Raw genomic sequence first — 67,637 nt, forward strand, 5'->3', positions numbered from 1 at the left:
CCTGTGCTCCGCGACAAGAGAGGCCGCGATAGTGAGAGGCCCGCGCACCGCAATGAAGAGTGGCCCCCACTTGCCGCAAATGGAGAAAGCCCTCGCGCAGAAACGAAGACCCAACACAGCCATAAATAAATAAATAAATAAATTTAAAAATTAAAAAAATAATAATAATAAATAAAATAAAATGCTTGAGGACCTTAGGGATTTGATGCCACCCTAAGAACGAGGGCTTGGTTCCTTGTGGTGAAAGGTCTCCTGTAGCGCCTTTCATGCCCAAGTGTATTTCCTCCTCCCTTGGTGTCGATACAAGTTGATGGCAGAGAGACCGTGAAGACAAATGGAACTGCCAGCTGCTTGAACTTAGACTCTTAGCCTGGGGCCCCAGAACCAGTTGGGGAAAGTATCTTCACCTGTTGTGAAATTAGCATACCTTTGCTCTCAGGAAAAAAGTGGACTGTTTGAGGAACATTTTATCAGACCCATTAAAGGAGTAGCCTGAACCACTGAAGAATTGTTAGCTGTCTTGGGTGGTGGTGGATTACACCACATGCAAGAATTGCCACAAATACTAGTTTAACTCTTTCAGTTGCTTAGTTTGGAAACCACACAGTGCTGTTCAGTTAGGCCCTGACCTTTACTGCATCCCAACCAGATACCTGACTCCCATCCAAAGCAAATGTCATGGTTACCTTTATTGACCTAGTATCAGGAAACACAGCAGCCGATGGGCTGATTAAAAGGAACTATATGGTTGATAGATTATTGCTGACCTACACACAGGTAAACAAAGTGTAACAGGATTTGGAATGATTCTGTAATAGATTGAAATCGTTAAGACGTAGACACAATTAAGTCTCTTAATATCACCAGTGTTTTAATTCTGTTCTTAATCTTTAGTCTACTGAATTGGGATAAACCCAATGAGGTTTCTGTGTCACTCTGTACAGATGACTATACAGAAATCTCCACGTTTGGAGCGGAGTGCTTTACTCTTGGATCAGGCGTGTAAATGAGACGGGGAGTGGGGAGCAGGGTTTGATTAGAATAAAAATCTTTGTCTAATCAGGCCTTTACCTAAGATACCTTCAGAGGAAGGCCTTTGGGAGCTGCTAGTTTAGCCCGCTGTCCTGGTCATGAAGAGGCGTATACTCATGTAGGCTGTATTTTTCAACAAGGGCCCATTATGTAATGGGTGTGTGCTGGCATTTACTGGGTACGGGTTTCAATCTGACCCTGCTTTGGTGAATTCTTGGTAGTTTTTGGCCATCATTGAGCGCAGTCTTCTACCATGTGGCCACATGACGTTAGAATGCTTGGTAGTTTTGTGATGCAACCAGAATTGCAAATGGCCAGGTTTTGCTGGAGTTTATAGCCTGAAGTAGATGATATGGCTGCAAATAGAATTGTAGACACAGATGTCCTTTTTCTGAATGTCGTTTAGTGCCTCCCGAGGGACTGTGTTACGTAATACTATTTTGAGGAACTTCGTGCTGAATTGCAGAGGTTTCCTTTTTTTTATTTTTGGAGAGAAGCCCTTTAGGACTGGCATCCGTTATGGCACGCCAGGAAGTGTCTTACCCATACCTCTCAAAATCAGCTCACCCATCCTGCGGCTTTGAGCTGATTATAGCCAGCAGAAGGATCCAGTCTATTTGCCATTAGCCCTCACCTCTGCTTTCGTATCCATCAGAAACCTCCCTCACCACGTGCACACACGCACACGTGCAGTCTTACTTTCTCTCCCCCTTTAAGGTCCTTTGCCATTGGTACGTCCCCCGTCACCTCTGAGCATTATTGCTAAGGTTAATAATTATAAGCTCTGATTCCCTAGCACATTCTAATCCACTTGCAATTTATTACTCTACATTTCGTGACATGCAATTTTAATTGTTTTCAAGATTTTGCGTGTCCTAAGTAGCAAAACAAAATAGCTTGGAAATCTTTCTGATGTAATCCTTCCCTCACTTGCGTACCTGTTTTAAGTCTTACCTATGATACCATCATGTGTATTCATCAACCAACCAGAAGTCCCCTTACTTTCGCTTTACCTCTGTGACCCGCTGTCCGGTGGCTTTGAGCTGGGGCAGGGAGCCCCGCACTGCACAAGGCAGGCTGGTTGTTGGTGGCAGGTTGTAGGTTCCAGGGATTTAGGTGCACACTACGTTGTGTAAGGATCTTCTATTGGAAACATGCTAATATCCATGCTAGACTTACACGAGTATGGCATTTATAGTTTGGAGGAATGGTTTTCTTAACCTTAAGTAAATAAAACTGAAGTGAGGCTTATGCAGTATAACATTGCATAATCCAATGAACACTGAAGAAAGATTAGTTAAAAAAATTAAAACAAAACACCAACAACCCCAAAACCCCCAGCCTCTCAGCTAATCCTGGAAATCAGTGTGGTACTCCTAAAAGAAAAAATACATATGTCATTTTGTTATTAGCCAGATTTTCGTATTCTAGTATTATTATAAATGTTTTGGTCTGTTGGAATGGAGGTAAGAAAGGGAGAAATTTCCCGGGAAAGATTTTTATTCTAATCATGTTTACTGTTTTTACGTCTACTCTGCTAGTGCTGCCATATAAATTGAACTTTTGGAGATGGACACTTGGGTTAGACCCGATCAGTTTGCACACCACCTGAGAAGTGCATGGCTCTCTTGTTCACAGTGTGGGTCTTCTCTGTGTGTGCACAGCTTTTGTGTGGGGGTAGAACACACTAGTTTGGGAAATAGAAACGATACTGCGGTACTCATCAAGTGTAGATCACTTTGGAAAGCTGGATATGAGACATGTGTGTGCGTGGCCCACTTTTTCCCCCTGACTCTGAGATGAAAGGTCTGTGCAAAGTTTATTAATCTTATTTCTGACCCTTGTTATTAGGTAGTCCGTTAACCTGTGGGCTGGTTCTTGAAATACCTATCTGAAATTTAAGAATTCCAATGTTTCTTTGGAAAATGCAGCCTTTTGGGAAACCTTGATGGGGAGCACAGTGCTGCCCTGTGTTCTGACTCTTAGAGCAGCATGCAGCCTGCTTCCTGCTGTTCTTCCTCAGGTGCCAGAGGGTGGGTGCAAGGGAGCAGCCGCTTCAGTGATAGCCTGGCAGCTGGAACCGAGCCCCGGCCTTGCTGACTCTTCTCCTGCAGCTGCTGGTGGTGAGCCACCTCTGGCCTGACCCACCCCAAGTACTAGTTCAGAAATTGGTGGGTTTGTGTTAGAGGCTTGTTTCATTTGTTTTTGTGCTACCTAAACACATATCTGTCCCTTGTGTCCATAGTGCTCTTTACTGAAGACTTTTTTCTAAACAAAGTTATCTCAGAACTTGTTTTAGAAGACTTTTTTTCTTACCTGAAATACAAGCAGTTGAGGTCATTAATGCAGGAGCAACTGACAATTAGCTGAGTTTAGAATATTAGAGAATGAAATTGTCGGCGACTACTACCTTTTAATCGTCTCTGTATGAGCAGTTGGTAGCTGCTTTCATGTCTTTGTGGGAAATGCAGAGCAAGTGGTGCATTTTATGCAGTGGTGTATCTGCTGGACTTTGGGAAATCTTGCTTCATAATCAGAACATTGAACATGAGGATCCAGCCCCGGAATTATGTTTTCACGGGAGGGAGTTCTGGCTGAGCAGGGCAGCAGTGAGGACTGTTTTTACCACGGAATCAACATAAGTGAAATAAGCTGGTTTTACAGACACCCACTTCCCTGGCATCATCTGGTCCGAATTGCCAGGCTCCATGGTCCTCAGACGGGGCATTTCCAGAATTGTTATGTCAGGGTCACCTCGTGTGAGAGGACGTATGTGGCCAGACTTCCATGAGGACCAATTAGCTAATGGATGTCTCGTTTTAGGCTGGACTAGATTCCCTGCCACTTACCTCTACAATGTCACTGCAATTACTTTTTTAGAAGTCACTGTCGAAGCCAGGAGTGTATAACCCACTTGTTTGAAAAATGAGTCAGATTCCAGGTAATCAACTTGAAACAGATCTGCAGGATCAGCCTTTTCTTTCTGCTTTCAGGCTCTCTGGAAACTAGTTTGCCTAACTCTAGGGCCTGCTGCTAATTCATCCATTGCAGGGGAAAGGGAGCACCGACAGGGTGAAGGTGATATGCAAGGTCATTATTGTGAAGCAGTGTTTTTAGATGTTTAGGTACAAATAGTTCTCAGCTGTGCTCAATATCGCACATTGCATCTAGAAGCTTATTGAAGTCACGTGAGTTATAGCAGCTATATCTGAAAGCAAACATTTTCATGCTTTAAAAAACGCTGGGGGAAAAAGGCAGAAATTTTGTAATATTAATTTGCCTGATGAGAGAATAATGCTGTTCAGAGTGGCTCGTTCTAATTTGAAAATGTCAAGACCTTCAAAGAAGAGAAAAATCTGTCGGGTTGATAGGGTTTGTGACGTGACTGCGGACATTGTGATTCATTCAGCGCTCTCAGTTGCTAAATTCAACTCCTAGCCAAACCTGGTCTTTTTGAGATTTTTTAGAAGACTGTATTAGTTATGTGATTAGTGTTTTATTTCGAGTCACCAACCAACCATAGACAATTGCTCTTCCTGTGGTTTCCAAGATGCTCAAACAAGGCAGGTGGCTTTTGTTTCCACACTGGTAGTGGAGCAGCGCTGATATGTTTTAGTAACTATTGGCCCCTTTTAATAATATCAGTACTGTGATAAGATGTATTGGAGGCATTTAGTTAATTATAGTTGTACTGTAGGCTTTAATAACAGCAAAACTTTTCTATTCTGGACACACACTCTCTGACTGGGAGACCTCTGTGTTTCTAAACTTTCGTCCCTTGTTGGGTGGATATCAATGATCAAAGGTGATCAGGTTGCCTAATATCCTGAGGTGGAAAGTGCTTCTGGAACTTAGGGGCTCGCTGAAGCTCCTTTAAATCCCAGCTTGTCTTCCACCTGCTAACTTGTCCATCTCCTTTATATTTTATGAAAACTTCATTGCATATTACATGATCATATTATAGAAAATTTAGAAAATAGAGGAGAAAAACTATGGCTTTAATTTTACAATATTTTCATCTTTTTTTTTCTGTCGATATATTAAAAAATAGCTGTGTGTGTGTGTGGTGGTGGGGGTGGTTAGGACTGTTTCAGTCTCAAGGGACAGAAACCTAGTCCCAATGAATTTAAGAGGGGAATTGATTGCAAGGATTAGGTGTCCATGGGCCCAAGGACAGGAGCTTGGCCAGGCCTGAGGAGCAGTGGAGGCCAGGGCCCCTCTCCCAGCCTTTGAGCCATGTTTCTTCTCAGGCCTCTTCCTTCCTCCCTCCCTCCCTCCCTCCTTCTCTCTCTCTCTCTCTCTTTCTTTCTTCCTTCCTTCCTTTCTTTCTCTCTCTTTCTCCCCTCCCTCCCCCCTTTCTTTCCCTTCCTTCCTCCCTTCCTCCCTCTCATCCAGCTTTTTCCACATGGCGGAAAACGTATCCGCAGAAATCTCCCAAGTTTAATCGCTTAGTGCTTCAGCCACCCAGATTGTTCAACCCAATTCTGGTGTGATTCCCAAGACCTTAAAAATGGTTGTTCCTAGGCTAACTATGTGACAGGTGGAGGGGATTTCCACCTGTTGGCACCCAGATATGCATACATCTTCCCTTTTCATTTATTCAGTCTTCCACTGCCCCCACCTGACTTCATGCGGTGCCCCACATCAAGCTGCAGACCATTCCCCTTTCTCAGTGAGAGGCAGCCTGCCCACCGCTCCAAGTCCCCTTTGGCTCCAGTCCTCAGTGATCGTCATAGGGTCACTGTTCTCCAGGCCAGGTGCTCCGGGTGATGTGTGTTCCTCTGGTTCAGGTATGAGCAGGTCCAGATGAGGCTTGTCACCATCAAGACCCTGTGAACGAAAATACTTTTAAAACCCCCGAAATAGTTGGTGTATAAGACCTTTGGATTCTGCCTAGGGCAGATGCTACCCTTGGGGCTTCCGTTTTCCTAGCCAGGTTGTACTGAGACTGATTTCCTCGTTGCAAAGGTGACGTTAAAAGCAGACTCTTCTTCTTCATCCTTAAGGCTTTACATGGAGAGTAGACTCAGCGGGTAGGGGTAAGGCTTGCTGTTGTTTCCCTCATTCCAGGTGAGGAGCCCTGGCCCTGGGCAAAGTGGAGGGCGGAGCTTCTTCCCCTCTAGGCCAGACACGTGCAAGAGGTGAGAGGAAGTTCTGGCAGCGGCTTCGCCCCCTTGTCAGGGGGTTTCCACTCTGCAAAAGGAATGCAAGGACTGGAGTGTTTGTCCTGCCACCTCCGGCTGCCCTGGAGAGAGCCATTAATTGAACTTTCCCTTTTGAAGGATTAACTAGTGTCATCCTGGCTTTTACCAAGAGTGACCAGGTATTTTGGGATCAGGCTTCCATGCAGAAGTAACCCTCCAGTCTCTATGTTCTGTGCTAAAAGCCAGCCATAGTCCTATATTTTAAAAATAGCATTTGTAACAAAATTCAAACTGTCGCAGTGTAAGCAAGTTGCATTGACCTATTTTTTTTTTTTTTTTTTTTGCGGTACGCGGGCCTCTCACTGCTGTGGCCTCTCCCGTTGAGGAGCACAGGCTCCGGACGCACAGGCTCAGCGGCCATGGCTCACGGGCCCAGCCGCTGCGCGGCATGTGGGATCTTCCCGGACCGGGGCATGAACCCGTGTCCCCTGCATCGGCAGGCGGACTCCCAACCACTGCGCCACCAGGGAAGCCCCACCTTGACCTATTTTTAATTCAAGACCTACAGGAACCAGCTGATTGGTGGGACAGTATAGTGACAAAGAAAGAGAAAATCTCATTACAAGGTAGCATTGCTGAGTGGGCCCAGACCTCAAAAGGGTGTTGTCCTAGGAAACCGTACCAGCTATCACCTGCTCATGTGTGTGTACACGCACACACACACACACACCCACAGCTGCTCCCATGGAAACCATGTGGATGAGTGTACTGTTCCTAGCAAAGCTAGAGGACGGGCAGGCAAAAAAAAAAAATCTGTCCAGTATAATTATAACCACAGTGCACATTAAATTTTGGATTCTATATTTTTCACATGATAACATATGCAGGCATTTTTCTATATTATAGATTCCTTCAAGTGCTATTTTAATAATTACATAATATTCCATTGACTTTGTCATAATTTGTTTCAACCATTTAGAAGTTCAGGTCTTAAAAAAAAAAAATTGAGGTCTTTCCTGTTTTTTGTGTTTTTAAATGGGCTATAATGAGTAACGTTGTGCAAAGAGCTTTTTCCACATCCAGAGTTATTTCTTTAGGATGTAGAAGTGGAACTACAGGATGAGAAATATGAGTACTTTTATGCTTTCCAGAAGGTTGCGCTAACTTATCATTTTCTTTGCCAGTCAACGATGGATGAGAAAGTGAATTTCACTACCTTTGGCCGTTTTCTGTAAAATATATTTTTTAATTCATTAAGCATAAGAACATTTTGATTTAAATTATATTTTGATTATAAGTAAAGAATAATTTGGATTATGTTTTTTATACATTGTCTTTTATAACATGTCTCTCTCAAAATCTTGATGTTTTATTATTATATAAACTCTTTATGAGTTTATGAGAACTGTTTTTCCTATTTTGCTTTAAATATTTCCCCCCAATTCCCTGCCTTTTAAAATTTCGTTAAGTGCGTGTGGGTGTGTGTAGGTGTGCTGGCGTTCTTGCAAGATGGAGTCTTGCAAGATAACCAGGTTTTAGAAGGTAAAGTATAACCAAGAGAAGGAAGTCAGTTTGAAAGCTAAGCATACTTTCTCTGTTTCAATGGAGGCTGGCCTTGGATTCTTTCAGAATCCCCATCCCTGACGTGTTAGGTCATAAGCCCGTGTGCAGGAAGGATTGCTGTTCAGATAGAATAAGGCACCCTGGTTCTAGTCCTGACCCAGCTGTTGTCCAAGATGTTGTCCGTCTTGTCAGTTCAGCAGCAAACCTTGATGGGAACTTAGGCTCGCCAGCCTCGGTTTCTTCATCTGTAAGGTGGTGGATTTTAGAAGGATAACTTTTGGGGTAAGGGAGGGGCCTGTCTGTGATTGTACATGCCCAAGGTGAGGACTCATATTGACCACGTAGATTCTTCTACCTCTCATTGCAGATTTTTGGAAGTCCCAGCACTGTGACACTTCCTGAAACCTTGTTGTTTGTATCAACCCTGGACGGAAGTTTGCATGCTGTCAGCAAGAGGACAGGCTCAATCAAATGGACTTTGAAAGAAGGTAATTTAGATTTAGTCCTTGGGTAACATGGACATTTGCTCAGCTGCTTCCAAGGAAACATTCCAGAAAAAGAAAAACGGTTATACATTATTTAATAAAATTAAAAAGGATAATGGAGTCAAGGAGAAGAGAGGGGTTGCACTCAAAGGGTGTGTTTACAGCTTGAGTTGTGACTATCCGCTAAGTGTATCCGTTGAGACAAGCTATATCTTTCTTCTTCTTCTTCTTATTTTGCTTCTATCTGGATTTCATGTCTAAATGGCTCTAGGCTTTTCTATTAATAGTTCTGGCTAGTTGGTCTTTAGGAAGACATGCTGCTTTAAATTTTTTTTGAGTTCTACTGATTAGAATCTTGTAATCATAACTACAAGAAGGTATCTTCTCTAACCTCAAATTACTGATTTGTTTTTATAGAGGCTGAAATAACTGAGGGCTGTGAGATTTGACATTCATCCAAGTTAGTCACTTTATTGGCTCTTTACATCAGGGGAAGTAGAGGACTAAGCTTGTCTCTCATTTAATCTACCGTGCTTCCATTTTATGATCTTGTCTTCCTGGTGATGGTTGGCAGCGTGGAGTCCCAACAGCTGGGAAATTGTATTCAATTCCCAAACTAATCCTCCCTGATAAAAGCCAGGCAAATCCCAGGATTGGGGGCTTCAGAGTCATCTCTATTATTCAGTCCTGTCGTAATTCTCCTTTGTCCCTAAATTCAGGTCTGACCGGTATGTTCTCTTTCGTCACTAATCTGTGACTCATTATTCTCATGAGCACAACAAGTGTTTTCCCTTCATTAATAAAATGTTCCAAAACAGTATTTTACATGGAAAAATATTGGTGTATATCAGAAGGTCACACATCATCTTGTCAATTCAGCAGCAAACGTTACCATCCATAGATGCTGGCAGCTGGGGTACCACAGACTGCCCTCCCTCACCTGCTGGGCCTGCTTGGATCAGCAAGGACTTTAAGTGACGGAAAGGACCAGGTCTCTCAGAAGTGAGGGGCCACAAGAAGATGGGAGAGCCCAGTTTTGGCAGTGCCTTACAGTCTCCCAGAATATTATCTGTGCTCTTTCTCCTCGTGTTTATGCAGAGTTCTTTATATTTCAGAATTTCTGACTTTGTCCAGAGATGAAAATCAACAAGTCACAAAAGGATTGAGATAAACATTTTCACTGGTAAATGGTAGGGCTGTTCCCTCAGTTTCAGTATTCCCAGGCAGGGCATTTTTGCCCCCAAGCCACTTCATTCTTCTGTTTTGCTTTCCCCTACATGTATTGTTTTAAATTGATCTCCAAGTCTTAATTTCTGCAAGTAGCCTCTGCTCTGTCCAACAAAACTGTGTCCTGCCTCGTTTGTTACTTAGCCAAACATAAGAATTAATCTGGGGACTTCCCTGGTGGCGTAGTGGTTAAGACTGCTTGCTCCCAGTGCAGGGAGCCCGGGTTCGATTCCTGGTCTGGGAACTAGATCCCACATGCATGCCACAACTAAGAGTTCACCTGCCACAACTAAGGAGCCCTCCTGCCTCAGCTAAGACCTAATGCAACCAAATAAATTTTAGAAATTGTTTTTAAAAATCAATCTGTTCTGTTCTGTAACTTAGAGCTTAAAGAATTTGCCTCCTTTTAAATTTAACACATGTTTAGAGAACTTAGTCTGTGAAAGATACTGTATGGGGCACAAAAAAGAAAGACAGCCCCTGCCCTCAGGGAGCCCATAGTCGGGAGGGAGAAATGACAAGTACATAGAATTTCAACCGGGAGCAGCCTTGTAACCGCCAAAGAGAGTGCTAGGAACTGCTGTGAGCCCGTGTCCAGCTGCGGGGGCAGGAAAGGCTCCAAGCATTGGAGCTGAGCCTTGGTGGATACATTGACTTTCAGTCAGGAGTGAGGCCTGGCAAGGAGCAAAGGAGGCACCAGGTCTGGGGTGTGGGCACTGGTCCGGTTTGGGAGGAGCTTAGGGATGGAGGTGGAGGGAGGGAGGCAGGGGGAATACTGAGCCCTGTGGTAGCTCTGAGCCATTTGTACTTGAGTGAACAGGAAGTTGGGAGCCATTGACGTGGCTGAGCGGGGGAGTGACTCAGCAGGTGCTCTGCTTCCAGATTAATCCAGCAGCAGTGCATGGGGTGACTAGAGACGTGAGACAGACCTGAGAAAGAGGGGCAGCGGGAAGGGAAGAGGTAGGGAGGATGAGAGGCGTGCCAGCAATAGAATCAGGAGAATCCAGCAACTGGTTAGGTAGGCAGAGCAAGGAGGAGATAAAAGACACTTAAAGGCAGAATTAGAGAAAGCCGATTAAGGCCTAGTAATTTCAAGTAATGAAATTCAATTCAGTGAAATTTCAATATGTTCTAAGTCTCACTGTTTTTCTGAGAATAAATTGGCTTATTTTAGCTAAATTCAGCCCCGGGTAGCCACTCTGTCTCTATTTCTATACAAAGATTAAAGATGGTAACATATATAGAGACCCTGAGTGTTCGATTTAATTTTAATCTTGCAATTATAACTGAAGATTTCAAAATTGGTATTTCTAAACCATTAATACGTAAGTAGATTATAAAGATATCCAGATACTGTTGTAGACCCTGAGGATACAGCAAAATACTTGCCCTCATAGAGCCTTCATTCTATGGGGCGAACAGATACAGAGATAAAGTACATAGTGGTAACTGACAAAGGATTAATCTCCAAAATATACAAGCAGCTCATGCAGCTCAATATAAAGAAAACAAATGACCCAATCCAAAAATGGGCAGAAGACCTAAATAGACATTTTTCCAAAGAAGATACACAGATTGCCAATAAACACATGAAAGGATGCTCAACATCACTGATCATTAGAGAAATGCAAATCAAAACTACAATGAGGTATCACCTCACACTGGTCAGAATGGCCATCATCAAGAGATCTACAAATAAATGCTAGGGAGGGTGTGGAAAAAAGGGAACCTTCTTGCACTGTTGGTGGGAATGTAAATTGATGCAGCCACTATGGAGAACAGTATGGAGGTTCCTTATAAAACTAAATATAGAACTACCATATGACCCAGCAATCCCACTGCTGGGCATATACCCCGAGAAAATCATAATTCAAAAAGTCATGTACCACAATGTTCACTGCTGCACTATTTACAATAGCCAGGACATGGAAGCAACCTAAGTGTCCATCGACAGGTGAATGGAGAAAGAAGATGTGGCCCATATATACAATGGAATATTACTCAGCTGTAAAAAGGAACAAAATTGAGTTATTTGTAGTGAGGTGGATGGACCTAGAGTCTGTCATACAGAGTGAAGTAAGTCAGAAAGAGAAAAACAGATACTGTACGCTAACACATATGTATGGAATCTTAAAAAAAAAGGTTCTGAAGAACCTAGGGGCAAGACAGGAGTAAAGACGTAGACAGAGAATGGACTTGAGGACAAGGGGAGGGGGAAGGGTAAGCTGGGACGAAGTGAGAGAGTGGCATGGACATATATACACTACCAAATGTCAGATAGCTAGTGGGAAGCAGCCGCATAGCACAGGGAGATCAGCTTGGTGCTTTGTGACCACCTAGAGGGGTAGGATAGGGAGGGAGGGTGGGAGGGAGACAAAGCAAGAGGGAGGAGATATGGGGATATATGTATACGTACAGCTGGTTCATTTTGTTATGCAGCAGAAGCTAACACACCATTGTAAAGCAGTTATACTCCAATAAAGATGTTTTAAAACAAAAGTACATAGTGGTGATAAGAGCTATGGAGGAAAGAAAAGCAGGGAAGTGGAACAGGGAGTGCCAGGTAGCTGGGCTGAGGTGGGGTGGGCGGGGATGTAGTTTAAAACTGGGACCCCCACTGAGAAGGTGCCATTGAGCAAGAACCCTAGGGGGCAGGGGAGTCTTTAGGCAGAAGGCATGGGTTTTGGGGGGCAAAGGTGGGTGCGGTTGGCAGGGAGAAGAAGGGCAGAGAAGTAGGAGTGGCTGGAATACAGTGAGGAGAGGAAGGAGAGAAGTAAGGGAGGAACTGGGAGGCCAGTCATGTTAGGGGTGCAGTGCTCCCTCAATGTGTGTGTGTGTGTGTGTGTGTGTGTGTGTGTGTGTGTGTGTGTGTGTGTATGAAGTACAGTTGACTTACAGTGTTGTGTTAGTTTCAGGTGTATTTGCAGATTATATTCCACTATAGGTTATTATAAGATACTGGGTATAATTCCCTGTGCTATACAGTATATCCTTGTTGCTTATCTATTTTATGTATAGTAGTTTGTATCTATTAATCCCATACTCCTAATTTGTCCCTCCCCCGGCCTACCTGTCCCCTCAGAATATTTATTGTCCCCACCACTGCCTGGACCACAATTTATAGACAATAACCTACATATGCACACAGTTTTAAAAAGAAATATATTACCCAACTGGTAATCTGAAATAATAAGAAAGTAGTTTTTAATTACATGTATGTAATTTAACACGTAAAGGCTCAGACACATACTGATACATACCGACACTCCCCCCGTGATTGAATGTTGTGCCTGTTAACACCGACTAAGAAAAATGCAGACTAGGATGGTGGCCAGATTACCAAGATGGTGAACGATTCTCATAATATTCCAAACAAAAGAAGTACATCCCTACTTGATTTATACAGTAGTCACATTTTGAGAAGATTCATTGTGTAAACTTGTGCAAAAAGTGCTTTTGTGCTCCTATATAAAGCCGTGTAGGTTGTACACCCAGGTAATTATTAAAGGTTTTTGGCCCACGTGAGTGTCTGGCAGGACATAAGAACAGCCTGCAGATATGGGGCAGTTTTCAGCTCTGCAGGGCTACCTAGGATTCCTGGTCTCCACCAGGAGGGCCCAGTCTCTGAGACCACCAAGAAATGCCCTCACAGATGTCCTGAGCACTGCCTGTCGAGCAGTGCCCTCCCCAAGGAGACCACAGCTATAGGGCCTGGTAGCGGGTGTTAAGGATGTTGTTTTTTTCAAAGCCATTGGAGGAATCTGAGCAGAAGAGTGATATACCCTGGTGTTATGGACTGAATGTTTGTGTCCTCCTCACATTCATATGTTGAAGCCTTAACCCCCCTCAATGTGATGGTATTTGGAGGTGGAGCCTTTGGGAGGTGATTGAGTTTAGATGAGGTCGTGAGGGTGGTGCCCCCATAATGAGATCAGTGCCCTTATAAGAAGAAGAAGAGACCAGAGCTCACTCTCCCTCCACCACATGAGGACACAGTGAGAAGACAGCTGTCTGCAAGCCAGGAAGAGGGCTCTCACCATAACTCAGCCATGCCGACACCCTGATCTTGGACTTGTAGCCTCCAGAGCTGTGAGAAATAAATGTCTGTTGTTGAAGCCACCCAGGCCATGGTATTTTGTTATGGCAGCCTGGGCTAAGACACCTGGCCTCTACTTTACAGGATCAGCAGGTGCTGTGTTGAGGCTGAACTGACAGGGCCAGGTGGAGGCTACTGCACTGGTCCAGGCAAGGGAGGACATGGGCTTGGCCCTGAGTGGCAGTGGGGAGTCAAACTCAAATGGAAGAAACTTGCCGATGCTAACAGACCCCTTTAAGTCATCAAACTAGGGTTCTGTAGAATATATACCTATTATTCCACTTCATGGTTTCCTAACTGTTTACTTTTTTCAGGGGCCAACAGACTGGGAGTGTTTTTTTTTCTTTCTACAGAGTGGTTTTGGCAGGTGCTTTTGTTCCTCAACCAAACATGTGTCGCTGTTCCCAGAAATGGAGATTTCTCACACCACAGCAGCAGACTACACTTAGTACAGAAAATGAGTTTTATTTGTTTTCAGAAACTAATTTGAGTCCTGGCATTTTACCTTAGGTGTGATCCTTGTAAGCTGTGATTTTGTAACTGTCTGTCTCTGAAATGTCACCAGTGAACATGGCTGAGTGTGTTTCATTGCTGCACTCCCAGCCCAAATACAAACTGAGAATGTTGCTGTCATGTTTTGTGTTAGATTCATTTTACAAAGCTTGCCTTGGCTTGGTGGAGTTAAAGGACTTTCTTCGGTATTGCCGCGGCCAGTTTAGGGCTTCTTACACTCCCCTTGGAATACTAGTTAATGCTAAGTTTGACTCTCAAATCTTCATCAAATTGCGGCTTATTCTGTAGCAACCCCACTCCCATTTCCTTCAATCTCCTTTCCAGTAATAGTAGGTATGGAGGACTGGGCCTAATTTGTTTAGTTAGTTATTTACTTACTTATTTTTTTGGCTGCGTCGCGTGGCATGTGGGATCTTAGTTCCCTGACCAGGGATCAAACCCGCGACCCCTGCATTGGAAACGCGGAATCTTAACCACTGGACGGCCAGGGAAGTCCTGGACTGGGTCTAATTTAGAACCATTCTTTACTAACTATAAAAATATGCTGCTCTCCCAACCAGACAGGTCTAGACTCCTGAGATGTCCCCTGAATGGTTAATATTGGAGATTTCTTATGAGGGAAGGATTAAAACAAAATTAGTTATTTGAAACTTGAAGAAAATCTTCCCACATGACTTTCTAAAACCATGTGCCTCTTTTCATAATTCCTACTTGTGCTGACAGTCATGGTGCACCCAGGCTAGAAAAGAGTGATGCTCTGTCCCTTGGTCACCATGTCCTGTCCCCTGGACTCAGGAAGGGTCTCCCAGATCTGACTACTTCTCCCTGTCCCCCTTGCCAGTGTCTCAGCCCCGCTCTCGACATCCACCTCCTGGATCCACGTAACAGTTTCCTGACCGCCATCCCTGCTGCCTGCCTTATGCTCCCATTCACCCAGCACGCAGCCCTTGGACGTACCCTCTAGAAAGATTACTTGGACCATGCTGCACCCCCTGCTGAAATGCGCTTGGTGTTGTCTGGAGCAGTGCTACTCCGTGTGTGGTCTTCCCACCCCTGTTCCTTGTCCACGAGAAGTACAAAAAGGGAGCGTTAGCCTCATCCATGGTGGGTTGGAATTTTCAACAGCTGGCCCTTCACCACAGTTAGTTTGCGAAGCACTGGACCCCGGGGTGGAGTCTGAGCTCCTTAGCACATGTGCGAGGCCCTTCCCAGTCGGGCTCTCACCCCCCTCTCCAGCCTCAGCTGCTTGTTGCAGCCACGATATCCTCTCCAGGTCTCGGAGACATCGGGCCTTTGCTTATGTCCCTTCCCTGCCAGCAGCCTGCAGTGTTGGGAAGGCCGCTGTTTATCCATTAAGACCCCCTTCACATCTTACCTCCTGGACTCCTGCGGGGTGAGAGCCTCCCTCATCGAGCTCCGGGGGCACTTCACTGAAGCCTCTCTTATGACACTTGCTGTTTGCTGTGAATTTTTTTTACATTTGTCTTCCTACTGGACTTCTGATTCCTTGAGGGTGGGGTCTCTGGACAGCGAGGGATGCTCTAGTAAACTTCTGAGACACCCAGCACTGACTCAGGTCCCAGGTAACCCGGAGAAACAGGTGAAGCTGGGCTTTGCCTCCTCAGGATGTACTGCCATGGAAGGTTCCAGTTCCTGATCTTGAGTTGCACATGGCTTGTTGTGACTTTCTGCAGTTGGTTTTCTGTCCTGTCCTTCAGGCGATGCGCACGTTCCCCTGAAGAGTCCAAGATGTGCCCTCAGAGGTGTGAGGGAAACATGAGAAGGGGAGGTTGTGAAAGGGATGACTTTTCATTAGTAGTTCTGTTTTCTCTTAAGGAATTTTCTAGGCTTAAGATATGCATCACTACCTTTCTCCCTCATTGCTTAAGCACAAAAAAGGTGTTTATTTGTTCTCCATTGTTTCAGAGGACTGAAAATTAAGTTTTCGAGAGGGGCTGTGAGGGAGGCCTGTCTCTGCGTTTGAGTCTCTTGAAAAAGTATTTTCTCTTTCTCTTTTTTGTGTTTCATATTTTATCACAAACGATTCTAAACATATACAAACATCGAGATAATTATATAATGAAACCTCTTGTGCCCATTACTCAGCTTCAGTAAGCTCCAGCTGGTACCCAGTCTCGTCTCTCTGTACCCCCATTCACGTCCCTCCCACACACCTGGGATTTGCTTCAGAATAATACGTCTCACCGCCCGGAGGGCCTTATAGATAGCAGTCATCACACACAGTAGCAAGGTTTCAGCTCCAGCGGGTGTTCTCTGCAGCATTGCTTGCAATGCATCGGAATACGGTTGTGAATGTTGAAGCACACAATAAAAGGCCAGTTTGGGCTGGGACTTAGTTACTGTTCTCTTGCTCATCTTTGGATGAACACTCCCATGGCTCAAGAATGAATTCTGTGAAGTTAGTGACATCCTGAGAGGCACTGGGGCCTAGTCCCAAGCATTAAATGGTCTTATCCTCCTTCACGCTTGGTTAGAGTTTTAATTCCTTCACAGCTGGTTATAGCATGCAGTGTGCTTTTTTAGGTCTGAGTTACTTCTGCTGAGGTGAGGATGAGTAAGACCATAGAGTTCGACAGCCTTTGGTTAGGGTGGTTTTTCAGATGACGTTGGTATTTCCACAGGATCGTCTTTGTCACACATGACATTTGGTGACTTACAGAGATTACCCTGCAAGAAAACTCATAGTATCTTCCCCCAGTTCTGATGGGATTTTAGGAACTTCTGATTAGATGTCCATTTTATTTTATTTATTTTTGTTACATAAATTAACCTATGCATCATAGGCTAGCAACATTTCAAATGGTGGCGCTTCTACTGGTCCTTCAATTCCGTCAGTCTTCTGATGACAGACCTTACTGTGATGGCAGGTGGTATTGTAGGTCCAGGCACCGCCAGCTACCGTTTTCATGCAGGAACCACAGTGCCAAATGCCCACAGCTCGTCTCTTCATCTTGGTTTTGCCACGGAAGGAACAAGTGTACTTGGCGTGCTGGCTGATTTCAATTTTCTTTACCATTTTCCTGGGGGAGGCCCCGTAAGGGGTCCCATATTTACCCACGATTCTGACCTTCTTGGTGCTTTTAGCCATGTCGCCATAACCTAGGTCCAAGCCCAGAGAGCTAGATGTCTTATTTTAAAATGCTGTCCTCAAGAAAGCTGAACTTCGAGGAACATTTGAGACTTGCCACCTTTCAACTTGGACCTAACAACTTTAAGGGGAGTTCAAGGCGCAGGTAACCAAAGTTCCTTCCCTCTGGAGGGAGGAAATGAGGATTCCCTGATTGGTTCACTTGAGTGCATGAACCATATTGGGGAGACTTAAGTTTTGAGTTAAGGGTGTGTGTGTGTGTGTGTGTGCGTGTGAATGGCCTTGTTTCTACCAATAAATTTTATAAGAAAACAGTATTCGACCCTTAAGCATTTTCTTGAGGAAGTGGCAGCTTTTGCCTTCAGACTAACCGATCTAGTTTCACCATCAGCTAGGGTCAAAATCTCCATGTCCTCGTTAACTCATTCCTTTCCTGCACTTCATTTTTCTGATCAGGACAAAGTCCTGTTGACATTCTTCTTCCCCTCCTGTTTGGTTCCTGACCACCACCCTCCCTGCCCACCCTCCCCTGCCCCCACTGGCTCAGACCTTCTTACTGGGGTTATGGCATTGCTTTCCTCACTACCCTTGTGATTGCTTCTTCTTCTCTGTCTCATCTACTGTGTCCCCTGGTGCCTGCCTGTCTCACCTTCCTTCAGAGACTTGTACCACGTTTCTCTTCTTCTCAGAAGCCTCCAGCTGCTCCCTCCTTAGTGCCCACCACACCACCTCCCAAAGTTTCCACCCCTTTCTTCTCCAAGGTCTCACCCCCTACCATGCAACCACCTTTCTTGTTTTGCTCGCAGAAGGAACGAGCCTCTCAAATATTTGGCGTACGGGGATGCTTAAAGGGAGCATAAAAGCAGTTGGGACTTCATTTGTGGTCTTTTGGTCCTTAAATACCTTTCAGGAGGGCCAACCCAAAACATTTCTGGTCGCTGCTGGAGGTGCACTTAGAAGGATCTGGTTTGCAGAGTTTCTAGCTGTGTCACGACATCTTACTCGTACCTGGAGAGGCCTCCCAGTCAGGGAGGGAGCTGGTTTTAAATGCCAGGTGTGTCGGGGCCAGCTGGGCGGTTGTGCTTTAGAAAGAAGAGGTTAGGAGGAGCAGAGCGGTAAAGCCAGTGCCCATCTAGATTCCTCCGGAGGAGCAGTGTGTTCCAGAAATATCGATGCTCATCTAGGGAAGGGCAGAGAATGACCTCGTAGGGCTCCTTGAGCTCCAGTCAGATGGGCAGCCTGTTCTGGCAGCTTCTGTAATCAAAGCGATCTTACCCCTTCCTACGTGAAAGTAAGTCTGCCCAGTCTCCTCCAGAGAGGGGCTGTCGGTCCCAAATTGCGCTTTGAGACAATTATTTAAATTGTGGTTGACTTCATCAGAGGCATTTTTCTGTGTTTAGGGAAGCCTGAAACAGTGCTGACCGGGTCCTTCTTGCTCGTCCCCTGGGTTTCTCTTCTCTCTTCCAACCCTGTGACATTGTAGGATCAGGCTCTCAAGATTTATACTACAGCTGAGGGCGGGCAGGAAGAACAGGCCTCTCTTTTCAACCCCCTGCAAAGGTATTCCTTAAATAGCTTCTTTTTTTTTTTAGCTTCTCTTCTTAAAATTTTTTTTTCATTTTAGAAAAACTTCAACACACACAAAAGTAAAGAGAATAGGAAGAAAGCCGCATGCACCCAGCCACCCAGCTTCAGTGATGGTCCACACATGACGTCCCCCTCCCCCTCCTCCATCATTTTGAAGCAAATGCCGTATCTTTTTTTCCCATAAATTTAAGTAATTTTTAAATGTGAGTGAACAAACAGAGCTACACCTGGGCAGTTCTTTTTAGCTTTTATCATGTAGGTTTCTGTGTGGAAAAGTCCTTCTCGTTAGGATAAACTTATCAGAATGATTGTATCCCACGTGCAGTATTGGATATCTTAAATTATCGACTTCCTTTCATTCTGCAGACAGGATTACCTGCTAAGTATGAGGGGAGCAAAGACCCGGGCAGCAGTTACACAGGAGTTCACGCTGTGATTATTCACTGAACTGTCATAAGCCCCAGGCACTTGCCTGTGTGTATTTCACAAGAAACAAAATAGATAGTCCCTGCCCTACAAAGTGCTTAAAATTCAATCCAGCCCCCAGATTTTTGAGAACCAGAGAGGCCACATGCAATTAAGTGCCTGTCACCTGAGAAATGTGGTAAGTGCATCATAAGAACTTACCAAGGGAATTAATTCCCTGGCGGTCCAGTAGTTAGGACTCCACACTTCCCCTGCAGGAGGCCCAGGTTTGATCCCTGGTCGGGGAACTGAGATCCCACAAAGCGGCGTGGCAGCCAAAAGAAAAAGAGAACATACCAAGTGCAGTAGGCGTTCAGTTTCTGATTTCCTGGAGAAAGGGGCATTTGAAGGACAAGCAGAGGTAGATGGATGGAGTTACGGCAGGTCATGGTGAGCACAGAGACTGACATGACAGCATGGGCTGAGTTTGGGGAAGAGATGTGATGAAGAAGAATTGGGCCCAGGTTTTACAGAGCCTTGAATGCCTAAGGCCTGTGGTTCCTTTGTGTGCTGAGGGGCCCTGGGAGCCCCAGCAAGCTCTCGAGGCACTGCAGCTAGTTTTAAACTTTTAAGAGAAATACAGCAGCGCTCCACAGTGTCAAACACCACGCCTGAGGTAGTTAGTACTTTCAGTATTAGATCGCGCTACTTGCCTTTCAAGGATGTGTCTTTGCACAGCTGAGTTTTGGGCTGTCACTGTGATACAACTCAAATACCACATGAAAATCAACATGGCATGGTAATGAGAGTGGCTGTGTCTAACAAGAGTATAAGATTTGGAATATGTGCAGCGCCCAACAGGTACACACACCCCACTAGTGAGTAATTATAGTTAAGAATGAAATAAACATTTCTCTTTCAGTTTATGTGTAGTATTATTTTTTTCCACGTGGCCTCTAAGTTGCGAGGCCCTAAATACTTAAGTCGTTTGGACCTAACCACTGAATAAATGGAACCGTTAGATATTTCTTTTGGCCTCGGGCCTTGTGAAGAAATTACCGAGACACTAAGGGTGCTGTGAACCCAGAAAGTTTGGGAACCTCTGACCTGAGCCACAGAGATGGAAGGTATTCAGTCGGCAGAGGGGAGCCGTTGTAGGATTTTATGTGGAGGAAAGACAAGAAAAGATTTGCCTTTGTCAGCCCTCGGGCGGTGGGTGGAGTGCATGTCTGAAGGGCAGAGATCCGAGACAGGGAGCTTGGTTAGGAAGCTGCTGTAGAGCCAGTGGGAAGTGGTGACTGCCACATTTTGGTGAAGGAGAGGAAAATGAGGACATAGATTTTTGAGAAACGTTTGGTGGGTCTAATCTTATAAAACTCAGGATCTAATTGAATGGGAGAGGGTTAGAATTAAGAGAAGGTGGGGGGAGTCAGGAGAACTCAGAGGTTCCAGATTGTGTGACCGGGTGGAAGTGGGGTCAACGAACCCATCTGGGGTATGCAAAAGGAGGAGCAGGTTCAGGATGGATGACGGGTTCTGGGGCTGAGAGACTCCGTAAGCAGTTGGAAGTGGGACTGGGTCAGGGGCTCTACTGGAGAATGTTGCCAGATGTCACGTGGGAGAAGGATTTGTCAGTGTTTATTAGACTCAGCCACTGGAACTTGACACTGGCAGTTTTGACCTTATCCTTAGGGTAGGGGCCAGAGAGCAGTGCCTTGAGAAAGGTATGGAAAGTGAGAGGGTGAAACAGAGGATCCGGAGCATTAGTTTCCCAGTATGGCTCAGCGTCAGAATTACCTCACATGTGTTAAAAATTCACATTCCCTGGCTCTACCTACAGAATCAACTTCCTGGGAGAAAGACCTAGGAATCAACATTTTTAAAACTATAGGCAAAAAAAAAAAGTGGTTCTGAAGAACCTAGGGGCAGGACGGAAATAAAGACGCAGACGTAGAGAATGGACTTGAGGACACGGGGACTGGGAAGGGTAAGCTGGGATGGACGAAGAGAGTGTCATGGACACATATACACTACCAAATGTAAAACAGATAGGTAGTGGGAAGCAGCCGCATAGCACAGGGAGATCAGCTCGGTGCTTTGTGACCACCTAGAGGGGTGGGTTAGGGAGGGTAAGAGGGAGGAGATATGGGGATATATGTATATGTATAGCTGATTCACTTTGTTATACAGCAGAAACTAATACACCATTGTAAAGCGATCATACTCCAATAAAGATGTTTGAAAAAAAATCTTTCTGGAATTTTGGTAGGAATTGCATTATACTTGTATATCAGTTTGGTATCTTTTCTATGTTGAATCTTCTATACTCTGAACATGGTATGTCTCTGCATTTTAGATCTTTTATTTCTCTCATCAGCATTTTGAAGTTTTCAACATGTAAGTCTTGTCTCTCTTTTGTTTGATTTACATCTAAGTATTTTTTTAAGAACTGTATATGATCATGTGTTTTTAATTTTGATGTCAACGTGTTTATCAATTGATTTTTGTGTGTTAAAAAATTTTTTTTAAAGATAAAAAACTCTAGACAACGTACACATTGCTGGCGGGAATGCAAAATCGTACGGCCCCTTTGGAGGTCTCGTCAAGTCAGATGTAAACAGTATGGCTCAGTCATTCTACTCCCAGGTATTTTCCCAAGAGAGATGAAAATACAGGTCCAAAGACGTGTACACAAATGTTCCTAGCAGCTTTATTCACGTTTTTCCAGCCCCAAATTGGAAATAACCCAAACATCCATCCACAGATAAACAACTGATGGTACGCCCATACAGTGGAGTACTATTCAGCACCAAAAAAAGAACAAACTGATACACTCAGCATTCTGGGTGAATTTTAGAAACATGATGCAGAGAGAAAGAAGCCAGACAGAAAAGAGAACCTCCTGTATGAATTCCATTTGTGAAATTTTAGAACAAACATAACGGATCTGTCAGTGGTGTCTGGGGTGGGGGTTAGGGTATTGAATCTAAGGGAATTAGGGAAGATGTTTCAGGGTGATGGAAATATCCTGTATCTTGATCGTGAGGGTAGCTACGTGGATGTGCATGTTTTTCAAGACTCATCGAGGGAATTCCCTGGTGGTCCAGTAGTTAGGACTCTGTGCCCTCACTGCCGAGGGCCCAGGTTCGATTACTGGTCGGGGAACTAAAATCCCACAAGCCGTGCAGCATGGCCAAAAAAAGACTCATCAAACTGTACACTTAAAGTGGATGCCTTTAGGAGAGAACGGGGAGCATGTACAAAGGAGGCAAGGGGACCCCAGAGGTTTGGCGTGTTTGTAGGCAGAGGGGAAGGAGTTAGCCAGAAGGATTTGAAGATCCTTGGAGACAGGATACCGTCTGGGGGCTTTAGATGTGTGAGTGTGAAATATCTGTGAACACGAAGGTGAAAACGTCCCTTTATAGAGATGTGAAGGGAAGGGTGGGGTTGGGCAAACCTGGAGGGTGAGGGGTAGGGAGTTTCTGAGAACCCGCTCTGCCCCCCTCACTTCCCCTGTGCCACAGAGGGGAGTCATGTGCGGAGAGGAAAGAGCCTTGAGGCAAGGGGTGAAGGTCTGAAACACCAGCTGTGAGGAACGGGGAACAGAGGCCAACCAGGAAATAGATAAACATATCTCCTATGACATGGGGCCCAGCTGGCCATACATGTATTTTGGTATCACACACGTGATTATAGTGTTTTCTTCGGCAGTGCCCAGAAGCCTGGGCAGAAGAAAGGGGATTGCTAGGTGGATTCTGGGTTGAGGGTTGATGGAGCATAGCTGCTGGATTGCAGAAGTGATCAGCAATGGATATCCAGGCAGGGCAGGAGTGGAAGTGGGAAGGAAACTAACATTTATCGATTGCCCCATTCAGTAAATATACCGAGCAGCTCCTGTGCGCCAGGCACTGTTTTAGATGTTGAGGGTATAGCAGGCAGCGAAAGATAAATCCCAGCCCCCTTGGATCTTCCAGTGGCCCGAGTCAGACGTTAAAAAAATAAGCAAAATACACAGTACTTTGGAGGTGGTCAGTGTCATGGAGAAAAATTAAGCAGGGAAGAGGGGTAGGAAATCCTGGGGGGTAGGAGATGGTGGTGGAAGACCTCTCTGAGATGGTGACATCTGATCGAAGACCTCGGCACAGGGAACAGTAAATGCAAAGGCCCCGAGACAGGGGCAGGCTTGGCAGTACTCGAGGAATACCCTGTATTCCAGCATGGCATTCCAGCATTCCTCCTCACCAGAATAGAGTGAGGAGGAGATAATCGGAGAGTGCCAGGGTGGGTGTGGGAGGGTGGGATTGTGTGGGATTTGTAGGCCACTGTGTGAACATTGGCCTCTACTGAGTGAGATGGGACCCATCAAAGGATTGTGAGTGGCAGGGAAGCATAATCTGATTTGCGTCTTTAGAAGGATCACTCTTCTCTCTCAAGGCACTGACTTACAGTCTTAACACATATTTAACCTTCTTTAGTCCACACGGAGATGCTGCATGGGTTTGGTGTTATTATCTCTCTTTCTTTTTTTCTCTTCACTGATGAGGAAGTTGAGGCTCAGAGAGATTTGGCAGAGTAAGATTTAAGCATAGGTCTTTCTGATCCCAAAGGGCACACAGACTAGGAGAAAAGGGAGCGCTTGAAAGACAAGGGGTTCCAATGATGCTGAAGGGATGCTGTGAGTAGGAAACAGGATAATGGAATAGACCACGGAGTTTGGCTTCTGATGGCAGGTGCTGGCGGAGAAATGAGCGTCAACAGAACGGTTTGAGGCTTGCCCGCCTTCTAGGAGAATGGCGTTAACAAAATCGGGTAGTCAGACCAGTCTGGAGAGAAAGATGGAGGGTGTGATTTGGACAAGTGATGGTCAAGGTGTTGGCAGGAGATAGTGGAAATGTCCAGTCAGTCCAGAAAGAAGAGCTCGAGAGATGGAGACCTAGAATTTCCCCACTGTGGTTATGGTTGAAGCTACAGAGGTGGATGTGCTCTCGGAGAGAACTGAGGGGAGAACCTAGAAAAGTTCCTCCCTGTTGGAGTAGGGAGTGGGGAGGAGAGGGGAGAGGAGTGGGTGGGAGAGAGAGAGAGGGAGAGGTGAGTGAAAAATCAGTGCAGTGCAAGGGCCACAGAGGCCAGGAGGTGGAGAGTCTCAAGGAGGGGAGGGATGAAGCCCGTGGGCTGGGGCAGCAGGCACGTGGGATAGCCCGCGGGGTGAAGGGTAGAGCTGTTGTTGCTGATGGACTGAGAGCTCAAGAAGGGAGCAGAGTGAAGAGTGCGGTTGGGGTCCAGCACAGAGGGAGAAGGTGTGAGGTTTGAGAGAGGATGGGATCGAGGATGAAGGCGAGAAAGGTATTCTTGGAAAGACGAAAACTCACTTCTTTTGTAGATACAGGATGTTTACATTTATTTTAAGTCATTTCTGCCTCAGATTGAAAAGGAGGATTCGATCCGCACAAAACAGGAGCCCTGAGTGTCACCTGACCTCACCCAGGTTTCTCCAAGAGTAAAGGTTGTGCCGTTTCAGGTCTGAGCTGGATGGACCCTGGAGGGGAACCGAGTACAATAGCTGCTCCCAGGGGAGCAGTGGGCAGATCTGTTTCTGTCTTAATCTTGGAGACCAAATACTGATTTCAGCTTTATTTTCCTCTTCTGATATCTTTACCTTTACCTTGAATAACACCCATTTTTATACTTGTAAAGTAACCCTTTTTTTTTATTCCTTCTGAAAGTAAAGCAGCTTTGTGAGATGGCTTTTATCCTTATCAGTCCCCTATAGGTAGAGAGGCTTATTTTGTACCAGTGTTTGTTTATAGCCTTAGGGTTAGGCCACTGTTCCTTTTCACATGGGTGATTTTTTTAAGAGCAAGAATCTTGCCTGATACCAGTTCTCATTATTAAATCCAAAACAACTCCTTTTTCGTGTTAGGCTTTCAGTGCACGTTTTCAGATGGTGCCTTTTGCTGGCTTTTCAAATATTTTTATCTTTTAACCTTTTCTGTTATGGAAAATTTCAAGCATATGTAGAGAGAAGAGTAAAAGGACAGGCCAGTGTTGTCAATTCTATCTTTGAACATTTGTCAACAGGCTGCCGTTTTTTGTCTTATCTGCCCCCTTCCCATATGATGTTTCTTTTTTCCTGTAGTATTTTAAAGCAAAGTTCAGGTTCAAATGATTCTTTAAGGGAAAGACATGAGTGGAATAGGTCACAGTTACGCATTTGCTGGCCTGTATCGGAGCTGTGTTAACAGTCATGCTGTGACGTGGCCTGCAGCTCGGCTGATGTTTATTCCAGGGGCCCTATATTATGAATGGATGAGAAGGTACCCCTGCTGGAGTTCATGTCCCCTTAAGCCTAGGAGGAAGCATGGCTCTTCAACACCCATGTAGGTGTCTACCCATCCTTCTCTGGCTTCCACTGGTGGCCTGTGTCTTAACTGGAACCTTTCTGGTGCAGGGCACACTTTGGGACCTGAGGCCTCCGTGTCAGGTGAGCAGTGAATAAGCTCTAGAAAACCAGGAAAGTCTGCGCCAGAGGACGAGACCCTGAGAGTGAGCAAACACTGTCCAGCAAAGATAAGCTCAGGAACAGGAGTCGAAATCCCGTTGGTCTCCACGGCTTGTTTCTGGTGAATGGCTGGGATTCGGTAGTGTCCTCCTCATCTGGGTTGATCTGCGATACCTTTAAGTGGCTGAAGTGAGCAAAACCGACGCCCTCTTGCCTGCTGTGTTTGCTTTGGAATATGCCTTCTTGCTGTCCCTGGCGTGCACGGCTTCAGGGCTGCGCTGGAGGAGCTGGGTTATAATTGCTCCCTGACTGTTTCAGTAGGGTGAGTGCTGTGTGCCCTCGTTTCCTGTCTCTTGCATCAGTCTGTTTGTGAGAGTATACCGAGAGGTGATTAGTGGGAACAATAAACATGTGCTTTCTGACTGAAAGTTCCTCCTGTTTCCCGAAATGCTTTTGGTTTTAATGAATTGTTTGTTCGCTGCCCACAGACCACACGTGGTGCCTGCGCTTCTGTTGTTGTGAACACCCATATGCCTTTGTGTCAGAGCCGGGCTTGTAAAGCAAAATCAACAGCTGATAAGGCTTGAAAGAGTTTTCCTTCATCTGAGAATCCAGGCTGACCCAGGGAATTAGACAGCTGCCTGTCACCATCGGCAGAGCCGGTGTCCAAAATCATATCACAGTATTTGCCGTCCTCGCCCCCAGCTTTGAACTTGTGGGCAGCGTGGCCTATAGCCTGTGGGGTCTTGATGGCTGGAAATGCCTCATTGCTGTGCGGTCTTGTGCCTGGGGATTTAGCTCTGTTACAGCAGTGTCAGTGGCCTCTCTCTCCCACCTCCATCCACCCCATGGAACCGGGAGCATCCTCTTGATTTGTGCCCAGGAGAATCTAGGGAGGGAGAAATTCTGCCACTTAGACTATTGCAAATATTAAAACTGACTTGGAGAAAAAACTTTTTTTCTGATTTCAAAAGGAATGCCTACTTTATTAGAAATTTGGGGCAATATAGAAAAGGTGGGGGAGTCATTTCTATTTCCAACAAAGATAACTTATAGTTCCCACTCTTTTTTTTGGCCTTTCCATGTAGGTTTTTTTTTTTTAATGCATATTGAAGGTTTTTCTCCTCAGCTGCATTAATACTCTAGGTACAGTGTTATCTTTTCTCCTGAACATAACAGTATAAAGATTTATACAGTTTTTTAAACTTTATAAGCCCTTTCAGAAGTCTTAATTTTCTACCAAGTGGACAGTCCATAATTTAACCATATCACTAAATAGTTAGGTCATTTGTGATGCTGCTGTGAGGATCTTTGTACTGAAAGCATTTTCCACGTTTTGTGTTGTTTTAAAACTAGATTTTCTAGAAATGGAATTAATGGATCGAAGGGAATCAAGAAGAATGAACACTCACGGCTCTATAATTGTCATATTCCTGCCCCAAAGGCGTGTACTTACCATTTACCATCCAGTCAAATTCTCATCAACAGCCAAATTGCTTCTTAAGTCACAGTTTTGCTTTTCCCAGTGGGAGTATCTAGCAGCAGGACAGGCATCTGACCAAGGGATGATTTAGGTTTTAGAAGTCCTTGACGTGTCAGATAGTGACATTGTGACCCACTGTCCACTGCGGGTTGTCACCAGTGTTTCCTTCTACGCCCGTCCCCCAAGTTAGAGGCACGTTTCCTGACAGCAGTTCCCTTCTGCTCTCAGGCCTCTCTCCAATCTCGGCGACAGTTGTAAGAGCTTACATTTGTGTTTCTGTGTGTGAGTTTTCTAAAGTGCCTTCACGTACGTTATGTAGATAAATCTATCGGTCCGTCTTGTGAGCTAGTCCTGGGAACTCTAGGAATCTTGATATTTTAGAGTCTGTCTGACGATGCCTTTGTTGTTGTTCTTTTGCACAGATCCAGTCCTGCAGGTTCCAACACACGTGGAAGAGTAAGTTTTCTGATTTGCTGCAGCACTTCCCTTTAATTCATTTTCTATTTTATTCAATCAGTGTTTATGAAGCTAGTTGCTGGAGTACACGTATGCATAAATTTAAGGTAGAATGAGAGTGACTGAGACATAGGAAGTCTTACAGGTGCTTTGAAAGAAAGAAGCTTGTGTTGGGGAGAGGATGGTCAGTTCCCTGGGAGGCGGGGTGGGAAGGCAATGGTATTAAAAAGGCTTATTTGAGATGTAACTTAAGTCGAGTTTTGATCTTAAGCTTCCCAAGTCCTCAGGAGGGCCCAGGGGTCTTTAGATCTCTCCCTCTTCACTGTGCTTAACCGTGGAGAGGAGACAGGAACGTGACCTGCTACTAGAGTGTGTGTTTTGGAGTAAAAGTTGGATAGCACCTCCAAGAGCCTCAAATGATGCTATAAACACATTAGAGGAAAGATTCAGCAAGGGGTTTCTGAGTGACTGCATCGTAGTTCTGTCGTTAGCAGGTTAACTTTACAAAAGAGCACCTTGAACCTGCTTCCTGGGAAGCTACTGATGAAACCTTGACCCATCCCCTTGGCAGGTTCTTTCTCATGTCAAGCTTTCAGAGTCTGCTTTTACTGCCTCCTAAAAATGAATGTTTGTGGAACACCAAAGGCAGATTTGTTCTCCCTGTTTACGTACCATGCCATGCTGTTAAATATTAATTGTTGAAGTTCTATATGCAGCTGACTGGGAAACTGAAAAGCAGACTTGCTGGGTCCTTTTCACTTACTTTACCTTCATCCAGGACGCTTTGACGGAATGATGATTTAGTCTTCTGTGGTTTTGTACTGGTTTTCCTTTGTAGGTTGCTTTTCTTTCACTCTAGTATAGTACAGAGCACCAGAAGGATATTTTATTATCTGCGGGTGAAATGAAAGAGCAGTGGATGGAATTGTTTTACACACACACACACACACACACACACCCCACTCCCCCCACCTCACCAATCATGGCTTTGCATGGCTTTGGTATTTTACTCTGTGCCCTGGTCTATAATCTTTCACGGATACTTATTGCTTAACTTCTAGGCCTGCATTCCTCCCAGATCCCAACGATGGCAGCCTGTATACGCTTGGGGGCAAGAATAATGAAGGCCTGACGGTGAGTGTATTTAGCTGCTTTCTACTCCGAAGGCTCTAGACCACTGACCTTCAATTTAGCTGTGCGTTGAGATCACCTGAGAGCTTAAAAAAAAATTTCTGGGGATTCTGAATCAGGTGGTCTGGATTGGGGCCTGGGCATCAGTATCTTTTCACAGCTTCCTCAGTGAGCTTTTAAATGTACAGCTCAGAGTTCAGAAACGTTGATCTGGACCAGCAGGTTCTCATGGCTCAGCCAGCACTCAGGAGGTACTCAGCAGACACCACCAGGCTCCAGACTGGAAACCTTGCAACGACTTTCTGACCCTCAGAAACATCTGGGGGAAACCCAGTCATTACTGCCTCTCCGTGGCATTTTTCCTTTGCTAAGGCTTAGTTTAAACATCGGGATGATGGGGAAATCCACATTATTGGTTATTTAAAGTTCTGTTTACTAAAGCTCAAGAGAAATCTTTGCTTTCTTGGAGAGAAAGGTGACAGCATCGTAGAAGCAGGTATCTGTGGAACGGTTTCAAGAACACAGAATGTTCCAAAAATAAAGTATTCTGAAACAAACGTTAACCAAAAGAACTTGTCAGATGTCAGCTGTAGACTCAGAAGAATCGGTTTTATGATGAAATGCAGTTGAAACATGTGGATTGCTCTGAGTTTCTTTTCCTGGCACCTACCATAACTTCCTTTTAATACCAAAAGACCCAATTCTCTTCTGTTTTTCAGTAGAGAATTATTTGCTAGAGAAAACACCAGAACTTCTTTTCCTGCCTCAAACTCCTGTGTTGCCCATGAGTGATGACTTCTCCTTTCCCTCGAGGCTTCAGCTGGGCACCGAGGCTGCTTCTCTTCAGAATAGTCTCAGGGCTCACTCCCTCTCTGAGGAGCATTTTCTAGTCAGTCAAGCCGGCTCTGGGACAATTTTCCAAGACAGGACAATTCTTCCTGCCCGCCCCCCTTAGAATTTCAAAGATTGGTGTCATCCCCAGGAGCGCTCTGGACAAGAGACTTTGAGGGGCTTGTCAAGTAAAAGAATTCTTGTTCATAATGCCCAGAACCTGGGAGCTGAGGGCTTGTCCAAAGTGGATAGGGGAGCCTGGGGTGCCCCTTCTCCCTGGTTTCCAGTTAGGAAAACTCCCATCTACCATCAACAGTGCTCCTCCCTTTTAGCAGAATTGGGTAACAGAAACTGTGCAGTGAAATTGTAATAATTGCACAAGACTTGGTTAACTTTTTTTTTCTCTTTTCCTTTTTTTTTTTTTTTAAGAAACTTCCCTTTACGATCCCAGAGTTGGTGCAGGCATCCCCGTGCCGGAGTTCGGATGGAATTCTCTACATGGGTAAGGGTTCCTGAAACTTTGATCCCTTTTGGAAATGAACCCCAGAATCTGGGAAAGTGGCGTGTCTGAGAGAGAGGTGTAGAGTCACTCCCCCACTGGCCCTTCTGGGAAAGGTCTTTCTTGCCTCTGTTGTGCTGGTTCACGCCAGGATCAGCTGACCTATTAAGAAAGGGTTCCCCCCACTTGGGAGCAGACTTGACACCATTAGGTTACTCATTTAACAAGCTTTTAGCTGCTGTGTTGACCTACCCTTGCGATTTACAGATTGCAACTTGCAACGTACCCAGAAGCAACTGGATGAAATTTAAAGTGAATACCATCGTCTGAGCCAAGAAAGGGAAGCCAGGCTCTGCCTATTAATTATAGGGCTTTCTTAGTATTTCCTGCTATCAGAATATTGGATTAAAAACAGCACATAACAGCTTGCTTAGATAAGCTGCCTTCATACCTACAGGGGTCACATCTTCAAAGCATCAGATCAGCTGCTTTTCTTTTACCATGTTACTGCCAAAATGTCAATAAAAATGCATTTGTAACACAAATGAGAGCTGTGTTTGTCTTGAAAGCGTAGTAGTAATAATATCCTGTATTTATAAAGCAGCTTTCTCTCTGAGGAACTTAGAGTGCTTATTGCCTATTCATGCCTCGGGAGCTTTATGTGTGTTTGTGGGCCTCGAGCGCAGGCCCAAGCTGGATTTTAAGTTTTTGTCTAAGGAGACCGGGGCTCTTGCTTCCTTGCACACCTTCAGAATGAGGAAGCCCCCAGCCTGGGGATTCAGAGGAAGTGATCGGCACAGGCTTCCTCTGTCTTCTGGGCCATGCCCCGGGCCCCTCTGAACATCTTCTCACCCTCTGTGTCACTGTTTTCTGCCTGGTCTTCCAGCTCTGACCAGCAGTTCATCACTTAGGGTGCATTTAAAGTTGTGGCAGTTGGCCGATCCATCCACGAAAGTGGTAGCTGAGTTATGCAGGCTGTGATGGTCCTTGAAGTAACCCGAAGGGTGCCAAGCCAGATGGAAAGGGATCCTGGTCACAGCTGTTTGGTGATGTTTTCTCTCTGTCTTCAGATCTTTTTCATATTAAGATTTGTCTTTGAGAACGGGAAGTTGCGATCCACAGACAAGTTTCGGACGTGTGCTACCTCTGTTAGAACTAAGTGTAGCTTTAGCAATGTCTGATGCCCTGTGATCTTCCTGGCATCTTGGTACTGTGCTTCCAAGAGTCCCTTGAAATAGGAAACTTGGCTAATAAGGTAGGAAGACGCAAGAGACAAGGCTTGTCTTACAAAGCAAGCCTTACAAAACAGAGACGTGCGCATCACGGTGAAGGCATTGACCTTCAGGTGGGAGCTGTATTTATCTTGAAATCGCCGTGGTAATAATATCCTGTATTTATAAAGCAGCTTTCTCAGGAACTTACTAGGATGGTCTGGTGTATATAACCATAGGTATTGATACATATGCTTTGAGCTTTCCTCATCGTGTTGTTTGGCTATGCTGTCCCCCTGTTTAATCAGCTGAATGAGGGGAGGAGTATAGCGTGTGGCTGGGGAGTCACTTACTGGCTGGGGTCACGGTCGAGATAACTTTGGCCTCATTAGCACCAGGTTGCCACCAACTCTACTGCCCAGTCACAGGTACCAGCTAATTAGAGTTACAAACAGTAACTGTAGATCCTCTTTACATGAGGGCTCATTAGTAGGGACATTGAGATATATGAATGATGGTTACCAGGGAGACAAACCCCTGGGTACATTTCTGGATTTATATAGATCCTAGTCTATGGGAAAAGGATTGCCTTTCCAGGCCAGATTTTTCATATTTAAAGCCACTCATCAGAGCAATAAAATCTGTGAGTTATTACATTATTAGGCCTGGAGAAACTTTTATACCATGACTAGGTTATTAAGTTGTTATAAGACCCAGTGGTCCAAGAAGTTTTATTATCTCCACATTACCACTAACCTTGCCACCCTTGGAGCAACAGAGAAATGTGTTTGACATCATAAGAATTTCAGGCCTGTCCGTCAGTGCAGAGAACATCGTGGGCTGCTAGTTTGGCAAGGATGTTTTTTTTTTCCACACTGGGCGAGTGTAAATCGCAGTGTATCCTTGTGACCTTGCAGGTAAAAAGCAGGACATCTGGTACGTCATTGACCTCCTGACCGGGGAGAAACAGCAGACTTTGTCATCGGCCTTTGCGGATAGTCTCTGCCCATCAACCTCTCTTCTGTATCTTGGGCGAACAGGTAAGAAGGAACCTTTTGTCATGTACAACCTGCCTGTCTGCAAAAAAAGGACCTGAAGTAGCCTCCCCGTGGGTCTCTGCCTCCGGGCTTCATTCCCTAGAAGCTGGCCAGAACTGTCTAGTCCACACGCAGATTTACCATGTCACCCCCTTCATGAGAGCCGCCCCCCAGCCCGCTGGCTCCGCGGTGCCTGAGGGTTCCAGTCTAAACCGCACTGTAGCCCGCAAAGCCCCCTTGCTGCCGCCGCTACCTCTTTTGCCTCTTCCCCCGCCGCATCTCCCTCACTTAAACATTTCCAAGCAGGTCCCAGAATAAGCGGTGCTATTTTTTTAAACTTGGAGTAGTGGGGTCCGTCTCTACCAGGTACACACGTTCTTGCCTGTGTGGCCGGCGTCCATTCTTCCTTCCCAGCGCTGCTCAGAAGGCTCCCTCTCCGTGAAGCCTTTCCCCGCCTCGCAGCTCCCCCACTGCCCGGGGACCACGGCTCTCCGTGCTCGGCACGCACAGCCGTTCACACCGCCCACCGGTGGCCCTTTCCAGGCATCGGCAGCGCCCTCCTCCTTGGCACCACTTCCCACCTCCTCCCTCCAGAGCCCCTTCCTTCTCAACACTCATCACGACATGTTTCTAAATCATATGTGCGTATTTCCTGCCTCCCCTGCTAGACTGTCGGCTTCCTGAGGGCAGGACTTGGTTTTGTTCGCCTGCCGAGTCTCCACACCTGGCGTGTTGCTGGCACGTAGCAGGTGTTCAGAGGCTGCAGCGAGTGAATGGGTGGGGGCCTTTTCCTCCAGGGATCTGCCTTACTCATTTCACGTGTGCAGCCCCTGACCTATACCACTACTCCATAAAAACTGTGGCATGGACGGCTAAAATAGAGCTAAAAGGGGAAGCAAGCAAGAAAACATTTAGAATGGAAAGATTATACCCAAAACCTAAGATGCAGTCATTACAACTGAGCACTAAACTTAGGTCTAAGCATTCAGGTAGCCAAGGCCTTAAAAAAAAGAGAGAACCTTCCTTCAGGTGCTGTGGAAAACAGTGCTTTTCTAAAAATGAGTGAGACTAATAATCTTGGGCCCTAGAGGCTGGCTGAGCTCTCCTGTAATCACAGGGGAGGGTCTCTGTGAAACTGCAGGACTCTCCACTCACCCCCAACCCCCATAACTATCAAGTATTCCAACTGTAGTGGCCACTTAGGGTTTGTTGGTTGGTTTACTGTGTCCATCAAGTAAAGCCTTACAGTGGTCCCACCTTCACCCAGGAATAAACATTGCTTGGTTCTCAGGTAGAATTGCGGTGTCTGAGGGAATCGGGCTATTCTCTGGCGTCCGGTGGCGTGTGTGTGTGTGTGTGTGTGTGTGTGTGTGTGTGTGGGCGTGTAATGCTATCTGTTGTTTCCATTATCTGTCTCTGCATAACAGACCACCCTAACTTAGCGGCTTCCAACACCAACATTTTACTGCTCACAAGTCCATGGGCTCAGCAGGGATGGATGGCCTCCACTCCACAGGCTATTGGCTGGGCTCACTCAGATGTCTGGGACCTTGGTTCAGCTCCATGCAGATAGCCTGGACTTCTTTACATGGCAGCTGGGTTCTCCTCTTGAGTAAAAGTGGACGTTGCAGGAATTCCCTGGCGGTCCAGTGGTTAGGACTCTGCGCTTTCACTGCTGAGGGCCTGGGTTCAATCCCTGGTCTGGGAACTAAGATCTCATAAGCGGTGAGGCACGGCCAAAAAAAAAAAGTGGACGTTACAATACCTCTAAGGTCTGGGCTCAGAAGTCCTGGAATTTCACTTCCACTGCAGCCTGTTGGTCAAAGCAAGTCACGGGGCCAGCCCAGAACCAAGGGGTAGGGAAATAGACTCAGCCTCACAGTGGGAAGACTGTCACATAAGGTACAGGGATGGGGGAGCATTGATGGTGGTGATCTTTTCAGACCTTCCACCACAGGCTTCCCTCTGGTTGCAATAATTCACAACCCTCCTACATGCAGAATATACTCACCCCTTCCCAAGACTCCCCAAGTCCAGCCACAGCATGGGGCTCAAAATCCAGCAGCTTGTGATCTGTATCTGGTTTGGAAGTGGGCGAGGCTTCTGATCTGGAGACCTGTGAATCAAAGGAGACACATTATCTCCCCTCCCACATAGACACAGATAGGAGAGTTGCACTGGATACTCCCCTTCAACAAGGGAGGGAAGGATAGACACACAGCCGTCACTGGTGCTTAGTGACTCTGGAATCCAGCCGGGCACATGTTTTCAGGTTCCCCTACTCTGAAGGCAGGGAAGATTCCTTGATTAGGGCCCACTCTTGCCCTCTGGAATTGGTTCCCCAATACATTGTTCTCAGCAGCCTGGTCCTTCCCTCTGAGAAGTCCTTTCTTTTCCTTAAGAAACAGTGAGGGTTTTGTAGCTTTCTCAATCTGTTCCTTGTCCATTGAAAGTTGGGGATAAAGAGGACTTTTTTTTTTCCCCCATTTTTGACTGTCTCTGTTTTTTTGGGTCCATGCTGGTATCACTCCCTTAAAAATCTTCGTGGGCTTCCCATGTGTCAAATTATAGTCTACTCCATTAGATATAAAGCCATACCCACAAATCTCTCTACTTTGAGGTATGGGACAGCACTCTCACGGTTCTTAGAACCCTCTTACCTAGCAGAGGGTCTATGTAGGACCACCTTAAATCTTTCTGAGGCCTCAAAGGAGGGCCTTACAGCCTCATCTTTGATTTGATCTTGACCCCAGAGCCATTTTTTATTGGTAGCACCTGAACCTGATCTTTGCCCTAAGGCCATTTTTCACATTGAGAATCTTTTCCAGCTAGGGCATCAGTCCTGGACCCTGTATAGTTCCTCTAGATTCAGCTTGAGAACTGAATGGTTTCTTCTTTAGCTTATCTGCCTTGCGTCGTCCCATACGCAGTTAAGAGAAACCACTTGGTGGGTTCTGCATTCCGCCTGGAAATCTCCTTAGACAGATCCACGAGTTTATTAGGTACTTTCCTTCTGTTTTCCAAGTTACTGCAAGAAGTACTTCTACTAATTGTGTCGCCACTACCTAACCTGGACCATCGTTTTCAGCTTCCAGCAGCAGTTTCCTTACTGCTCTTCTAGCCTCCATCTGCCACCCGGTCCCAAGGTCAATGCTACACGTTATAGGTTTTTGTTACGGCACCATCCCACATCTGGGTAACAATTTCTAATCTCAGCTGTCTATTGCTATACTGTATAATAAACCACCCGAAAACTTAAGTGGCTTAAAACAACACCAAGACATCGCTCGTGATCCTGTGAGTCTCGAGTTCAAGGGCACAGCGTGGGCGGCCTGCCTGTGCTCCACCTGCTGTCAGCCAGGTTCGCTCCTGCGTCTGGGACTCCAGTCTTCCTCCACGTGGCCCGTCTCTCTCCACATGGATGGCCTGGGTTTTCTTACACACCATTTAGGGAGGATTCGTCTGTTATAATTTAGATGAGGTCAGCACCCCCGCAGGTGCCGTGGCCCCTCCAGGTAACGGGCTGGTGTGTGTTCCCCAGAGTACACCATCACCATGTACGACACCAAAACCCGCGAGCTCCGGTGGAACGCCACCTACTTCGACTACGCAGCTGCTCTGCCCGAGGACGACGTGGAATATAGTAAGTTCCCCCAGCACCTCGGTGGCTTGGTGAGGTCGGGCGGGTATTTGTGACCTGTGGGGAAACGAGGGCTCCAGAAAGCTGCATTTTCTTTTTAGACACTCTTGGTCACCAGGTTCTGGACTTCCGTGAACTCGTAGTAAATACTTCAGTAGTCAGTGTTGAAGGCAGGGGCCTGGGCGAGAAGTGTGGAGGGAACCCAGATAAAATGGTGGCGAGTTTAGCCCGAGAGGAGGGAGGGCACACTTTGTTGAGTCCCTCCGTGTCCCAGAAGGAAGTAACTACAAGCCCATGGGCAGCAGAAGCAGAATTAAACATCAGCTTGTGACATAAAAGCCAGTTTTCCCATCTTAACACTGGTACCCGAAAATCTGACAGACCTCCTCTGCGGTCACACGTGGGCAGTGGCAGTGGTCAGCCCGGACTTTCAGCTTGCTCGGTAGTTTGAAATGATTGCTGTCAGATGCCAGATTCATAGGCTCTCCATTGCTTCCTTTCTTCTCAGCAGTTGAATCCCACTAATTGAATCGAATGCTATTACCAAGTGAAGAAAGAACATTACCACGTGAGAGAGTGACCCTGTCTTATATTTATAAACCCGGCAGCTCTCAGTGTCTTGCTATCGTAGGGCCTGAGAGAGTTCGCTGGAAGCCAGTGGAGCTGTCTGGAGGCGATCTGAGAACACTCCAGAAGGCTTGTTTCCTCTAGCTGAGTGGCTGCAGCTTGCCAGGGGAGTGGAGGATGTGGTCACAAGCTGGTGAGACTCGACACGCTATGTTTATCTGATCTGTACAGAAATGTCCCACTTTGTGTCCAATGGCGATGGGCTGGTGGTGACCGTGGACAGCGAATCTGGGGACGTCCTGTGGATCCAAAACTACGCTTCCCCCGTGGTGGCTTTTTACATCTGGCAGCGGGAGGGCCTGCGGAAGGTGGTACACATCAACGTCGCTGTGGAGACCCTGCGCTACCTGACCTTCATGTCGGGGGAGGTGGGGCGCATCACCAAGTGGAAGTACCCGTTCCCCAAGGAGACGGAGGCCAAGAGCAAGCTGATGTGAGTCGGGGACTCAGGGCAGAAGGGGGCGGCTGTGGCCCTGGTGTTCTGGTGCTGTAGCAGCGGTGAGCCGTACCGTGACCTGAGGACCGGGGCTCGGGGCCGGCGTCCCTGAAGCCGTGAGGAACATAAAGAGGCAAGAACGGCTTGTTCTGAAACCTCAGAATCTAAGAACTGGACACCCCTGGATGCTTCAGATTCTCCAATAGTAAATAAATTAAAATTATGGGTGGGAATAGGAGAGAGACTGCCTTGTCTACCTGTAGTACAATCTGGATCTATCTCAGGTGGTGGGAATATGAGAGACGTATTTATTTTTTAACTCTCTGTTATTTTCTAAAAATTTACTGTAAGTCGTGTTTGCTTTAAAAATCAAGACCAAAGTGTTAGGGGGTGTGTCTAAGACTCAGCAGGCTCGTGTTCTCCATCCCCACCTGTGAATAGCCTGTAACTCGGTCACTTAGCCTTGCTGGGCCTCAGCTGCCCACTTTGCCGAGCCGTGGAGGAGATCGGGTGAGTGTGAAATGTTCTCTGAATTTACGGCACCGTTCAAATGTAAGGTGGTTTGCAGAGAGAGGTTTAGAGAATTCAGCAGGTGACCCAGCCCAGACTGGCTACTGATAGTAACCAGCAGGGTCTGGATGTGCAGCCTCGCGTTGACAACCACGGACAAAGCCAGATCCCCTCCCCTCCTCGAAGCCCCTACCAGGAACCCGCTGGAAGTCTCGCCGGGTTTGGGATTTCCTGTGCGTCCCCTGGATAAGAGCAGTTGACGCTCTCAGGGCTTCTGTAAAACCTCTAGAATCTTTAGGAACCACAGGACACTACAGTGGGGATTCTGGTGGCAGCTCAGTTATCAAAGCACCCTGGTCGGGCCGTCTTGGAGGCTGTGCCATGGTTACAAGCCTCCAGTCTCTCCCGGGTGATCGTTGCTCGTGGTCCTTTCCTCAGGCTGTCGCGGGAGTGAGCTAGCGCAGCCCCGCCATTTGCAGATGAGGAAACCCCGGCTGGCAGGCAGGTGGCCTGTGCACGCTTCGAAGGCATCAGTGACAGCGGGCCCCGCAGTCCCGCTATCCTGGTTCCCAGGGCAGTACCCTGTCTTTACACCCCCATGGCCCAGAGATCCTCAGGGGTTAATGTGCTTCCTCCTAGGAGTGGGATTCAGGGCTGTGATTCTTCTCTCCAAAGAGCCCCCTTTTGTGGGGTCCAGAAATTCAATGACAGTGGAATGCATGTATCTGTTTGTCTCCTAGGCCCACCCTGTATGTGGGGAAATACTCTACCAGCCTCTACGCTTCCCCCTCAATGGTACACGAGGGGGTCGCCGTTGTGGTGAGTCCACTGTGTGGGGCGGGGGGCTCATAAATGCAGCCTCCGAAACAGTCCTGTGCCATTTTAGCAACGAACGAATGAATTACATATGAACATCCTGTGAGCTGAGGATGCAGGATGCAGATCTTAACACCCTCAGAAACAGTTCCTACGTGTACCACGTCTGTCAGTACCTCATGAGAAGAGATGCACCTGACTAAAGCAGCCTCCTAAGCCTAGGAAGCCCCGGTTACTCCCCTTGGCTTTCAGGTTCAAGTCTAGACTCCCCAGCTGGGGTTCACGCTCCCCTCAGCCAGCCCCGCAACACCCATCCACTGCCACACGGCTAGTGTCCCTGTGGGGCTGCACTGTCCATCCTCTCCCTGAGTTCCGAGAGTTCCCTTGTTCAAGCTGCGCCTCACACCTCAGAAGCTCTCCCGTGTTCCTTTTTTCCTCTTCAAATCCTGTCCATCCTTTCGTGACCGGTCCAGCCTCCTGGGACCTCGCCAGGTTGCCTCAGGCGCTCAGTCTCTGAGTGTCTGAGGCATCACAGTCCCGGCCGCCATTTTGGTCCTTATGACGTTTGAACTGATTGGTTGGCATCTCCTGTCTTCACAGTGAGTCAGTCCTCTGCTCCCGTGTAAGGGCAGCGCCTGCCTGGGTCCAGCGGTGCCCGAGCCAGCACCGGGCTCATGGCTGGAGCTTTCCCACCCTGGTCACTTGGATCATGTGTAACTCCTTCACTTATATCTGCTTCTCACAGTAGCCTCTTGGAATTCCACACACACCCTTCCTGATTCCCAGTTCCCACATTTAAAGAGATGTCCACGTTTAAAAAGACGTCCGAGGGACTTCCCTGGTGGTCCAGTGGTTAGGACTCCGCACTTCCACTGCAAGGGGCACAGGTTCAATCCCTGGTCGGGAAACTAAGATCCTGCGTGCTGCGCGGTGTGGCCAAAATAAATACATAAATAAGAGACATCGGAATTTTATTTTATTTATGTATTTATTTTTTAAAATATTTATTTATTTATTTGGCTGTGCCAGGTCTTAGTTGCAGCATGCGAGATCTACTTCCCTGACCAGGGATCGAACCTAAGCCCCCTGCATTGGGAGCTCGGAGTCTTAACCACTGGACCACCAGGGAAGTACCCCGAATTTTCAGTTCAGCGTTGTCACGTCCTGAGGGAGGGGCTGCTCCTGCCCAGTCTTGGGGCCTTGGAGTCCTGCTCTGCCTTCCTGACCAGGCCCACAGTAGGACCGCGTGCTTAGGACAGTTGCAGGCACACTGCTGTCCACATGGGCACCCCCAGCCTCACTCCAGTCTGTCTTCCCAGCCCCGAGGCAGCACCCTTCCTTTGCTGGAAGGACCCCAGACCGACGGTGTCACCATCGGGGACAAAGGGGAGTGTGTGATCACACCCAGCACGGACCTGAAGTTCGACCCTGGGCTCAAGGGGAAGAGCAAGCTCAACTACCTGCACAACTACTGGCTGCTCATCGGTAAGAGCTGGCTCCTCGTGGCCGTGGTGCCGCCGTGCTGCCTCCTGGTGGCCAAGAGCCGACATTGCTAGTTAACAGTCCTCAGCTCTGTGCTCAGTTCATGTCCAAGTTGGTCTTTCAGACCTTGGAATATTTCACCCCCAAGGAAAATAAACAGGCTAGCTGTGTTACCAAGTCAGTTCTCAAAAATCATTTGTCTAATGTACCAAAACTCCAGTACTAAATAGTGTAAACTTTGTGCAGTGACCTGACACATGTTGGATGTCTGGGGCGTGCCGGGCACTGGCAGTCAGCATTCTAGGATATTTCCTTATTTCTCACAGTGACCCTGTGCAAGGTCAGCACCCTTGGTATATCCACGTAGAGTTAAGAAAACAGGCAGTTTCTGTGGAAGGAGTCACTTGGGAGTTGGTGTGGGCGTGGGCAGGAGGGGCTGGGGAAGGAAAGGGTGGAAGACCCAGGACGGATTGAGGGTGGTGAAGGGTTGGAGGCTGGACTTGGGTGCAGAAGTCCCGGGTGTGTGGGGTGGTCCCTTTTTTTTTTTTTTAATATTTATTTATTTATTTGGCTGTGCTGGGTCTTACTTTCGGCACGTGGGATCTTAGTTGTGGCATGTGAACTCTTAGTTGCGGCATGCATGTGGGATCTGGTTCCCTGACCAGGGATTGAACCTGTGCCCCCTGCATTGGGTGTGTGGAGTCTTATCCACTGGACCAGCAGGGGAGTCCCCTGGGGTGGTCCCTTTTTCCTTCTCTTCCGTTTCTGCCACCATCAGTGATAAGAAGTTGAGACGACACCGGAAGGCAGCGAGTGTGACCGATGCAGGCAGAGGTGACAGGAGCTGTGTGTCTGGCAAGTGTCCCCAGTAATTAGAGCAGGACGGAGTTTTCTTGACCGGATTTGCCTTTCCAGTGCGGCAGCCCCCTCCCCAATTCTGCCGTCTCCCAGCGCCAGAGGTGGGGAGAGGTGGGGATGCAGCCCCGAGGTGCTGCTGGAGCACGCAGGCGCTAATGAGCTTTGTCCTCCCCATTCTCTCCCGGTGCGGTGGTGCTCGGTGGTGTTCCGTGGTGCTTGGTGGTTGCTCGGCGCTCGTGTCGACTGGGACCAGGGCAGAGAGAGGTCAGGCCTGGGGGCGCCGGGAAAGGGGTGTGGAGCCGCCTGGGAGACTGTAGGGCCAGGAGGCAGCCAGGCGGTGGCATCTGGATGGGGGTGTGTAACTGGGCATCACAGGGAGGAAGGAAACTGGATGTCCTGGAGCCCCGATCGATCGCTTTGTAGTCGTCCAGGCCTTGTTGTCTTTTGTTCATCCTGACTCCTTACAGCTGTTTTTCTTCTGGTTATTATTTTTACCAAATAATGGGCAGAGGAGGTAACAAAATACTTCTACCCTTTTTTGAACAGAATTAGTTCGGAAAGTGTGGGTGAATGGGCCCAAAGTGGAGGAAAAAAAGAACTGATGGGCAGAGGCCATTAAAATCACAGGGCCGCTTAGTTTTACAAAGCAGTTAAGGGATACATTGTCTACCAGTGATTACGAAGTGAAAAAATTTTGGAAACTAAGGAAATGTGTGAGACCAAAAAAAATCCAGAAAAAGTCTTCATGGCTCAGTTGCAAAATGATATCCTTTTATTTTATTTATTTATTTTGGCTGCACCTTGCGGCATGCAGGATCTTTCGTTCCCCAACCAGGAACTGAACCTGTGCCCCCTGCAGTGGAAGCGCAGAGTCTTAACCACTCATTTGCCAGGGAAGTCCCGAAATGAAATCCTTTTAAAATGGAAAGGTTTTCCAAGTAAGAAAACTGAGAAACCCGACAAGGTATAAAGAAGTAATTAGGGATGTACCCCACAGTTCGGAAAGCCCTTTTGAGAAACTTCACAGCTGGTCATTTCTAAATAAGGTAGTGGGACTGAGTGATAATTTTGTGTAGACTGAGGGCCACGGGTAAAAGGATATGTCCTCTGATTTGGTGATTGTGGACGACATTAAGGATATCCTCACATTCGCCTTAATCTTGAAAATAAGACGAGTTCTCCAGGCTTGAGTGGTGTGGTCTATGGGTTACCCCAGAGCAGTGGCCCTAACCTGGGGTGCTCTTGGCTCCACCTGGGACCTACGTCAGATAGACACGCATGACCCCTGGAGCTCCTGATCCAGGAGGTTCACGGCAGGGCCTGTGCTTTCAGCTCTGGAGCCTGGACATTATTGGATGGTGATAGATACATCACTAAGACCAGGTTCTGTTTGTACAGAAGTGTTTCAGGAGCTCATGATTACATTTATAGCACAGCCGGTTCAGGGTGCGCTCCAAGATATTGCTAAAGGCCCCACTACAGGGGAGGCCTGCTTACAAAGACTACAGGACGAAGAGGGGATTCGGGCTAACCCCTTCTGGTGCAGTGTGTTGGGAGGTGCCCTGCCAAGGGGTGGGACTTGGAGCTCTTAGAGCAGCAGGCGCTGCAGTGCAAGGTGGTGTGTGGAGGGGACCCCTCATTGCTCTTAGCGAGACGGTCTCCTGTTAGTGAGCCTCAGAGGTACCTGGAGAGACTCCTGGTCAGATCCCTGGGCCCCACCAGCAAGTGCGATTCAGAGGTGTGAAGCGGGCAACCAGTTCAGGATATCCCGCCGTCTCAGCATTCCTTGGAAGACAAGGGGAACTTGGTGGTGGCTCAAAACAAACTTAGGCTTCCGTTAGCGAACAGTGTTATGGTACAGATAGAGAACTGACCCAGAGAGAGAGAGTTCAGGGGGCTTTCTCCAGATGAGAAATGTATGTAGCTCGGACTAGTTCTTGTTTGTTTTTGTCTTGGAAATACATACCATACGATCTTTGATAGGTTTGGGAGAACAGAGGACAGAGGTGAGACTGGAATTGAGGGGAGATCTGATTGCTGTGAGAGAACAGAGAAGAAAGCAGTCAGGGTGCCGAGAGCCCAGCTTGAGAGAGTGACTGGCTCTTCTGGGCGGTGTGTGGAGTCGTTTAACTTCAGAACTAAAGAGATCGTCCAGCCGTATCAAATATCGTTGCTTTTATTTTATTTAGCTCTGTCCCTCGCACACAGTAGATGCTCAATAAACGTGTAATGAATGACTGCTAGGCAGCCTTAGAAATAGTTGTGTGGGGAACAGTGAAGGAACAAACAGGGACCCGGGATCCCCAATCCATCCAGCAAACGTGCTGTCTTCTGAATAATTCACTTCCCAGGAGGGAAGCTCGTGTTTAGGTAGTGGGACTAGAACTCCACCTGTGCGATTTAAACACCAAGATGGGGACTTGGTACCCTTAGTGGAGTGATGTGACAGGGGTCAGCGTTGAAGGGACAACTCCTTGAGCTTTTTTTTGGGGGGGGGCAATATCTTTTTTGATAAATTTATTTTATTTATTTTTTTTTGGCTGCGTTGGGTCTTTGTTGCTGCATGCAGGCTTTCTCTAGTTGCAGTGAGCGTGGGCTACTCTTCGTTGCGGTGCACGGGTTTCTCACTGCGGTGGCTTCTCTTGTGGAGCACGGGCTCTAGGCACATGGACTTCAGTAGTTGTGGCATGAGGACTCAGTCGTTGTGGCACACAGGCTTAGTTTCCCCGCGGCATGTGGGATCTTCCCGGACCAGGGCTTGAACCCGTGTCCCCGGCATTGGCAGGCGGATTCTTAACCACTGTGCCACCAGGGAAGCCCCTCCTTGAGCTTTTGATGAAGCTTCATAGTGCCTCACAGTGTACGGCCTTGATTAGGGATTATCCACACGAGCCTTGCTCTGAACGTGTCCTGGACATCCCGATCCCTCTCGTGACAAGGACACTTCTTTGCTCCTTGTTGTGAGATTCAGAATACTGCACTAATGCCATTGAGGAATAAAAGTTCTGTCTTGACGGAATTTCTCTTGTCACTGCCTCCCGCTCTTTCTCACTTTACAAATGTGAGCGTCTGCATCGTGGGCCCCTCACTGGGGAGTGATGGTTGCTTAAGCTTAGTGGGTCAAGCGCAACCACTGTGTGGAGAAACTGTTCTCATGAGAGGTTGTGCTTCCTCTCACAGGACACCACGAGACCCCACTGTCTGCATCTACCAAGATGCTGGAGCGATTCCCCAACAATCTGCCCAAACACCGGGAAAATGTGATTCCTGCTGACTCAGAGAAAAAGAGCTTTGAGGAGGTGAGTGGGGAAGTGGACAGTCAATTGGTGGCCCCTCGTGTCAGGTGCTGGGGGATAAGGCATTTGTCCTGCCTTTATAAATTTATTTATTATTTATTAATTTATTTTTGGCTGCGTTGGGTCTTTGTTGCTGTGCGCGGGCTTTCTCTAGTTGCGGCGAGTAGGGGCTACTCTTCGTTGCGGTGTGCGGGCTTCTCATTGCGGTGGCTTCTCTTGTTGTGGAGCACGGGCTCTAGGCATGCAGGCTTCAGTAGTTGTGGCTCGCGGGCTCTAGAGCGCAGGCTCAGTAGTTGTGGCGCACGGGCTTCGTTGCTCCGTGGCATGTGGGATCTTCCCGGACCAGGGCTCGAACCTATGTCCCCTGCATTGGCAGATGGATTCTTAACCACTGACCACCAGGGAAGCCCTGTCCTGCCTTTAGAGCCTGCAGTCCACTCAGGAGGGGAGAGTGGTACACGGGAATCCACAGCAAACAAAGTGCTGAGGACTGACAGGGAGGAAGGGGGCTTCCGGGAGGCTGTGGGAGAGGCAGGGGGCACTGGAGGGGAGCATGCAGAGGTAAAGGCCTGGAGGGGGGCTAACCCTGCATGTCCAGCTCTGGGGCTGAGGAGACAGCCTGACTGCATCCAAGGATGTCCAGTGGGGAATGGGGGGCAGGGGATGGGATCACATGGCTACAGAGGAACCGTATTCCAAGCTGGGCAGCAAGCGAAGAGCTGACAAAGAGAGCAGGTGGGGAGACTGAGGTTTTCTGAAGCCAGGCATGGCCTGTTGAAAGTGGCCTGCTTGGCGGGGACCCAGGGCACCCACAGAATGGGTGTGGAGTAGCGGGGAGGCCCTGGCCCAGGCCGCCCTCCTAAGCCCCGGGAGATAGCCTGCTGTCAGGGTCTCAGCTGGAGGCAGACGGCCAGCCAGGCTAGCATGATTCGAGGGGAGTTTTCGTTCACACTGTGGGCAGTTCTGGGGTTCTCGGAGCGTACTTGGGCCTGAAGCGTGTGGGGAGGGAGTGGATCGGGCCCCAGACCAGGAACCTGGAGCTTCAGATGAGACGCGCGGCAGCCCCACAGAACTCCAGCTCTGTCTCATCTGCTGGTGTCCTTGCCGGAAACTGGGGGCAGGGAGCCCATCGCTTTGCCCAGGTGGGCAGCCTTCTGGGGCACGGAGCAGGTGGGGAGGCTGGAGGGTGGCTGTGGGAGCCGGGCTGGGGGTCCGGCCATTCGGGCTTGGCGGCTCCTGCAGCCCTGCTGTGTGGTCCCGGCCTGAGAAGGGGCCGTGGGCAGGGTCAGAGGAGCAGGGGAGCGGCTGGCTGATGTGAGGGCTGTGATGGCGTCAGATTCGCATTAGAGATTTAGATTTTATCCAGAGAGAAAGGAGAAGAAAATCACATGGATGTTTAAGATTCCCAGGTGCGCTGAGTTGTCCCTCATCTCTGGAGGGAGCCAGGTTGGAGATAGCACTGGCGCCCTAAAATCTTGATCTGATTTTGATCTGATTAAAGCCAAGCATATTTGTTATTGAACACTTAGAAGATAATAAAAGTTTAAAGAAGAAAATTAAACAATACCCGTAACCGAACACCCAGAGATGGCTGTAGTTGAGATTTTCCTGTTTAATCGTTTAATCCTTTAAAAGTCCGTGAAAATACTCTGAGGTGCATTTATCTGGTAATAAGACTAACTTTTTAAAACAAACACACGTGAGCAAATGTAACTAAATGAGTGTTGTCTCTGGTCACGTGCTCAGCAAACATTCCTCAGCTGCCACCAGCCACGGGAGCCCCCCCCCCCTGCCACGCCCTGTGGGAGGGGCTGCAGGAGAGGGAGGCAGGGCACTGCGTTAGTCTGGGCCGTGAGAATTGTGAGCGTGTGGGATGCCAAGGAGGCTGTGTGTCCATTTCACCAGGCAAGTGATAATGGCACACCTGGAACAGTAGATGTTTGAGAACAAATCAATGCATTTTTCTTGAAGCCCTAGAGATTCTGAGGCACTTCGGCAGAAGCTCCACTTTACCTGAGTTAATTTTGGGCTCTAACAGAGGGTTCTGATGCTTTTTAAAAACTTTGAAAAATAGTGGACTGTTTGAATATGTGATTTTGTGTTTGGAGTTGCACTGAAAGTTTACAAACAACATAAGAAAGCTGCTTTATTACTTTATAGCTGTGTGTGCGCGCATGTGTGTGTGTGTGTGTGTGTGCGGTTTTCCTTTTTAATGTGAAATGCTGTTACCAAATTGACTACCAACCTTCCGCCAGACTTGTTACCTATGATTTCAGAGTTCCCCCAAACATCAGATCTACCATGAAAGGATGTTTTTGCCTTTAATAAGGATTTTCAAAAGAATATAGTATCTGAAGGCACTTTCAGAAGTGTTTCTCTAAAAACCGTTTTTGAGTAATGATACTATCACTGCAAGAGTGCATAGCCTCCCAAGGCAGTTGCTTTGAAAAAGGCAACAATTATCTGGTTTTGTGGTCTTTGGGTGGGCTTTAAAAAAGTCCAGCATGTTTCACAGCATAGTCATTCCTCGTAAATAGTCATGGTAAATGACTCGTAAATAGTCATTGCCTCTCTTTGTTGTTTGGCTCATTTATATCTGACTAGAAATTTTGCAGTGATGTCGCCACTCTCTCCCTTGCAAGGTTATCGACCTGGTTGACCAGACTTCAGAAAACGCACCCACCACAGTTTCTCCAGATGTGGAAGAGAAGTTCGCTCATGTCCCACCCAGGCCCGAGGCCCCCGTGGACTCCATGCTCAAGGACATGGCCACCATCATCCTGAGCACCTTCCTGCTCATTGGCTGGGTGGCCTTCATCATCACCTACCCCCTGGTAAAGCTCCACTCCTTCCCTTTCCCCTCCCACGTGTTTCTGAACCTTTGCCCATCACCCGATGTTAGTGAGGTCCAGACAAAGGCGGCAAAGAAGCAAATACATTTCTTTTCCCACTTAAAAGTCAATATTGGCTTATCTTCAAAAACATTGTAATTAAAGAGACACTCACTTCTCAGGAAAGGACAGTTTTGTACCTACATCTTATAGTTTGACTGTAAAAACTGATTTGGAAACCTTGCTTGCAAATCATTTTAAAAACTGTATTTTCTTTTTTTAAGACTACGCATAATACATGAAAATCTGTTATTAAACTTTCCTCCCTTAAAAACCGTCTGTTTAGGGACTTCCCTGGCGGTCCAGTGGTTAAGACTTTGCCTTCCAGTGCAGGGGGTGAGGGTTTGATCCATGGTCAGGGAGCTAAGATCCCACATGCCTCACAGCCAAAAAAACCGAAACATAAAACAAAAGCAATATAGTAACAAATTCAATAAAGACTTTAAAAATGGTCCACATTAAAAATTTTAAAAATCTTAAAAAAAAAAAAAAGAAACCTGCCTGTTAGAGACATCAGATAGAGTGAGAAAGGCAGCACGGTTATTCCTTCAACTTTCTAGTTGGAAATAAGTGGCTAAAATTACATAGTTGAGTAGGTTGTGGGTTGGATAAAATATTCTGGAGGAATAGTCTTTCTTTCTTTCTTTCTTTTTTTGCCTCACCACACAGCTAAAGCTAACAGTATCTTAGTTCCCCGACCAGGGATTGAACCTGGGTCCTCGGCAGTGAGAGCACAGAGTCCTAGCCACCGCACCACCAGGGAATTCCCTGGAGAAACATTCTTTCATCAAGATGCTTGGAGCATTGAAACCTTACCACCTCAGAACACAAGTGCTCCAAAAGCTCACATCCCCGTGGAGGAATGAGGATGACAAGCCCTTTGTGGCATTTTCCATTTGTCAAAATGTGTCCACCTGCATTGTTTTTTTTTTTTTAGCCTCACCCAGTTCTTATTCTTATCTATCCCCTACCCACAAATAAAGAAACTTGACTCTGGGAAGTTAAATAACTTTCCCAAGGTAACTCAGCTAGTAGATGGAATTTCCAGGATTACAACCCAAGTTGAAAGAAAGAGAGCGAGATCTCTAGAAAATTCCCAGGCGGGTGTTGGCTACACACCCATCCCTGCAGCCACCTTCCCACGCATGGGGTAGTAATTAATAATCACAGGTCGCTGCCACTTCAAAGTATGATGGAATGAATTGTACAGACTAAATGAGAAGAGTGTGGGGTGTGGGGAAGGCAGCATGATGAAATGGGAGTGGGACCTCGGCCAGGCTCCCTGTGTTTCAGCCCCGCTCTGCCACATCCTGGCTGTGCAGCTGTGGGCAGATGGCCAGGTGGCCCCGAGCCCCAGTGGCGTCCCCGCCTCTGCACTGCTGGTGATCTGTGCACCAACCTCTGTCATGTGCACGGCCATGGTAGACAGCAGGCCTGGGTCTTCCCTGTGTCCACCACACTCTCAGCCACCTGGTACCCATTCTTCCTGTTTGGTTTCACTCTTCCAACAATTCCCAGACTTTTGTGGATTTTTTTTTTTTTTGGCCGCACCTTGGGGCATGCAGGGTCTTAGCTCCCCGACCAGGGGTTGAACCCGCACCCTCGGCAGTGAAAGTGTGGAGTCCTAACCACTTGACCGCCAGGGAAGTCCCCCACACTTTCATAAAAGTCCCAGAATTGTAGAGTTGACTGGAACCCCCTCCATCTGGCCCAGCCCTCCACCTCCAGTGGAATCCCTCCTCTGCTGCCCCTGAAGGGCCCCTCCAGCTGGGGGATGGGCTGTACTGGGAAGTCTAACTGGCAGGAAGAGCTCCGATCGCTCTGCCCCCCCGCGGCCTTCTCACTGGTCTCATCCTGCCCCGTGGGGTCACCTCAAGCGTCCCCTCTTCCTCCGCCGCAGGAGCCTGCCCCGTCCCGCCCGCTTGCGCGCTGGGCGCCGGGCTGCACTGGCCGGGGTGTGGGTTTCTCTTCCCAGAGCAGACGTCAGCAGCGGCAGCTCCAGCACCAGCGGTTTCAGAAGGAACTGGAGAAGATCCAGCTCCTGCAACAGCAGCAACTGCCCTTCCACCCACCTGGAGACGTCGCAGCCCAGGACACCGACCTCCTGGACTCGTGCGGACAGTACTCGGAGAGCTCGGCCACCAGCAGCCCCAGCACGTCCCCCAGAGTCTCCAACCACTCGCTCCACTCCAGCGGCTCCACCTCCAGGGCCGCCACCGGCCCCTTCCCGGAGCAGGATGACGAGGGTAAAGCGAGTTGCCATTTTGGTGCCGCCTTCTCTTTCGCGGGAGCACGACCTGAGGACCGTAAAGCCCCATGCCCTTCCTGGGGGTCTCCACGGGATTACGAAGTGCTGTTCCCAAGGGTTCACCGAGGTCTCACCTCCCCTCCCCCCCCCACTCCGGGGGCGGGGCTTCTGACCCATCCCGAGGCCTCTGCCCCGCAGAGGGAGCCACCGTGGCCCTCCCTCCATCTTGCTGCACAGAGGGCTGAGAGTCGCTGCTGACCAGAGGTGCACTGGCCCTCTGGTTCGAGAGCACCCCTGAGGCCGGCCGGTGGCCACGTGCAAAGGTGCAGCTGTTGGTCTGCTTTCATGCGGGAGGGGGGCTCAGGCCGGTGGTCAGGGCCGATAGTCTGAGGGGATTGATGTGGAACCAGTGCAGGAGACCTCAGAGTCCTGAGTCTCAGGCTGGACACTCTGCTACTGGTCTCTCCATCTCACGCATCCCCCGGCACTACCTGCATGTTTCCGGTGCAGACCTTTGGGTGGATCTGTAGAGAAAACCTGTCTTCAGGCTTCTGTCCTCACAGTAGTGAAAGTAAAAGCTGGAACAGAGAGCAGGGGCAGGGGCAGGCGAGGAGTCGGCCCTGGGCGTGACTGGGGAGGGGGCCCAGCAGCTCCTGCTCTCCAGGGCCCCTCAGTCTGAGCTCAGGAAGCTTGTAGCCACTGTAGCCTCAAGGTTGTTAGGTTATGTTTGTCCTTTTTTCTGTTCTGTCCCAGATGAGGAAACCAGCATGGTGATAGTTGGGAAAATCTCATTCTGTCCGAAGGACGTCCTGGGCCACGGAGCCGAGGGCACAATTGTGTACCGGTGAGTGGCCTGGAGAGCCCTGAGCCTTCACCACCTCACGTGCAAGCTCCCATCGGCTCCAGGGGCACAGTGGGGTCATCACAGTGACCAGATGGAAGAGTTCCCCACAGAGGGAAGTGATGGCTGCGGGGCCGCTGGGCAGTTGGTCAGGGCCCCCCAGGCTGTGAGGCCTTCGAGGCAGACGCTGCATCAGGTGGAAGGAGTCCCGCAGGCCCAGGGTTCTCCTGGCGTTTCCACAGCCAACCCCGCTCCTCGTCCTGCAGTGGCATGTTTGACAACCGCGACGTGGCCGTCAAGAGGATCCTCCCCGAGTGTTTTAGTTTCGCAGACCGTGAGGTCCAGCTGCTGCGAGAGTCAGACGAGCACCCAAACGTGATCCGTTACTTCTGCACCGAGAGGGACCGGCAGTTCCAGTACATCGCCATCGAGCTGTGCGCGGCCACCCTGCAGGAGGTGGGTGGCCCCAGGTCACCGACGGCTCTGCCAGCGCCATGGTCGGCTCCCTTCTCCCGGCAGCTCGGGTGCAGTTTTAGGGACTGCCAGTTTACTTATTTTTTAAATTTCTTTTTAGTAACTTTATTGAGGTTACAATACAACGTATTCATTTTCAATGTATGGCTTGATGCATGCTGACAAGGGTATGTACCCATTTTAACCGCCAACAGTGGAAATGTAGAGCACTTCCCTCTCCCCAGATTTAGTTGTGTGGTCCCCTTGGCTGCCCGGGGCAGTCTGTGCTTTTGCAGTTGGTACCTCTCTCCCTCTTGGCCTCCAGGAAACCTGGTCGATCCTTCCTCCCATCGCCGGTCAGGGCTGGTGTGGGCTAGGGGGATGCTAATTGATGACTTGAGTCATTAAGATAATCCATTGAACCCCTTTTGCGCAGTTTCCAGGCTGTGCAACTGTGATATTTCAGTATCATTTGGCTTCATTGCAGGCTTACCTGTAGGAGGCAATGAACTTGGGTTTCTTACCCTCTTGTCATCTCATTATAAACTAGTAAGCTGGAGCTTTGTTTGTTTGCTTGTTTTAAGTCAGTCTTTCAGGGGAAAAGAAAGTCTGCTGGAAAATACGGATTTGAACGGAGAATATTGTCAGTAAAACTTCCCATTTGTTTGTTAAAATATGATCAAAGAAAACGAGCTGACCCAATACCAAATGTTTATTAAAGCAAAAACCTTCGGGCCGAATTTTTCTAAATAAAATTGAATCACTTAAAAAAAGAGAGAGAGGGCTTCCCTGCTGGCGCAGTGGTTGAGAGTCCGCCTGCCGATGTAGGGGACACGGGTTCGTGCCCCGGTCCAGGAGGATCCCACATGCTGCGCAGTGGCTAGGCCCGTGGGCCATCGCCACTGGGCCTGAGTGTCTGGAGCCTGTGCTCTGCAACGGGAGAGGCCACAACAGTGAGAGGCCCGCGTACCGCAAAAAAAAAAAAAAAAAAAAAAGAGAGAGAGAGAGAGAAGGTATGCTGAGGAGCGAAGTCCTGAGGGCGCTGTGCCGTGACCCAGCCTTCGTGTCTCTTGCAGTACGTGGAGCAGAAAGACTTTGCCCACCTCGGCCTGGAGCCCATCACCTTGCTGCAGCAGACCACCTCGGGCCTGGCCCACCTGCACTCCCTCAACATCGGTGAGAAGCCTCCCCTTATCAGGCGGGGGAACAACTTGCTCAGGTGGGCCTTGCCTCTGTCGAAGCTCTTTGCTGCCTCACCGGGACCCTGTTGTTGAAGAAAGAGAGGACTTAACACATTTAAGAGCCAGAACCTTTACAGGCAGCAGCGGGTCTGTTGAGAATCTGAGGAGGGCCCATCCCCATCGCAGAAGGAGTCCAAGCACGGCACTAACCTGGAGTTTTGTGTTAGTTCACAGAGACCTGAAGCCACACAACATCCTCCTCTCCATGCCCAGCGCACACGGCAGGATCAAGGCCATGATCTCCGACTTCGGCCTCTGTAAGAAGCTGGCGGTGGGCAGACACAGCTTCAGCCGCCGCTCAGGGGTGCCCGGCACAGAAGGCTGGATCGCCCCGGAGATGCTGAGCGAAGACTGCAAGGAGAACCCCGTGAGTGTAGGCGTGGCTCTGTGAAAACTGCGGAAGCAGCCTCTTGTTCCCGGGGGATTCAGAGCCTCCAGGCCCAGGGGGGTGGGCTGGAGCGCTCACTGCCAGAGAGGGACATTTCTGTAGCGGAGAGCTTCTCCCCCAGCAGCACTCTGCCGGCACTCTAACACTGTCTCCTGTCCAGAGGAATGAAAGGGGTGAATGTAGGCAGTTGTCTGTTTTTTTCCCCCGTACTCTTCCAATCCTTTCCCCCCCTATTTTGGGCAACTGGAAAATCAGGACTTGCATAAGGTGAACAAACTTCCAGTTTTCATTCTGTTTTTAATTTGTTTTTGTTTTTCCAGCTTTCTATTTTGAGAATTTTTAGACATACAGAAAATTGAGAGCAGTGAATACCTCTGTACCTCTACCCAGATTCAACATTCGTCCGTATTTTTCACTTTCTGTCTGTTCCTGCAACCATTCGAATACGAGTGGCAGGCCTCCCAGCCCTTTACCTTAAACAACTCAGCACACGTCTCCCAAGGACAGGTACATTCTACCTCCTGGCCACCTACCCGTGCTCACGCCTCAGCCGTTAATACTGTTTCCACTGATACCTAGTGTTCAATGCATATCCAAGTCTCCCCAGTTGTTCACCAAATGTCTCTTATAGAGCTGGTTTCTGTAAAGCAGGACCCAGTTAGGTGTGTATGTTACATGGCGCTTCAACTATCTCCTTTCCTCTACACAGTTCTCCCAGCTTTCTTGTCCCACGACGGTGGCTCTTTGCAGAGTCGGGGCACTTCTCTGTGGAATGCCTCACTCGGGATTCGCTCACTCATTTCCTCTTGGTGGTATTTAACTTGCCTGTTCCTTGTATTCCTGTGAACTAGACATAGGTCTAAGGGCTTGACTAGATTCAAGTTAAGTGTTTTTGGTAAGAACAGTCCCAGTCGGGTTGTACCATTACTGCATCCCTAATGGTGATGCCGAGTTGAAGCAGCTGGTGCAGGCGGTGACACTGGCATCTCCCCTTTGTTAGGACTGTGTGGGGCGATGCTCTGGCAGAGCGTGAATATCGCATTACCAACAGTCACTCACCTGATGGTTCAGCATCCATGGGCAATCCTTGCCTGAATCACTGCATTCAGTAGAAAGTCTACATTTATTAGCTGACATTTTTCTGTAAAGAAGAACTTTATTTATATTCCTTTTCTCTCTCTCTCTCTGTGGACTCATGGATTTTTAAAAAATAGCAGTATAGTCCATTGTAGTCCTTATTCATTTTTGTTTGTTTTGTTCCTATTCCTTTTGGTACTCAAATTGTTCCAGTTTGGCCAACAGGAGCCCCTTCGCGCTGGCTCCTGCATCCTTTTGCTGAGAGCCCAGTCGTGTCTGAGCACCTTGCTTTCTAGCCCGGCAAGACATTGGAGGATTATCTGGCGCTCCCCGACCAGACCTGGATGGGATCAGCCATCCTAAAATAGATTAGATTCAGTGGAGCCTCTTATCCTACTCACTGGGGACCGCAGCTGGTCAGTTAATCAAAAAGGTCAGTTACGATGAAAAAGCATAAGGAAATACATACACACCTTAAACATTTTATTTTAACTTAAAGTAAGTAATGTGACTCTTTAAGGAAGTCTTTGATGTAAGACGAGATCTTTTTTTTGACTTGGGTCCAACTGAATGGACTTGTTCGTTTCCTCGCTTGCGGGCAGCACATTCACATGCCTTCGGTGACTTCTCGATCGAGACTCAGACATTTCAGACGCCTCCTAAGCGATTTGGAAGCAGAATCCCAGCTTTCAGCTATTTATGTCCTGTCGCTTACAGTTGAGTCTCCCACATCTAATTCCACAGCAGTTTTTGTAGCAACTCCCTCGCATTGAGTCTTTCCAAAGATTCAGCTTACCTCAAACTTGGCGGCCCGTGTATTCTATCAGCTTATGGAGTATTTAAACTACAAGGACAAGTGGCAGAAATGAGTTTGGGAAAGAACATAACTGAGCCTAGAGATGAGCCCATAGAGTTGGGGGCAGAGGGGCCCAGCATGTGGGACGCAAGCCCCCAGGGGGCAGCATGAGTGGTAAGGATGCTGGGGAGTCAGGCAGCCTGGGCTGCAGAAAACGGAACACGGAGAGCATTAACGACACAGTCAGTAGGTGAGAAGTGGCCACCAGGTGAGCGCTTCAGTGGTGGTGGACTTGTTCCTCCTGTCCTGAATCTGTCACCCACCTAAGGAACATTCTGGTGAAGTAGAACAAAGATGACTGGGCTCAGGAATAAGACCTGCATCTTGTCCTGGTTTGTCGCTATCCAGCAGTGACCCTGGGCTTGTCATTGAGCCTTTCTGTCCGTGTCTTCATCTGGGGATGGTGACATTCGCTCTGCTCACCTCACAGGGCTCTTGTGAAGGGTGTGTTTTCTCCAGTGAGGAAGGTGACGAGCTCCTGGCTTTCTCTCGCTAGAGCCTCACGTTGTCTGGTGGAGAATCCGAGTGGTGGGGTCTGACGTGAGGGACACACGCCGTGCTTGGGAGCCATCCCAGTGTAACACCCCATGTAGACATGCTAGGCGTCATACACACACATTTCATCTGTAGGCATGGAATGGTTTCACGGGATAAGTGAGACGTGTTATTAGATAACATCAAAGTGAGCTCACTGGAAATTTGTTAACTAATCTTTTTCTGGGACTGTTTTGGGGTTTTTTTTGTCTATTTTATTTTATTTATTTATTTTTTAACATCTCTATTGGGGTATAATTGCTTTACAATGGTGTGTTAGTTTCTGCTGTATAACAAAGTGAATCAGTTATACGTATACATATGTTCTCTGGGACTGTTTTTGAACCAAAAACTCTTTTTTTTTTTTTTTTGGCCACGCCACGTGGCTTGCGGGATCTTAGTTCCCTGACCAGGGATCAAACCCGCGCCCTCGGCAGTGAAAGTGCGAAGTCCTAACCACTGGACCACCAAGGTATTCCCACCAAAAACTGGTTTTATTTCATTTATTAACCCAGTGTTAAGACCTGTCATATGTGGGCACCTTGGAAGTCCCTGGGGGTACAACAGGGAAGCAAACGCACAGAAATTCCTGCCCACGAGGAGTTGCATGCTGGTTGGGTGAGGAATAACTACCCGCAGGGAGAGAGCGTCCTGTGGGCCGAACACTGGTTTGAGCCACCGTTTCCACACTTAACGTGTGCGTCTAATCTTCACAACAGCCCCATGGGGTCATCCTCGTTTCATGGTCATGGATGCTGAGGCGCAGAGTGGCCAAGGGGCTTCCGAGGGCCAGTGGCAGAGCCAGCAGGCATCACAGGCATTGGGTCCAGAGCCCAGTTCTCCACTGGGACCTCCAGCACTCGTGTGGGACCTGCGGGGCACCCAGCACCGCTCTGAGGCCATCAGAACTTTCAGCCGGCTCTCCTAAGGCACCTTCTAGGTGGAAGAATCAGCAGCAACACCCCCTCCTCTGCTGCTGACTTAGAATGAGAATTCTCCCCTGAAGCCCTCTGATGCCCCGAGTTTCTTTTCAGACCTACACGGTGGACATCTTCTCTGCGGGCTGCGTCTTTTACTACGTGATATCTGAGGGCAGCCACCCTTTTGGCAAGTCCCTGCAGCGGCAGGCCAACATCCTCCTGGGCGCCTGCAGCCTGGACTGCCTGCACCCTGAGAAGCACGGTGAGCGGGTGGCAGAGCTGGGGGCCCTCGGGAGCGGCCCCTGCAGGCGGGGGTGGGGCCGGCTCTGACTCCCCAGAGGCCCTTCTTTCCAGCTGCTCGCCCTGTGGGCCTCAGTGAACTGACGACTGGGTCCAGAGCTGGTGGAGGGCTGGGTAGGGTGTCCTCGAAGCGCCACCTTCTAAAGCCAAGCAGCTCCCAGGTTCCTTCAGGTCACACGATGACCTGTGTGACCTGGGTAAGGCCCCCTTGGGGGACCTCTGTTTTCCAGCTTGTGACTCTTGAGGGTTAAATAATCTGAGGTCCCTTCCTGCCCTGACGTCTGGGGAGACGGAAAGGCCATGCTGCATACACTGGGCTCTCGTGTGTGGGCCAGTGGTCAGCGCGTGCGGCCTGGGCTGAGGACAGACGGGCTGGGTCCTCGCTCTCCAGGCACGCAGGTGACAAGTCTTCCTGCCTGACTTCAGGGTTTCCCGCATTATAATTGGCCCGTGACACCCCACTGTTGCCTTTTGAAAGAATTTAAACCATCTCACTGTTTTGCCCATGGATTAATTTTCCTTATTCCCTGGAGACAAAACAGATTAGCATAAAGGCTAGAATCCCATTATACAGTGATGAATGACTGCTACTAATACCTTTGTATCTATTATTCTGATCATCTATCTAGACATGTATGCATATTTTTATAAAAATGGGGTTAAATAGTGCATAGTATTTTGCAGCACGCTCGTTTTTAAACTTCATCTTGACTCTCTCTGCGTCTGTCCGCATTCAGCCAGCACGTCATCCTGGTGGCCCGCAGTCCAGCGCATGGAGGCACAATGGTGTCACCCGAGCCTCTGATATCAAGCATTTCCAATCACTCTTTTTCACTAACCGCGCAGTGAGGACTCTCCTTAGCTGAAGTCTTGTGCAAGCTCTTATGTTATTGGATTGAGTTCCTGTCCGTAGAACCTTGAGTCACAGGGCATGCAGACTGTCAGGGTTTTTGGTAATAACGAGTCGCATGTTTATTTTCCTCCTTTGTAGAAGACGTTATTGCCCGGGAGTTAATAGAGAAGATGATTGCAATGGATCCTCAGAAGCGCCCGTCAGCGAAGCATGTGCTGAAACACCCGTTCTTCTGGAGCCTAGAAAAGCAGCTCCAGTTCTTCCAGGTGGAGACATTTGTTTCCTTTATCAAAAATTTTCATGTAACCTTTCCAGTTTTTTTTCCAGAAACTACAGCAAAGGACAAAGAATAAAACAAATGACCCCGTAATTCCATAACCGAGAGATAACCACAGTTGACATTTTAATATATTTTCTCCATACGGGCAGACCGGGTTTGGCTCCAGACCACCCTGATAAAGCAGATATCGCAATAACGTGAGCCACATGAACGTTTTGGTTTCCCGGTGCATATAAGAATTCATGTTTACACTATACTGTACTCTAAGTGTGCGATAACATTACGTCTGAGGTCAGGTGTCTTCCAGGGACCTTCACACTAGCCAGGTCACTTTGTTGTATGTGTGGTTTTTTTAAATATTATTAACATTTTTTGATTAATGTCCTTCTTTTTATTTATTTATTTATTTGGCTGCACCAGGGCTTAGTTTGGCACGCGGGTTCCCTAGTCTTAGCATGTGGGTTCTTTAGTTGCGGCATGTGAACTCTTAGTTCCGGCATGCATGTGGGATCTAGTTCCCCGACCAGGGATCGAACCCGGGCCTCCTGCATTGGGAGCGCAGAGTCTTAGCCACTGGACCACCAGGGAGGTCCCTATCCAGGTCACTTTGATGATCACAAGATATAGAGCAGGAATGAAGCTCACACAAAGGGACCTTCACCCCACCAGGGTTAGGATGTAAACTCTCAGTATCTCCAAGTCACGTGTCTTGCGAACACCCCCAGCTTCCGTCCGCGTCACTAGCTGTACCAACTTTGCAGCTCAGCACCATGTGCCCCCCGTGTACCCGAGTTGACCATCAATCCCCCCCCCACCAAGGCTTTCTTCCTGCAACTGCAAGTTAGACGGTCAGCCAGTCTGACTTCATCTTCATCAAAGAAAGAAAAGCCAGGGCTTCCCTGGTGGCGCAGTGGTTGAGAGTCCGCCTGCCAATGCGGGGGATGCGGGTTCGTGCCCTGGTCCGGGAAGATCCCACGTGCTGCAGAGTGGCTGGGCCCGTGAGCCCCATGAGGCTGCTTGGTGGACCTGTCTCACTGGCCGGGGCTCAGAGAGGCCCGTGCTCAGGTGCATACCTCGGACCCCGAGCAGGATTTAGATGCAGGGCCGGGGCCTCCAGAGCCCACACTCTTGTCACCAGCTTTTTTCCTCTGAAAGAAGTCTTGGCTTCGTCTGTCTTTCCTAATTGTTTGAATGAGGAGTGACAAGCCTGCATCAGTCATGGCTCTGAGCATGTCCTGTTCCAGTGGGTACACAAAAGTCACAGGTTGAGAATCAAAATGGACCTTTTTTTTTTTTTTTGGTTCATCGATGAATACGGATTGCACACGTGGCCCTGTGTGGCATGTATGTGTGAAACACGGGCGAGGCACTGCAGGTCTCAGGTGGAGATGGTCCGTGTCGGCCTCTCCACAGCGAGTGGCAGACGGGGCTGCTCCTGGGGAAGAGGTGATGGACAGGGGAGAAGGCAGGACGCTTGCTGCCCGGCTCTGGGCTGAGGCTCAGGCAGGGGTGGCCGTCCCGGCACTCAGAGTGTCCGTCCTCTGGCTCTCAGAGCCTCTGCACACTGTTACCTGTTGCCCTGTCTCCCTCCCAGGACGTGAGTGACCGGATAGAGAAGGAGTCCCTAGACGGCCCGATAGTGAAGCAGCTGGAGCGCGGCGGGCGGGCTGTGGTGAAGATGGACTGGAGGGAGAACATCACTGTCCCCCTCCAGACAGGTGACCTCACGGTGCCCCCGGGGTCAGTGTTGGTGGAAGCGGTGCAAAAACAGCAGCTGTTTCTGTGAAGCAGACGTGGAAACGGCAACTCCAGGCCGTTTGGGGCTCCAAATACTGCTTCTGGGATTGAGGTTTCCTGTGGTTTGGATACAGGTCACACCATTGCTCTGACGTGTGTCCCAGTTGTCTCTCAGAGTGACAGGTCAGTGACAGGTGTCATGCCCTCGGCGGTCATTTCTGATCGCAGGTGAGAAAGGGAGGTGGAATTCAGACTAACACTGCCGCCCTGGGGTTCAGTCTGGGGAAGTGCGCCTGTCAGTGACAAGAATGGAGTTAGGTCATGATTTGGTCCGATTGCTTGATCCCCAGGAGCCCCAGGAATTGTTTTCTTTCGATATCTGTTTGTCTGTTACATTGCCTTCCTTGTTTTTTCCCTAGATCTGCGTAAATTCAGAACCTATAAAGGCGGCTCTGTCCGAGATCTCCTCCGGGCCATGAGAAATAAGGTGAGGGCTATGAGCACACGGCGGTCCGGGCGGGGCCGCAGCGCAGCCCCCGCTGCTCATTCATATCCCTTCTCTGGAGGTCCTCCAGCCCCTCTGGATGAGGACCTCACAGAGGCTGGGAGGCCTTGGCTGTACAGGAGACACTAGAGGCTGCTTCTTCCCCTGAATGAACTTTCTCTCCAGGGATGTTGAGGCGGGGATACAGGTCACAGTGCAGCCTCTGCTAGAAGCGGGCTCCCGGGTGCTGCATCCTTTGCTGACTTGTTCGGTGCCTGGATGTGCACAGAAAAACTCCTTCTGACGCGGGCCCTTCCCGCCCCGGGGCGGGCCCCGCCCTCCCCGCCCTCCCCGCCCTCCCCGCCCTCCCCGCGCAGGCCTCGCTCGGCTCCGAGGCCTCCCCGGAAGGAGGGGAAGCGGCGCCAGGAGCTGGTGGGTGGTTCCTTTACGCGGCCTAACGGTCGGTGTTTCTTGAGCGGGGGTCTTGCCGGGTCCCGCGGGCTCCTCTCTGCTGACCGTGGGTCTGTGTCGCCCCCTCCCGTCTACAGAAGCACCACTACCGGGAGCTGCCTGAGGAGGTGCGGGAGACGCTAGGCCCCCTTCCCGACGGCTTCGTGCGCTACTTCACCTCGCGCTTCCCCCACCTCCTCTCCCACACCTACCGTGCCATGGAGCTGTGCCGCCGCGAGAGGCCCTTCCAGCCCTACTACCACGAGCCCCCCGAGCCCCGGCCCCCAGTGACTCCAGACGCCCTCTGAGCCAGGCGGCCTCCGTGCCGGCGGCCCCGCTGGGACCAAGGGCCTGGTCTCTACAAGCCACAGCCTGGCGTCTCCTGCCGAGCAGGGAGACCAGGCTGCAAAGCCAAGTGCCTCGAGCTGCCTGCTCTGCAGCCGGCAGGGGAGGATGCTGACCCCGGGAAGTGGGAGGCGTGACCCCGCCCCCCCTCCCGACCCACGAGGGAGCTGGGAAGACATTGGCCGTGAAAGCTTGACCATCGGGGGACGGCTGCGAAGGAGGGCCATTCCCAGAGGCAGAGGGGAGCAGCACCCTCTGCCTTCTCCTGGATGAACTCGCTTCAGACTTCCGTTTCTTTTAAAACTTCCTGTGAGATGCCACTGTGTGGGCCCTTAAGGAAGAGAGCTGAGGGAACCCTCAGTGGTGCCTACGTGCTGGGACCGGGAGCATCTCTCTCTTGGACCAGCCGGGCCGAGGTGCACTAAGTGCAGCCTCCCCTAGAAGCAGGGCTCCGGAGGAGAGGGTGCCCAGGAGGAGGAGGACCTTCAGAGGGCGCCATCCCCAGGGATCGGAGGTGCCTCACTGATCACAGACGCGCCCACAGGTTCCCAGGTCACTGTAACCAGTGTTTCCTCGGGGGTGGCGAGAGCCTTGAGGGTGGGGACACGGTGTGGGGAGAAGCCAGCCTGGAACTCTGGAAGGTGAGTCTGTGTCTGCGGGTCTCTCAGAAACAAAGAGGATGCTGCGTTCTGAGACAGCTGTGGCCCAGGGCACCGGTGACCTGAATGGTGGGCTTTGGTGGAGTCGTGCCCTGGGGTGCTTGGGGATGTTTAGGAGCATTTGGGGGCAGGAGGTGATAAGTCCCCTGGCTATGAAGGAAAGCAGCTCCAACCCAGGCAGGGACAGGCCTTTGGGACCAGAGGGGAGCAGGCCAAATGGGACACTCATGGCCACCCGGGGAGAGCCCTGGCCAGCAGGTAGGCGATGAGGCTGCTCTGTCCCTGGGGCTGGCAGGACGGGCCAGGGGTTAGAGGGCCAAGGCCAGGGTCACCACACACTTTCGGGCAGGCTTTTATGTTTCTCTTGGCAGATTTTAATAGCTTTATATTTTGATCATACTGTAGAATGCTACGTTAGCGTGAGCTGAACTTAACTTGAAGCTTGTGAGGAAGTAATGCAAGATATAGAATACATCTTCTATTTTGTAAGGTACCCAAAGTCCCATCCCTTCCAGAAAGAGTGTTCATATGTTGAACATTCTCTAATGCTGAAGAGTAAAACGTTATAGCAACACTATATACATGTATGAAAGTAATATTCTCTAAATTATGTCAATACCATGGGGTTTTTTCCCCCTAAAATTAATATAATTTTTAACTTTAGTTTTAGTCAAAAACTTCTCTGTCTTTTCTCTACCGAGAGCCTTAGAGGTTAAATGCAGTCAGGGTACCACGTAAGAAAGCGTTTTGCGTGTGCTTTCTCCAGCCAGGGGAATGGATCGTTGCAGTTCGGTCCTAGTGAACCCAGAGACTCCTCTCAGGAGGAAGAATGTTACTGTCTAGTTTTACTAACTAACAGAGAAATCGCTGTTTCTTCTCCTTGTAAGACGTTTTCTGGTGGTGAATTTGAATGAGGGCCACTCATCAAAAGCGCTCATTCTGCCTTTAGAGAATTCAGTTCCCTTCCTTTCCTAATGCCTAATGTCACTTTTTTTCTTTTCTCCTTTTAATATTATCCTACATCTTTAAACCTCATCAGTTACCTCATTTAGACCTGGGAACCCCGGCATCCTTGGTCAGCATCGTGGTGTCTTGTACCACGCCGTCCGTTTTTCAGGAACACAGCCGGACGGTTTTCTTCTCCCCGCTCTGATGCTCCTGAGCCAGCGCCCTCCCGCGCTGTCCTGTGGCAGCTCTGCAGGTCGCTTTGCCGCCGGGCCTGATGGTGAGACAGTACGAAGTGGAGAAGGTGCCATGAGCGATTTTAAGGACCGTCAGCTTCCTGTGTTGGGGGCAGTGGCGGGGGGGTGGGGGGGCTGTTGGCGAGGTAGCTGCCTTGCCTCGTGGTCGCTGCTGAATGTTCTCTCTGGGGAGTAGCCAGGTCATTCACAGCAGCCCAGGGTTTATGTCATCTCTCTATTTTGGCCCAGCTTGCCTCCAGGACAGCTTTTTTTAAAATTCCTTTTCTGCTTGCAATACTAGTTTTTAACTACCCAACTTTCTCAAACTCATTTATTCAGTGTATTTTATTTGAGCACTTACTGTATGAGCTGGGCAGGATATCGCATGCTAGGGACACAGGTGAACAAAATAGGCAAAACCTTGGCTTTCATATGAGCCAGTGATAGACGGCAGTGAGTAAATATCAGTGCTGCAAAGAAGATGCGGGCGTGGGGAAGGGCGTGTGTTTGGGGTTTTCACCCATCAGATCCGGGGTCAGATTGCCTTCTGTCCATCTTCTCTCCATCACCTTTGGGAACCCAGTCACCCGTCAGTCCTCCAGGCCGCTTGAAAAGGTCTCTTGTGGGCACCATCTGGTTTATCCCATCCTGGTCCCTAGAATTCTGGTTTCCTGTTGTGCTCGGCGCAGCGGGAAGGTGTCTTCCTTTCTCGAAAAGAGGGTTCTGCACCTGCCGCGTGTCCTGTCACTGCTGAGCTGTTTGATCTTTAGTACGATTCTTTGAAGGCTGTTTGACTTTTTACAAGTACACCATCTTCATCGTTAAGACAGAATTTATTTGCATCTGTTAGGGATCCCAAGGACACCATAATCTATTTAAATCTTGTGTTGACCTTTGTATCGAATCTGTCTTTGGCACACCTGCCAGAATTCTCATGTTGCTTATTGAGTCCTTTTAACTTCAATTTTTAGAGAGCTCCACCTGTCACTGGGCACCAGAGCGTCTGCAGTCTTGGGAATCATTGGTGTTACATGATAAGTCACTAAACCACCTGGTGGCTGATGTATAAAATCCCAGATGCAAAGGTCCCCTCCCATCTCCCCCTCACTCAGTGCAAGAGTCGTCATAGGCTCTTCCCAGGGAGACGTTATTCCGACCCATTACGTGTATTTCAGTGGAAGAGCCACAGGTTAGTGGGTCCAGCAAAGTGCTTCCTTCCCACCAACTGGAGAAGAAGGGTCCTTATCAGAGCTCGCCCTGATGCTTTGGGGGAGGTTTTGTGTGAACGCGATTCATTTATCACCGCGGTGAAAGAGATGAACTGGTGGTTGATCTGACCTCGAAGGTGTGGGGGGGCCTTTGGGTTGCAGGGCTTTGTCCTCTTGGCCACTTTCTTCTCTGAAGTTAGACTGTGGCCAGGCTTGGATTTCCCGGGACTGTTCTCACTGTGCATCTCTGTTCATCGGATCCTCAGCCTTGAAGTCCTCCAGGAAGGTGGGCTGGTTCCGTTTTCACAGCCTTCTGTGCTGGAAGACAGAGCACAGCACACCTGTAAGGAGCCTCTTTAAATTCTCTTTAGCTTTCTCTCTGCTCATTTAGCTTCTGAAATCCCTCTTCCTCGTATTTTTAGGTGTTTCTTTTCCTTGGCCACCCTTCACCATCCCGGAGTAGTTGTTTCAGTTAACTGTGCTCTGGCGCGTTGGCCTTGCCTGGAAGAAAGTTGCCAGGTGTCCTGTACAGATGAGCCAGAATTCCGCCTTCCAGTGTTGGACCCAGTATCCTTTAAACCAAAGTGTCTACTCTTCCTTGTACTTGGTTTTCTTTATGAAACAGTGATTTCCACGAGTAACAGGTTCTGATTTTTTTATCGACACTTAAATCCTCTCTGTATTCATTGGAAAACCACAAAGACAGCATCTGCGATGAGCCTCCCCCCTAGAGCAGCCTTAACCAACACTTCCAGCCAAAGTCCCCACCCCACCCGCCTCACCCCGTGCTCTTGAGTGTCTGGCGGGTACAGTATTCCTTTTCAGTGTCCCAGAAGCTGTGACGGGGGAGTCCCCGCTTACCTAGAAAGCATTACCGGTCAACTCTGCAGCATTCTCAGATGCAAACCTTAGGTAGTGTTCTTTTTGCAATGACCTATTTATTTAACCTATTTATATTTATTTAATTTTTACTCTGAAGTGTATCCAGTGACAATTGCACTTGCTTAAAGCACATCAGATTTGCTTTGGACAACACCCCTGACCATTTTAAAACTGGAAACAGAAAAGTTATACTGTATCCTTCCACAGGATGGACGCCTTATAGTAGTTTTGTCATTAAAGGATAAATAATTTGGTTGGGGTAAAAATGTTAATTTTTAAGTGATTTTTTTTTTTTTTTAATTCTGTGCCATTGTGTCTTCTCTGTGGACAGTTAATTGTTGGATGGGGCTGTGTTAATTGTGTGATACAATCCTCTGTGGAACCTAAAATCCTCTTTTTAGCTTTGTATTTTATAAACTGCCAGGTTGTACAGTTTTTATGTGTATTTTTAAAGCTTGATGACGTGAGGGTATCTCAGTTAACGGCCTATTTTTGTACCTCCCGTACAGTTTTATAATTCTGCTGATTGATAATGGCACCTTATGTTGAACCAACCACAAATAAAAGTAGTTTTAGATTTGGAAGCCAGCTCCATCTTCTTAGAGACTTGACCACCACTCTCAGACCAGGGGTCATTCTTGGCTGTCTTCCTGGGTAGGAGTCTGGCTGGTGGAGCTGGAGCAGTGGGCTTAGCGGGTGGGAGGATGGACGGGAGAGGTGTGTTTGTTTACTTGCTGGTGTTCATGGCAGGGTCCGGGGGCTGGAGAGTCCTCCTTAGTTTCTGTGGGCAAAGCTTCCTTGAAACACTGCAGGAAGTCCCCCAAAGTATTGATTTGGGCTGAATTCCCGGAAGGTGGCCATGTTGGGACAGACATGCCTCCTGATGAGGCAGGGTTTGGGGCAGGTGTAAATAGGTTATAGGACCAGGAAATCCACAAGGGGAAAAACACCAGGAAGGTAACTCAGCCAGCACAGCTATGGGAAAGCCACGACCTGTGCGTGTCAGAAGCACATAAGACATCTGCCCAGACGCCAAGGAATGAGCTCAGCAGCCGGTCTGTTGGATTTTAGGATCCTGGCAACATGCTTTCACCTTCTCTTACCCCATCCGCTCTGGTGAAATCAGAGGAGGCTCTGCTTTCTCTTGCACCACCAGGAAGGAGCTGCTCACAGGAGGACCCCGAGGGCCCACCGGCCCCAGGACAGCGTAGCAGAGGCTCTGCGTGGAGGCTGGCTCCCTCTGGTCTGCCACCAGCGTCCCATACCCCCATTCCCCACCCCCACCCAGTGGGCACCAGGAGTGCACCTGAGAGCCATGGACACACCCTCTGTCCAAAGCACTGGTCCTTGGATGCAGCCAAATCCAAGGGAGCACGCGGGGCTTCAAGACCCTGTTGGCACCTGCTGGCTGCTTCCTGTTGCTTGGGTTCCCCGCAGAGCTGTTAAGCCAGGGCTGGGATCGTGTCCTGGACTGGCTGGTAGCACCCTCAGCTGCCGCTGAGAACAGGGAGAGGTGTGGGCCCTCAGGAGGGAGGCCAGCAGGTGGTCAGGCCAGGGCCACAGTCTCAGGGCACTGAGGTAGGGTGTGTCGCTTTCATGCTGAGTCAGGGTAGGGCTGGGAAGAGGATTTTTTTTTCTGAGTGTTTTTGTTATTAAATATATGTGCAGATATACCCAACTGTATTCCATCAGTGAATGCACCTGTTTGACTATCTTTCTATGTTTGTCCCATCTCTCTCGTGTGTGCTAGACCCATGCCATAGCTTCACGAGACCGTAAGAGCCAACATCACAGCCCAGCCTGCTTGCCCTTCCCGCAGGGCTGGGCACTGCACTGGGGCGTCTGTGCCCCAGTGGCTGGTGGGCCTCACTCTCTTCTCCCTGCAGACCAGTATTTCCCCAAGATCAAGAACATTTAAATGAAATTAGAGCATTCTTTAACACCATACACAAAAAACAAGCTCAAAATGGATTGAAGACCTAAATGTAAGGCCAGATACTGTAAAACTCACAGAGGAAAACATGGGCAGAACACTCCCTGACATAAATCACAGCAAGATCTTTTTCAGTCCATTACTCTGGGAGATACTAGATAAAAACAAAAATAAACAGATGGGACCTAATGAAACTGAAAAGCTTTTGCACAGCAAAGGAAACCATAAACAAAACGAAACGACAACCCACAGATTGGGAGAAAATACTTGAAAATGATGCGACCGACAAGGGATTAGTCTCCAAAATTTACAAACGGCTCATGCGGTTTAATATCATCAAAACAAAGAACATTTAACATCCTTCACTTTGGTGAGAGGCTGCCTAGACCCTTCGCCAAGGCCATAAATCAGGTCATGAGCCCGTGTCTGGGCCAATGAATTGTGGGCAGAGGAGCAGGGCTGGTGAGACCATGGCAGCCCCTGGGAAACCATGTTGGAAGACAGCAGAGGTTCCCGGGGGAAGTTTCCTGAAACAGGAGGGGCAGGGCGGGCAAGAGAGCAACTGTGTAAATAAACTTGGCCTCTGAGAGGGCTGGCAGGTGAGCCCAATAAGTACTCTTCCCTGCCCCCTCCTCCCTGAGCCTCTCCAAATCCACCTTCCCCTGCCCAGCCCACCTCAGAGCCACAGAAGCCACAGCAAGTTTGCTAGCAGGCAACGCAAAGCTAGAAAGAGTAACTAATCACCAAGACGATACATGACCCAGTTAGGAGTCCAGAAGATATCGGGAAACCGGAATGCTGAGCCCAAAGAAAGGTGATGGGAAATGCGTCAGACCTTGCCATTGATGATGGGGCTGGGGGTGGAGGGCAGGCCGTGAGGGGCCTGGAAACTGTTGCGGACTTTTTTTTTTTTAAAGATTTTTTTGACGTGGACCATTTTCAAGTCTTTATTGAATTTGTTAAGAGTATTGCTTCTGTTTGTTTTTTGTTTTTTTAAATGTTTTCGTTTTTTGGCCCCGAGGCATGTGGGAGCTTAGTTCCCCTACCAGTAATCGAACCCGCACCCCCTGCATTGGAAGGCGAAGTCTTAACCTCTGGACCGACAGGGAAGTCCCTGTCACAGACATTTGAAGACACAGGAGTTTGGCCGAGAGAGACGTGGGGGCAGCTGGTGGGCGCTCGGATGTCTGTCGTGTGATGAGCAGGCTTTGTTGTCTTGCTCCAGGGAGTCTGAGCTGGAAGAGGGGGAGCAGGGTCCCCGACAGCAGATCCCGGCTCCCGGAGAGAGAGCTGCCTAACAGCTTGAGCCGCCCAGCAGGGCCAAAGGAGGATTGCAAGTGAGCGGGTGGAGGAATCCGACAGAGGGGAAGGGCCTCACCCTGAACAGACGAGGGAAATTCTTCTTTGGGTCAGAGGTTGAACTCGGGTCTCTTCCAAATAAGCATCTGTGCCTGAGGCCCACCCCTCCCTTTTATGAGTTCCTGGAAAAGGGCTGCACAGTGGATGTGAATCACAGGAAGTGGGGAGGGGAAGCGCCCAGAAAGAACTGTTCACGATGGGGTGGGGTGGGGTGGGGTAGCCATGCTCCAGGATTCTCCAGGGGCGTCCCCTGCTCCAGACGAGGTGCACCGAGAGGTGGCTGGTACCAGGTGAGAGAACCAAGGGCCACAGCTGACGCATCGAGGACAATTTCCCAAAGCTTGTAGCTTAGAATACTAGTTCCAACGGAGATTAAACTTAGAAAAAAAGGGCTCAATGACCAAATAAGTTCAGGAAATGCTGAATTAAATAGATTCCCTATTCTCTGTAATACCATTCAGAGGCCTTTTACACGCTAACGGGATATTCTCCTAGAGGGAAGATACCCTTATCTCCAATTTTTGCCTTTAATTAAAAAAATAAA

At 48.6% G+C, this 67,637-nt stretch overlaps 1 protein-coding gene and 1 pseudogene across 1 annotated transcript; one reads left to right on the top strand and one right to left on the bottom strand.

Annotated features, from left to right (window-relative positions):
- The first annotated feature begins 8,050 nt into the window (after positions 1 to 8,050).
- On the top strand, positions 8,051 to 59,834 carry ERN1 (endoplasmic reticulum to nucleus signaling 1). The gene is made up of 22 exons (XM_065897957.1): positions 8,051 to 8,059; positions 8,107 to 8,227; positions 27,566 to 27,599; positions 28,661 to 28,733; positions 29,991 to 30,063; positions 32,189 to 32,311; positions 35,850 to 35,951; positions 36,747 to 37,008; positions 38,262 to 38,340; positions 39,657 to 39,822; positions 43,858 to 43,976; positions 46,616 to 46,807; positions 48,840 to 49,110; positions 49,866 to 49,956; positions 50,220 to 50,409; positions 51,483 to 51,582; positions 51,815 to 52,014; positions 55,537 to 55,684; positions 56,714 to 56,841; positions 58,450 to 58,573; positions 59,012 to 59,079; positions 59,625 to 59,834. Exons 1-22 carry the CDS (start codon positions 8,051 to 8,053, stop codon positions 59,832 to 59,834), a joined length of 2,883 nt encoding a protein of 960 aa, XP_065754029.1.
- LOC136138688 (large ribosomal subunit protein eL43-like) lies at positions 16,893 to 17,169 on the bottom strand (annotated as a pseudogene).
- Positions 59,835 to 67,637: the final 7,803 nt, after the last annotated feature.

The sequence above is a fragment of the Phocoena phocoena genome, chromosome 19, assembly GCF_963924675.1.
Source record: "Phocoena phocoena chromosome 19, mPhoPho1.1, whole genome shotgun sequence".
NCBI lineage: Eukaryota > Metazoa > Chordata > Mammalia > Artiodactyla > Phocoenidae > Phocoena > Phocoena phocoena.

What these genes read in the sequence shown, in the direction of transcription:
- ERN1 (XM_065897957.1), top strand. An exon ending in TCTGTATCTTGGGCGAACAG is followed by an intron (nt 32,312 to 35,849) that starts GTAAGAAGGAAC and finishes TGTGTTCCCCAG; the next exon opens with AGTACACCATCACCATGTAC. An exon ending in CCTGCACTCCCTCAACATCG is followed by an intron (nt 51,583 to 51,814) that starts GTGAGAAGCCTC and finishes GTTTTGTGTTAG; the next exon opens with TTCACAGAGACCTGAAGCCA.